Source organism: Trifolium pratense, linkage group LG5, assembly GCF_020283565.1.
Source record: "Trifolium pratense cultivar HEN17-A07 linkage group LG5, ARS_RC_1.1, whole genome shotgun sequence".
NCBI classification, from domain to species: Eukaryota; Viridiplantae; Streptophyta; class Magnoliopsida; order Fabales; family Fabaceae; genus Trifolium; species Trifolium pratense.
The window spans coordinates 54,325,981-54,398,069 of NC_060063.1; the positions used below are offsets into that span (position 1 = coordinate 54,325,981).

The window sequence follows — 72,089 nt, forward strand, 5'->3', positions numbered from 1 at the left end:
CTATTTCAAATCAAATTAGTAGTATTAAATAGTAAGGGTGTACGCAGGTTGGGTTGGGCCGGATTTGGCCTAATCCGTTACCAAATCCGTTCAATATTTATTTGGTTGGGTTCATCATCAAACTCGCACTTCCAGTAGGAATTTTTTTTTTCTACCCCTACATTTAACCTTCCACCCCAACAAAAAATATGATATTCCAATTTTAGCCTTTGTTTATATTGTTTTTTCACCATTCATTTCATTTTTTGCGGAAATCTATTCACCCTCCAACATTGTGTTCCGGTACACATTTTTTATTAACTGGAACACTTTGAAAAATTATGCTGGTATATTAAATTTTCCAAAAGTTCAATCTGTAACATCATATAGCCGCTATAACCATTCTTTTGTTTCCGCACTCCCAATCTCTTTCCTTTCCCTTTCCCTCGATCGAAATTCCTCTTTCTCTTTTGTTTCATCGAAACACGAATCTCGCTTTTTTATTTTCCTTTTCCTGTAAAATCTGTGCAATCGATCCAATTATTCGTGCGAATCGAACAAGAAGGCTCTGATTATCGATGATGATGAATCTTTCGGAGGAAACGGCAGCTCCGACGGTAGTGGAAGAAACCAATATCCCAATCTGTGTACAAATCATCAAATCAACGCCAAGAAGCCAAAGACAAAAACCCAGGTTGTGATTCAACAAAACCAACCCAAGTCGTCATGCTAGCTTCATGTTCACCAAGAGTAAAAAATTCAAGGTTCAAAGATCTAGCCAAATGGAGCGCCGTTTCGATCAAAAGATTAACACACTAGACCAAATTAACAAATCAGAAAAAACCAGAAGATTATACAACTGTTCCGGATGGGATACAAATCAATAAACCAGATGAAGGCACCCATAGTTTAAATCAAAAGATTATATAATTTAACAAACCAGAACAAATTATGCACTATTCGGGATGGGATTGAATTCTTATAAATTATCAATTGTTTTGGATATAATTTCTGGAATATAGAATTAACATACCGGTACACTTTTTAAAAGTGTACCGGTAACATTAACATACCGGAAAACTTAAAAAGTGTACCGGTACACTTTTTAAAAAGTGTACCGGTAAAGTTAACTTACCGGTAACGATAAATACTTACTGGAACAGTTTTTTGGGAGGATGAAAATTCTACCGGAACAGTATAATACGACAAAAAAAAAATTTAAAATATATTAATTTTTAATAAGGGTATATTGGGTATTTTAAAAAATATGTTGGGGTAGAATGAAGATTGTTGGGGTAGAAAAAAAAATTTCTCTTCCAGTATCAAATCCGAACCAACCAACCCGGTTATTAACAGGTTGGTTTGGGTTGGGTTTGAGGGTTGTTCATAAAATTAAAAATAATTTTTTTATAGCAATTATGACACATTTCTATAAAAACCTATAATACAATTTATACACATTTCTAACATTTAAATTGAATAAAATGCACTCATTTAACTTCAAATAAAAATTCATCCATAATCATAACACTTAATAATATAAATAAGAGCAGCAAATTCTCATAAAACACATTTTTTTCATGACTGGGTTGGGTTCATGGGTAGACGGGTTCAGAAAACTCAAATCCAATACCCGAACCGAATACTTGTGGGCATGGTGATTGGATCGGGTTCTACCCGCAAATGAACGAGTTCGGGTAAATAATGGATTGGGTTGGATTGGGTTCGCGGTTTGACCCGCATGCATGAACACCCCTATTAAATAGGGTTATGTTTGAAAAAAATAAAAAATGTGTTTAGGAACTTCAAAATGTGCTTATATTTATGGACAAATTTTATATTTGAAAAAATGATTATAACTAGGGACGGAGAGAATATATTATTAGGAAAAAAAAAAACTAACATACTCCCTCCGTCCCAAATTATAAGGGAAAATAAAAAAATCACACTTATTAAGAAAAAGTAAAACATGAGAATTTGAAGTATGTTTTTGTGGGTTTTTCTTGGAATAAGTTGCATAGGAAGATGTAAAAACAATTTTTATTGGTTGTTGTTTATTGAGAAAATGAGAGAGAGAAGAAATTAAATGCAATTTGCATTTAATTTTATGAAAATAAGGAAAAAACATTCTTGAAAATGATTTTTTCTCTTATAATTTGGGACAAAAAAAATGGGTTTTTTTCCCTTATAATTTGGGACGGAGGGAGTATATCTTTAGGACACTTGATAATATATCATAAATAAATAAAAAATTGTATTGAAAATTGTGCATTCCTTTTATTTATTAATAGTCAAAGATAACTTCTTTAAAAAAAGTCAAAATTTACTTTATTCTAAATTAAACCATGGATAAGGAAAATTATTAATACCCATATTTCGTTTGAAAATGTCAACAACTTTTAATTTAATGCAGTAAAAAAAATTGATATACTTCCTCCGGTCCTTAATATAAGAGACATTTGACTTTTTAGATTTATTAACAGTCTAATGTATCTAGTCTATATCATTGACTAAATACATTATATGTGCAATGAATCTAAAATACAAAAAATCTCTTATATTAAGGACTGGAGGGAGTAGTGATTTTCTTGTAGTGAATAATATAAATAGCTTCTTGTAATGTAGATCTTTATTCATCTTTCAAACATGGCAGCAAGCATCAAGTGTGTGTATTTTCTCATTGCAATTCTATGCATCGTTTCTGTTTTGACTCCAGGTAACAAATTTATTTATTCTATACCTATATACATACATACATATTTATTTATTTATTTATTGTTCTAACAATATTATATTGATTGATTGTAGGAGAAGCATATTATTATACATACTGCGCTGAAAAAGGGCCATGTCCAAATAACGATAAAGTTTGTAGTTATATTTGTATAAATAAATACGAGTTTCCTAGGGGTGGCTTTTGTAGTAAAAGTAAGGGTTTGTGTTGTTGTAGGGGAGGATATTGATTCTACTTTCTCAAAGTGTTGGCACATATATATGATTATCATATGTTTAAATAAATTTTTAGTGCATGTTTGGTTTTATATTTGCACTCTACAAATATTAGTTTTGAACGCGACCACTTTTCAATATGTTTGATTCTCTTTTCTTAAACTGATTTAGTCTTTCAAAATTAATTTTAAGAGAAACTTCTGAATTTGACCTGAAACAATTCTATGACAAATTAATTGGATTTATCTTTGTCCCTTTCAATAACCTAGCAATTTTCAGTTTTGAGTTTTTATTTGTTTGTTGCTGCGTTTTGCAGTCTTCGTTGATGAGGTTAGAGAAGAAAGGTGGGTTTGGATTATAAAGGGATCGAGATTTGATGCTATACTGTTTTCATACAGTTCCATGCGGTTATCGATCTCGACCGTCGAGATTGGATCAGACGATTTATATTTATTCAATGTTGATTTGAGTATTTGTCGAATTGATCAGACAGTCCTGAGGAAAAACTTTTTATTTTTAATTATTTACTTAATAAAAATTAGAGTATTTGTTTTCCTAAAAAAAAATGTGCGGGGCTGCTCGCAACTAGGTTTGTGTATCTGTCAATTTCGGCAAGTTTTGAGCCAAAAATCACGAAATTGATAAAAATTACAACTGTTTAATTTAGACCCAATTCTGATCATCTACATCTTCAGTTTGTTCAGATGTCTAGTTGTACGGGTGACGGATAGAACGAGTCGGTTGTTACGGGTTAAATTGTAATTTTGTTACTACATCTAAAACTCCTTTAATAACTTTGTTGTTGTCACCATCTGTTGGTTAAAGAAACATGCTCTAAGCAAAAGGGCGAAATTCTCAATTTGCAATCTAAGAGAGAATTGCGAAACAATTTCATTATTGAAACAAAGTTTGTTTCTAGTACACTAGATTAACCAAATCGCCGCCATGAAGAGAAAAGTAGAGGGACTATCCAAACCACTCCGCAACCATGACTACTTATGAAATTGTTATTTACTTTATTTTTTTTGAAAAATATACTTATGAAAATACTACTTCCTTCCTCTTGTATATTGTTTGCGTACGGATTAAGAAAATTGCTTGTCAACCAAGCAAACTTAGCAAAGTGTAATTAATCTAACAAGTGAATCAACGATATGCTACACAACAACACATGTTTAATTGAAACTAATTGTTGTGAATTCGAACCGAAAAACCACACCAATAATACTTAGTGTGCGGGACAAATGGATTGAAGCAACCAAATCAAATGGATGAGCAATAAAACAACAAAAGCTAAACTACCAAAAGCAATAAAAAAACACGAATAATTGTTTACCCAGTTCGGTCCAATAATGACCTATTCTGAGGGAGAGAGAGCTCTCCGTTCCACTATGAATGATTCAACTTGATTACAAAGATTCAACCACAAAGAGTTGCAAGAATTTAGAGTTTTCCTAAATTCTTCCCTTTTCCCGAATCTCTTCCCGTGACCAAGAGATTCAAACAATAATGATTACAAGATGGAATAGATAAGTTCTCAATCCCTAGAGTGTACCCAAAAGAACCCCTTTTGAATTTGAACCCTAGCTTGATTGATGTTGAAAAGACCTAAAAATTCCACTTCTCTCTCTTCCTGGCGGCTGCAAAATGCAGCAGAACTAATAAGTAGCAGCAGAGCTGCGCCTGGGCGCAGGTCAGCCACGCCTGGGCGTGAGCAACAGCAAAAAACTGCAACAACAATGTTGCATTGCGCCAGGTGCAAGGGGTGCTGCGCCTAGCGCAGGCCAGTCCCAAAAAACCTGTTTTTCTTGCTTTTTTCATCCAATTCAAAGGCAATTCTCAACACTAATTAACGTGACCCATGAGAAATTCAATCTTTATCTCCATGGATATATTATGTCACACATTTTATTTGTATCTATGTCATCTGATGAGAAAGTCATACATATACTACTTATATTGAGATAATATTGATTTCTTTTTCTTAAATTCCTTCATTTTTAAACTATCAAAATATCTTTCCAAACGTAACATGGGATAATTTAAGAGAGGCATAGGCATATAGTTTACATGAAGGACAGCTAATAAAATATGGTAAATACATCCACATAGATTTATAATTTATTCAATGGTGATTGACTGATTTTGTAAAGAATGTACATATCTCAATGCATCTTCATTACTATAAGCTCATATATGGAGTGTACTATCTGAATATAATTTCACAATGTTTTGGATATTGAGACAAAACATACGAAAACTACAATATCCGTAGCCAACAAATCAAGAGAAAATAACTCATACAAAAACTCTAAAGAAATAGAGATGTTACTTCACATAAGTAACACAGAATTCAGCGTCTTTTACTAAGAGATCGATTATGTAACTCTAGCAATCGCCCAAGAGTTTCTAAAGACCATCTGTCCTCATTTTGGGTATAGACCTTTTGATTTAGAGAATCAATTATTATGCTGACATTGCCAAACCCATATATTTGATGGCCATTATGCATTCTACCAGGTTTAAGTTTGAACAGTAAACCATGATCCCGAGCATAGGCTTCAATGATTTCTTTCACGCTCATTTCATTCGCACCATCTGCACTGACATAGGCTGCTGCTTTCTGATGAGTCTCACATTTCCTCTGCTCACTTACCCTGATATAATAGCTTATCTTCTCCTTCAAACCAGGTTGCACAACTTCCATGCCTTCAGCAGCCTGGTTCATCATAACAAGACCGCAATTGAGCTTGTATCGAATAAGTTCATTTGCCAAAAGTTCTTTTGGAATAAGTTCTTTCCAGCCCAAAAACCATTTCAAAACTTCATTAAAGTTAGGATTTGAGCACAACCAACAATACAAAACTGTAAGCCACTTGGTAAAGAAGATATCCATCGTGTCAACCATCAGATGATCTGGGATAACTGAAGCCCAGTTCATTACCCAATAAAACTGATCAAGTTTCTGACTTGCTGGGTTCACTTGAAAGTCATCAGATACAAATACAGCCTTTAGCTTTGGTACAATAAAACGGTGCATAAGTTGTTGCCAACTATCAGAATCAAATACAGGCTTCCAAGGGGACAATATGGCATATGCAGAACCATCACTTGGATGCCACGCATCAAGAACAGTACTCAATTTGAAACGAATCGTCTGGTAGATACCCTCCAATTTGTGCCCTAGCATAGGTAGCCATGGATGCACCCATGTGTGGATAGGAATGGTCTCTTGATGTGGTTCCCAAGTACCAACTGCACTTGATAGTTTTGGCATGATTATGGTGTCTAATATAGTAGCAAGAACTGAAGAAGGAAGTAATTTTTCACTTGGCCAAAACAATATCCATAACATAAGTCATATCTTTTTTTAGTAATAAATTATTATTTTTTTTTTACTAAAAAAAAGATGTGTTTTATATTATCTTGAGTTTGTTAATAAAATATTTTTGTTGCTATTAAAAAAAAACAAAGGTATTGTTAGTATTATGAAAAGTCCACGTCAAAATTCATATATTTACTTTATATATAATATAGATTTTATGATTTTCAATTTTATTTTTTTTGAGATAATGATGATTTTCCATATCAAAACTAATTAATTGATTTCGAATATCTTAGTCAATGTACATGGGCAATGTAAATTAATTTTACAGTTAATGTCTAATAAAATTCATACATTTGATCATATGTGAGTAAATATATAGTTGGCACGAACTTTATCTAAATTAGTTATTTAAAATTATTTTAAGGTAGGTAAGTGTGCTTTGATTTAAAACTATGTTCTTCAAAACTTGAAGATTATTTATATTTTAAGGTAGTTATTTAAAACTATGTTCTTCAGAGCTTGAAAATTATTTCTTCTCAAACATATACAATTAGAGGGTGTAAAAGTTTAACTTAAATATTTGTACACTAGATTAAAATCATTTCCATTCTGAAAATGTAAGTTTTCTTGATACTTCATCTTACCCGGTTAATGTTCTCAGCAAGGTTTTAAATTGCGGTTGCGGTCGTGGATGCGGTTGCGGTTGCAGGTATTGTGATTGCGGCTAATGCGGACACTGCGATGCAATTGCGGCCGTTGCGACGTGAAATAATTTTTTATCCGCACAAACACAGAAAAAATACTATAATTATTGTAATTCCTTATATATCTTTTACTTATAATTCTATATAAATTTTAATTCATTTTTAAGTCATCGAGACATAAGAAGACAGAAACTTTAAAATGAAAGGACATAAAGGAAAAAATAAAGGTGAGATTCTCTGAATTTTTACGAAAAGGAATATTGGATTGAACCGTTGCGGCCGTTGCAGTCAAAACTCCGTTGTGTTGCGGTGAAATGCTGTTGCGTTGCGGTTGCGTTGCGGCATCACGTGTGATTTGAGTTCACACCGCAATTGCGGTCCGATGCGGTTGCAGTGCCTACCGCATCCGCAATATTGCGGCCGCATCAGGTGATGCGGTCCGCAATTTAAAACCTTGGTCAGAATCCCTTTAAATTATGTGGACAAAAATGTTGATTTTACTGAAACTTTCATTGTTTTTGTGAATGTTTTGAAACAATCTGAAATTGCTTCTAATCTGCATGTTGAACCAAATGTTGAAACATCTGTGAAACCTATGTTGTTTCAACCAGAAACAGAAACAGTTGAGTGTCGTCAACCAATCAAATGAGATGGAAATCATTTTTGTCCATGACATCAGTAGTAAATGAAATACCTAAAACTATGTTCGTAAACAGTCAAATACACTTCCCTGATATAGGCAATGATAAAATAGAGGCCAATCATTATCATTTTAAACTAGCCACAATACTCTGCGCCGTGCTGGTGCTCCTCGCCTCCCGCTGATCACCTGGCACCGGCCACGGATCTCCAACCCGCAACTCACACACAATTCAATTCATCAATACCAATGTTTTCAAATTGCGGCTACAGCATAGCAAAATTTAAACAAATCAATATTATTCCGCAAGTCCAATGTTGTCAATCGTTGATTGCAGAAAATAGCAGTTTGTTCAAATTCCACCACACAACAATATCATAGCGCCTATTTGGCAGCATTTTATAAGAAATAGTGAATCATGGAACAACTGCAATTTGTTCAAATAAACCAAACCATTGTTTTCCGTAATTTTCCACCCACAACTCTGATCAACACTAACAAGCTTTTAATCACATACTAAAGTCATTAAACCAAGCAAATTACTGAACCAAGCAAATTACTGAATTAAGCGTGAATTCACACTCAGACACCGGAAGCAAAAACCTCGAAATACACTCCGACGAAAGTCCGTCCCTTGCACCGGAAACAACACCAACTGCCATCGTCCCCCAAAATGATGGAAACCATCTCAACCAAATGAAAATAGCACGCCATGCATATTTCTTTAGCAACACTACAAGAGAAGATGTGATTGTGTGTTTCTAGTGCATTGAAGCAAGTTACCTCTCATTTCATGTGGGTACCTTTAAGATTATGTTTGGGAAATGTGGGTGGGTACCTTTAAGATTATGTTTGGGATGTGAGCAATTTTGGACCATGTTGCACTTGTTATTGTCTCACATTCTTCCATTAAGAGGGGACAATTAACTATTTCTAGGGTCTGTAATTTGGCAAGACGAGACATTCCTCCGGGCAGGTAAGCTATAATTTCACAGTAATAAATGGTGATGTGCTGAAGTGAGGAGAGGTTCAAAATCCAATCTGGCAATGTCTTTAGTTCTGAACACTTCCAAAATTCAATTTTTTGGAGGGAAGGAAGATAGTTGAAGTCTTCCAAAAACCAAGTTCCAATATCCTGAATTTTTTTATCAGAAAAATTGACAACTTCAAGAAGCTCCAGAGAAGTTAGATTTTGCACCCAATTTTCTGGGAATTTTTTCATATCCAGATCAACGTTCTCTAGCTGCAAGTATTTTAGCTTGGAAAGAGGAGGGAATTCAATCAAACATTTTGAGTTTATTGTTGCTTCCAATGTCTCCATATTGGAACTACGGAATTGTAGTCTCTTGTCAAGGTTTGGAAAAGTAGGCACACGGGTCAACATTGGACATTCGTCAATTGTTAAAAAAGAAAGTTGTGGAGGAAATGGAGGCAAGGAGAGATTGTGTGACTGTGAACAGTTATGGTCATCTTCATTGACAACATCGTTCATCCTCCACCATCCCTTCAACTTATTGTTTTCGCATAAAAAGAGTCTTTCTAAAGATGGGAAGAATGTTTCAAACAAAAATGGTTCTTCATAATATATGTACTCCAGTTCAGGAAGGTGACTTAAACGTACAGACCTAAGGAACCGAAGACGTTCCATTGGTGGGAGATACTTCAAACCTTCACAATTATGGAGAGTGATGTCAACAATATTGGAAAGTGGAGAAAGCCAATTTGAAAAATGTTCACCCTTGTATCGCTCTCCCATGTCCAATTTTCTAAATCCAGATGTCGTTTTTTTCTCTTCAAGGACTTTTGCATCAGTAATCTCAAGATGCTTCAAATTGATTAACTTTGAGACATGTTTGGTAGAAATTTCAAATTCTTCACATGTATTCAATATTAGCCTTTGCAAGCTTAGTGATAATAGAAGCATGACCTTGACCAAGGATCAATATCAGAACCTGATGATGCTGCTCCAGAAGACAGGTTCAGAAAACATGACTAAGAGAGGTAATTCCTATGTTGCCAACTACATCTGTTTTTGCTTACATTAAACAAAATGAAATTATTCATATTCCTATAGTAGTGAATTTTCCTAATGGTAATGTAATAGCTGCATGCATAAGTGGAGCTGTGGAGAAATAAAGATATCTAATGTATTTGCCTCAGTTTGAAGTCACTCTAAACTAAGTATCAAAATTGTGTAATGAACAAAATTGCAATTTGATATTTGAGACTAATAGATGTGTGATACAGGCAAAGAAGGATTTGAAGAGGATTGGTTTGGCTAAGGAGTTTGTTGCTAAGGGTCCAGATAAGAATGTAGTGCCACCAAAAATATTTGTGACATCTTAGGCTTAGACACCTTTCTCATGATAGAATGGAATGCATGTGGTGATGCTGTGACGGTGATACCACCAAAGCCACCATTGACGAGCACAGCCACACATGCAATGTCGTCACTGCTTCCGTTAACTTCTCCGCCACAGATGTACCCTATGGGCCTCCCCATCTGACTTTAGTTAGGTATATAAATCAGACAAAAATCATTTTAGCTAGTCACTATATGAGTTTGTATCAAGGTTGAAATTGCAAGAAATAGCTTTTTAAGGAAAGATAACAAATCCAAAACTCATGTCGATTCACCAGGAACAATTTTCCAAATCCACTGTCTTTGAAAATTTGGATCCAAAATACGAATTTATTATACATTACCGATCCGATTCCAACTATCCACCAATTAGAACACAACACAAGTAGATCATTCATGGAAAAGTTGTAGAATAGATCAATCAATCAGCCTCTTATGTTCAAGCACAATAACATTACAATTAAAGACAAGGAAAATATTCATCAATGATAATTAAGAAAAACATCAACAGCCTTTTCACGCATCTTCTCCATGCTTCCATTTCTTATATTGAGCAAGCTAGCTAGCTCAATATAATTCTTCTGGAATATGGTCAAAAGAAAAGCTTTTCCCCCTTCCAGTTTCACCTGTAATTAAGCATTCAAATAATCAGTTTTTTCATGCTAAAATAACAATTTAAAAACATTTACCTTAAACTTGAAACTACAAATAAGTAAGTGAAGAAAATAAATTGCAAGTATAAATTAGAGCCAAAAAAATAATTAAAAACTGTTTCAAAAGGTTTAAATAATGGAATCTATTTACTTTCAAAAATCGACAAAACTAAACAATAGAGACCAAAAATACTAGTAGTTGTTTTAAGAAGAAATGTGTACCTTTCTAATCTCAATCACTTTTTATGATTATGTTTGGGATTTGAGCAATTTTAGGCCAAGTTGCACTTGTTTCTGTCCGGCATGCTTCACCTAAGAGTGGACATACAATGATTTCTAAGGTGCGTAAGTTGGTAAGACGATGCATTCCTTTGGGCAGCAATACCAGATCTGTGCAATTGTCTATCTTGATGTGCTGAAGTGATAAGATGTTGCATATCCAATCTGGCAATGCCTTTAGATCCATACAAAATTGAAAGGTGATTTTTTGGAGAGAAGAAAAACGGATGAGGTCATCTTTAAACCATATTTCAATTACTTGAAAATATTGACTTGAAAGATCGTCAAACTCAAGATTCTCAAGAGAAGTACAATTTTTCAACCAATCTTGTGGGACGTTTTTCATATCCATAATGGTTTCATTAATGCGCAAGGATTTGAGCATGGAAAGAGGAGTGCAACCAATTGAGTATTGTGAAGCTGCACTACATAGTGTTGCTTGCAATATCTCTACACTGCAGTAATTCAATGACAAGCTCTTAATGTTTGGAAAAGTAGGCATGCAAGTCAGCATCCGACACTCTCTAACTGCCAATTTAGATAGACAAGGAAACTGAGGCAACAAGAGATGATGTGAAGAGTTAATATCATTTAAATCATCTCCCATCCTTCTCCATCCCCTCAGCTTATCACATTTATAAATGTGTAGGCTCTCCAAAGATGGGAAGAATGATTCATGAAGAATAGGCTCTTCGTAATATATGTACTCCAAATAATTAATGCAGCGTAACTTAAGTGACTTAAGGAAAGGAAGACGTTCCACCGGTGGGAGGTATCGGAAAGCTTTGCAATAACTAAGAGATATTTCAACAATATTTGTGAGTGGAGAAATCCATTTGGAAAAAGTCACACCTTTGTGATGATGTATACTCAATTTACCAAATCTAACTGGTTGCTCATCTTTGAAGGTCTGAGTATTAATCTCAAGATGTCTCAAATTGATTAATTTTGAGATAACTTTTGTAGAAAGTACAACTTCAGCACCAATTCCCAATGAAACTTTTATTGTTTGTAAACAAAATAGATTGCCTATAGATTTGGAACCACTTTCTAGTCCCCCACACTCTAACAAGTGAAGATATCTTAAATGCTTCAATTTTCCAATGTAACCAAAAAGCTTGCTCAAATATAAATACTTTAGTTTCAAGACACGTAAGTATTTAAATGTTGAAATAATTGTCAATTCATCTTCATGGCATATCTTTTGGCCACCATAGGAAGTAAACATAATCAAAGTTCGCAGCCTACTAGCATCCAATGATTCCAACAAACAAACTGCATCTGATTCCACTGATACATGCACTGGTCTTCCTATAATTTTTTTTGCTTTATTGTCCAAGTAACAACAATCATTTCCAGCAACTTGTGTTGCAAGATCGTGCATTAAATCGTGCATTTTAAAACAGTTTATATCACCATCTTCATTCAATTTTGCATCTTGGAAGAATGATTTCATCAAGAAAATATTAACAAATTGGTTACCAACATCTTCCATGCATTGCCCTTCGACTGAACATTCAAGATAACCATGTGCCATCCACATTTGAATCAACTCACCCTTCTTAAATTCCCAATCCTTAGGATATAAAGAGCAATAAGAAAAACACTGTTTTTGTTGAGGTGACAAGTTTCGGTAACTCAATTTTAGGACCGGCATGATGCTATCTTTTTCCTCGCACAATTTCCAAAAGTCACCTCGCAAGACATGACCCCATTCATTTTCTTCTCTTTTATTCTTTAATATGCCTCCCAATGATCTAATTGCTAATGGAACGCCTCTGCACTTTTCTGCTATCTTCTTGCCGGTTGATTCGAGAGTTTGATTCACTCCGGTGGTATCATCCCTAAATGCAATATTCTTTAATAAACTCCAAGAGTCTTCTAGAATCAACCCATTCAAAGCATAGGGGACACATACACCCATGGTTTGAGCCACAGTTCTACTACGAGTAGTCACTATAACCTTACTTCCTTGAGCACCACACATCAAGCAAGTCCACAATTTATCCCACTTTTCAAAACTATCGTTCCAAATATCATCTAGGACTAACAAGTATCTCTTACCGGATAAATTTCCACCAAGCATATTTTGCAAGGTGTCCAATGATAATGTATCATCAATTTTTTTCTTGGTTAGTGACTCCAACATGTTCTTCACAATAGTTTTGACATCAAAGTTATCAGAGACACATACCCACATACTCTTATCAAACAAATTTTGAACTTGGTCGTCACTATATACCAACTGAGCAAGAGTTGTCTTTCCCAAACCACCCATCCCAACAATAGCCACCAAAGAAACATTCTGATCTCCATGGGATTGTCTCAACAAGTTTACAATCTTCTCTTTGTCATCATCTCTTCCAATGATATTTGATTCTAACACATAAGAACTGGTTTCCCTCCATTCATTGTTAGGTTTCTCAACAACCACAACATTGGAGTTTAGATTCAACACAGACATATCTTTCACCACATCATCAAACATTTTTTGTATTTTCTCAATCTCATTAGCCATGTTATGGCGGAAAGCAAATTTGTTTGGAGAGAATGGATTAAGTACCTTTTTTACTTTGTTTTGATGAGGTTCATCCCTTTTTTGTATCATATCTTGAATAACAAATTCATCTAGCAAGTCATCTGCAGGAATAAGCACATCTTTAAGCCTTCTTACCCAGTTTTGGATGGCATGACTTTGCTCTTGTTTCTCCTCAGCATCAAGCAACACAGCTCTAATAGATTCAACCGTGTTCTTAAGTCTTTCGAACTCATCCATAACACCATTAATCCGTGCAAATTCACGTAAAGCAGCAGAAGCCAAACTATATTGTAAAGAAAATATTCAGCAAACCATGTATGTAACTATTTTCATTTTTACTTGGAATTAATTGTAATAAACAATCATGTATGATAATTTTAACTGAATAAATTAATAGATAAAAGATTGAAAATGAAGTCACCTTTTAATGATGCTTTCAGCAACACCGTATAAAATTCGTTCAGCCATCCTTCAAGTTCAAAAACAGAACACAAGGCAAACAAGCAGATCGGAAAGATTGAAAAATTTGTAGAGTTTGAAAGTGGTAATAGTGAAGTAGAAAAAGTTGCTTACATAATATGGACCAAGTCAACGGACAAAAATGTAATTATCCACTATGTGTGTAAACGTTGCAATTCAAGGACACACAGATATTATCCTCTTTTTATTTTATTGTGTCCATTAATTATTCAACGACCAAGGCACCAAACCAATTGTACAAACACAATTAAAAAATAAAATTAAATTTGTGCGGTTTAATTTGGATCGGTTTTTGGATATTCGATCCATTCCGATCCAATTTTATACGGTTTAATTTGGATCGGTTTTTGGATATCCAAATTACAAATTAAATTTTATTTAATTAAATATTAATATTATACATACATGGTAAAATAATATATTTGACGTAAAACATAACACATAATATATTAAAAAATAATATTTGAAACTTATGAAATAGTAAAAAAAAAATAGATGAAATTGAACTAATAAGTATTATTGAGAAAATTAAAAACTAACGATTAATATGTTAATGCAATATATCATACTAATAAAAAAGTTAAATAATTATTAAAAATCATGTATGCGGTTTGGTTCGGTTTGGATCGGTTTTGAAAAATCAATCAAAAATCCGATCCCATCCAGCGATTTTCACAAAAGAACATCCAAACACATAAAAAAATATTCGATTTTTTACAGTTTTCGGTTTTTTTATCGGTTTGCAGTTATTTTTTGGATTGATTTATATTTGAGCACCCCTATTATTAAGTAAAAATAAGTAAAGAGGGAGGGTGTAGAAATTAAAAAGTAACCTTGAGTATATAAAATAAATATAGTAACCTTGAGTTTATAAAAAAAAATAAATATAGAAACAAAAATTCATTTTGTCAAAAACAAAAACAAGAAGGTAGAAGAGGAAAGAAGAGAAATGAAGGTCTAAGAAGCATAGAACAAAATCAAGAAAAAGAACAAAGATTTCAACTTGAGCTAAGGTATGGATTTCAAGATTTAGAGGTGGAATCATTGAGAGAGGAGAAAACCCTTTTCTCCATCCCTTTCTCTCATTTTTCTCATAAGAGTTTGGGTGGAAATTAATGGGAATGTGTTTCATATGATCCTTTAGGTGTTTATTCATGATTAGAGATGAAATTTATATGAAAAAAAAAAAAAAGTTCTTGATGTCGTTTGGGAGTTTCACCAAATTGGTGAAAATATTGAAGTGTTAATGAATAAATGATACTTAGATGTTGTTCTTTTGATGCTTTAAGATGTTATGAGTAGTCTTAATTACACCATAAACATAGGAATCACGATTATGAATTTTCAGGGATTTTTGGGATGAATTTCGGAAGGAAAAAAAAGGGTTTTTGGGATAAAAAGTGCAGAAAATATATTATGTAGGATGAATAGTGCGCGCAGCGACGCACCTGGCCGTCGCAAAGCTTTTGCTGACTTTTGGTGGACTGTTGACCTTGACTTTTGTTGACTTATTCACCCGGAATCTATTTTTCTCATTTTTTCGCCTAAATTTCGATTCCGGAGTCCGTTTTCTGAAATTATTCTTAGTTAATGGAGTTTTCTTATATTTGGCACTACTTTAACTTTAAATTAAATTTTCGCGTTTTAATTAATTTGAATTTGGTAAACTCACGATGATGTATGATCTTAGTGTCTTGTGACTAAATTATGGATGATAATAATTGATGATTTATTATGATGAGATATATTCTAAAGACGATGATTTAAAATATTTGGATTATGTTATCCGTATTATATGTTGATGTTGAAATAAAGCCATATGATGGATATATGCACATTCATGCATTCATAAGTTGTGTCTATTGATAAGTATTCTAGAGACAATGATCTAGTTTACTGTTGTTTTAGAGACGATGATCTAAAACATTCGGATTATGTGATACCACATGCATATAGATATGTCTAGGTGAAATCATATCTAATTAGAATGCATTAGGAATTATGTGATATTCTTAATTGTTAAGTGATACTTATCATTGTGTATTTCCTTATTTGTTGATGTTTGTATTCCTCAAATTGTTGAGTACTTAATAAATGAATATGTTTGAGAATGTCTAAATGTTCTTAATACATATGTGAGTTGTATGAATTGAATTTATTCAACTGTTCTATGCTAGTGTCTGATATTTGATATATTAGTCACTAATTATGATTATGTTATCCAACCTGTTTTGTGTTTGTGCTGGACCTTTGGGGGTCCAAATACTCAGGTTGAGGATCATATATCCCAGGAGTAGTCGTGTGCCCTTTGTTGCTTGAATCTAGCTTTTTGGTGATGAGTGTAGTTATGCTACTTCATCTTAGTTGCTTATGTTTAGCTCGAGTCTAGAGTAGTGCTATGATGTATATACCACTATGTCTAGGACCTTGCTAGCCTGTATTACTTGAATTGTTATATTTTGATGTTATGACTTTTATTGTCGAGACTTATGTTGTTTTGTTCATATCATGGATGATGTGATCATGATATGGATATGTTGGTACTTAAACTTACTTAAGTTATTATTACGATACACTATTTTAAGTATAATGGTGAAATATAAATATTGAAGTACATGTTTTCGATGATTAGGACAAGTTTCTAATTCCGCTGCTTGTGAAATAAATTTATGCAGGCGTGTTTCATGTAATTAATTGAATGTGATGCTTTAAATGTTTGCTGTTTATTTTAGTTTGATAAATAGCGCGTAAATAGTTTAGGGCGTTACAAAAACAAAAATAGTTAGTGATATATACAATACTTAAAAAAATGAAATAAGTTAATATATATTTTTTTGTTGTAATATAAAAATATGACACCATTTTCTAAATTATCTTTGTTTTTAGTTTATTTTTTTATAAGCAAAATCAATATTATTAAAGCGAGTAGAAAGAGTACTTGATCCCCGATACAAAGAGGACAAATTAGAATTTGTAGATACATAGAACCTAAGGGCGGTGGCGGAGCTAGCCTAAAAAATGGGAGCGGGCCACTATAAATATAAATCGAATATCAAAAAAAAAAAACTAAAAAAGCAGTGTGTATATATATATAGGGAGGGATCAAATTACACCGGTGTAACATTTGAGTAATATTACACCGCTCAATAACGCTTCAACGAATACAAATTATACAAAACGAAAATAATACATTTTCAGAGTTACTCTCATGCTATATAGACCATGAACAATCTTCCCTTTGAACAATATGTTGTTTCTCTCAACCAAACGAAAATAGCACGCCATGCATATTTCTACAAGAGAAGAAGATGTGATTGTGTGTTTCTAGTGCACTGAAGCAAAGTACTACTCTTATTTCATGTGTAGGTTGTTGATGGTGAAATGAAGGATGGAATATCCTGTGATGTGAAGCATGCATGGACCTTGGACTTATATATAGCTGCTCATCCAGGGGGGAGTGAAATTCCAATAAAAGAGCTCTTGTATTAAATTGCAACAATAACCATTGGATTTTAGCTGTTTATGTTCGATAAAATACAGGTGAAATTGGTACAAAGGTCACAACTAAGATTGTGTTGGCACTCCAAAGAAGAAACAAGTTACGTAAAAAGTACACTAATGAAATATATTGAATGAAAATAAAATAAGAAGGATACAAAATAATCTCAGGGGATTAATTAGACCAAAACCCAAGAAGTAAGAATTTCTCTACCTCATTAAAAACCTTGAAGGAAAAAAGAGTGCAGAGATAGAACGAGCATTCAAACCTAAACTAAACAACAAAATACAAGGGAAATCACTTCAATTTTTTTTAAACAAAGTGAATCACAGAGACAAAGAAACCATTAAAATTGGAGGACCTTAGATAACAAATTACAACAACTTCTTACTTATCATTACAACAACAACAGATTTTGAATAAAAATCACAACAGTAACAGCCCCAAGCGAAGTCCACCCTTGCCTTCAACAATTGCATCAGTGCACCTACAGGCACATAATTAATTAAAAATTGGTGAACAACATTATTGAAATTCGGCGAGTTTCAGAAAAACTTCAGAATTTTAGTAGCAAATATTAAAAAAACAGAACCATTTACAAATAATGTACTCCATTACAATTCAGGACATTGGTACATTTCCAACAAAGCCATTTACAAATAATGTACTCCATCTACTTTTGTTATTCTAGAAAATGAGACAACAGAAATCAAAAGTAAACTCTTTCAAAAAAATAAGCAGATATTTTGAGAAGATGTGGGTACCTTAACCTCTAATTAATAAGAAGATCTCTTTATGATTATGTTTGGGATGTGAGCAATTTTGGGCCATGTTGCACTTGTTTGTGTCTCACATTCTTTCATTAAGAGGGGACAATTAACTATTTCTAGGATCTGTAACCTGGCAAGGCGAGACATTCCTTTGGGCAGGGAAGCTATATTTTTACAGTCCTCAATGGTAATATGCTGAAGTGAGGAGAGGTTCAAAATCCAACCTGGCAATGTCTTTAGATCTGAACAAAATGAAAATTCAATTTTTTGGAGGGAAGGAAGATAGTTGAAGTCTTCCTTAAACCAAGTTTCAATTTCTTGAAATGTTTGATTTTGAAAATTCTCAAAATAAAGATGCTCCAGAGAAGTTAAATTTTGCACCCAATTTCCAGATCAACATTTTTAAGGAACAACTGTTTTAGCTTGGAAAAAGGAGGGAATTCAATTGAACATTTTGAACTTATCATGTTTAATGTCCCTTCCAATGTCTCCATATTGGAATCATTGAAATCCAATCTATTTCCAATATTTGGAAAAGTAGGCATGCGAGTCAACATTGGACATTCAATGAATGTTAAAAAAGAAAGACGTGGAGGAAAGGAAGGGAACAAGAGTTTATGTGACTGTGAAGAGTTATCATCATCATCATTGACATCATCATTGATCCTCCACCATCCCCTCAACTTCTCGCATTTCCCAAAATAGAGAATTTCTAATGCTGGGAAGAATGTTTCAGACGAAAGAGGCTCTTCATAATATATGTACTCCAGTTCATCAAGGTAAGTCATCCTGATAGAGTTGAGGAACGGAAGACGTTCCATTGGTGGGAGATAGCGCACACCTGAACAACGAATGATATAGATTTCAACAATATTTGTAAGGGGAGAAAACCAATTTGAAAAACTTACACCCTTGTATGGATCTCCCATGCATAGTTTTCTAAATCCAGATGCTGTCTTCTTCTCTTCAAAGACATCTTTTCTACTAATATGAAAATACTTCAAATTGATCAACATTGAGACATGTTTTGTAGAAATTTCAAGATCATGTCTTCTAGCCAGTATTAGTGTTTGTAAGCAAACAAGATTGCTTATGGATTTGGAGCCTAATCCTATACAATCATATAAGCTAAGATATCTTAAATGCTTCAATTTTACAAATGAATTACACAACTTGCTCAAAGAACAATTTGAAAGCTTCAAGACACGTAAGTGTTTGAATTTTAAAATAACAAACAATTCCTTCTCATTCATACTCTCTGAATTGTTGGACAACAAAATCAAAGTTCGCAGCTTGCTTGCATCCACCGACTCCAGGAAACCAATAGCATCACTTTCCAACATTACATGCATGGGACTTCCTACAAGTCTTTTTGTCCCACTATCGAAGTAACAACAATCATTTCCGGCTACTTGCATTGCGATATCATGTATTAAATCATGCATTTTGAAACTATGTATACGACCATCTATATCATCATATGTAGCATCTTGAAAAAATGACTTCATAAACAAAATATTCACGAATTGGTTTCCGACAGTTGAACATTCGAGATAACTTTGTGCTATCCACATTTGAATCAAATCATCCTTGTTTATCACCCAATCCTTAGGATATAAAGAGCAGTAAGCAAAACATTGTCTTAATTGAGGCGACAAGTTTTGGTAACTCAGTTTCAACACTGGCATGATGCTATCTTCATCTTCACATAATTTCCAAAAGTCACCTTGTAAAACATCAATCCATTCTCTTTCTTCACTTTTACCCTGTAATATGCCTCCAAGCGTTCTGATTGCTAGTGGAACTCCAATGCATTTTTCTGCTATCTTCTTTCCAATTGATTCAATAGTTTGGTTCACTCTTTTGGACTCATCCCCATATGTAATGATGTTCTTCAACAAATGCCAAGATTCTTTTGGAGTCAAACTGCTCAAAACATAGGGGATACTTACACCCATTGTCTGTGATACAATTGTACTTCGAGTTGTCACTACAACCTTACTACCTGGAGCACCACACATCAAGTAAGTCCTCAATTTATCCCACTTTTCAAAACTCTCGTTCCAAACGTCATCCAGGACTAACAAGTATCTCTTACCAGTTAAAGTGTGACGAAGAATATTTTGCAAGGTGTCCAATTTTAATGTATCATCAATTTTGTTCTTGGATAGTGACTCCAACATATTCTTCACGATAGTTTTGACATCAAAATTATCAGAGACACATACCCACATACTCTTTTCAAAACACTTTTTTATTTCACCATCATTGTATATCAATTGAGCAAGAGCTGTCTTTCCCAAACCGCCAATCCCAACAATAGCAACTAGAGAGACATTTTGAATTTCATGTGGTTGTCGCAACAAGCTTATAATTTTCCTTTTATCATCTTCTCTTCCAATGATATCTGATTCTGACACATAAGAACCAGTTTCCCTCCATTCAATGTTATTTTCCCCAACCATCACAACATTTGGGTTTAACTTCAACCCAGACATATCCCTCACCATATCATTAAATTTTTTTTGAATTTTTTCAATCTCATGAGCCATTTTATGGCGAAAAGCAATTATGTTTGGAGATAAGGAATGAAGTACCTTTGTGACTTTGTTTTGATGAGGTTCATCCCTTTTGTGTATCATATCTTGAATAAAAAATTCATCTAGCAAGTCATCTGTAGGAATAAGCACATCTTTGAGCCTTCTTACCCAGTTTTGTACGGCATGACTTTGATCTTGTTTGTCGTCAGCATCAAGTAAAACAGCTCTAATAGATTCAACTGTGTTTTTAAGCCTTTCCAACTCATCCATAACACCATTAATCCGTCCATATTCGCGTAAGGCAGCAGATCCCAACCTGACAAAAGAAAATTTTCAGCATACCAACTAACTGTTTACATTTTGATACTTGTCTTCTAGTTCTAGTAATAATAAACAACCGTGTATGATATGATATATAAAAGATTGAAAATGAAGTAACCTGCTAATGAGGGTAGTAGCAACACCATATGGAATTTGCTCAGCCATTCTTCAAATCAACAAAAATAAGAAAGCAGATTAATCAAGATCACAATTGAAAAAGTTACTATAAGTTTGGCGATGGCAAAGAATGGAGTGTGATAATATATTAATATGAAAAATAACCATAGCTAGTCAGGCATGTAGCCATTGTGTCCCCCCCACCACATGATGCTCACATGGCTCCGCAATTCAGAGCAAAAATAAAATAGAATGGAGCTTGGAATGGTTGCAGGACCAGAATCACGGGGATGCGGGAGTGATCTTTTCAGCATGTAAGAGGAGTAGAAAGGTGGTTCACCAAGGATCGAAACTTCATATGATTGGGGAGCAGGATCAGAAGAGAAAGAAAGCAAGAGGGATGCTCCGCCATCCTCTCCACAGCATTAAAAAAGTGGCTAGGATGCCAAGCAAAGATCGCTGTGAGGTGCTAAAGGCTTTAAAGAAGAGCGTTCGTCGGCGTAGGGGCCGGGACGGGGTCAATCGATCTTGTTCTTTGAGTTGTCAAGCCTCGTCAGGAGGTTCATCCTCGTCGGGTTCTTTCAATAATGATTGGATGAATTGGGTGGCGGTTCAGGGCAATGACCAAATGGCGGTGGATGATGTGTGGGGGATTGGGAAAGCTATCGGGGTTAAGTTTAAGGGAGATAGCGTGAATATGTTCAATATCCTTTCAAGGGCAAGTAAAGGATAGAATCAGTCTACAGGGCAGTTGTCTGGGGCAGGGGGGACCCGGAGGGACAATGAGTGCTAGTGTTGCGGTTTTCGGGCTGTGTGGGGGGGTTGTGTTTTTGATGAAGATTATTTCTTGGAATATTAGAGGGTTGGGAGGCCCTGAAAAGAAGAAGGATGTGCGTCAGATGGTGGGGGATATGAAACCCTTTATTCTTTGTATCCAGGAGACGAAATTGCAAAATATCGACGAATTTCTTTGTAAGACTCTTTGGGGCAGCTCTACCCACGGGTTTTCTTATCGTTCATCGCTTGGGGCGTCGACTGAAAGTCGTGAACATGTTTTGTGGTGTCATGGCTGGTTTCTTAGGACAGGAGATGAGTTTCATGTGGCAAATGTCTATGCGCCTTGCGATGACAGGGCGAAGCAAGGGTTATGGGATTATTTTTCGGCGCGGCTCGTTTCTTTGGTAGGAAAGAAGGTGTGTGTGGGGGGGGGGTTTTAACGCTGTCAAACACATTGATGAAAGAAGGTCGGTTAGGGACGGGCATCGATTCTCGGATAATATCCCTTTTAATCGATTTATTGAAGATAATTCTCTGATTGATCTCCCCTTAATGGGACACATGTTTACTTGGTTCAAAGGGGACGGTGTTTCGATGAGCCGTCTGGATAGGTTCCTTTTATCTGAGGAGTGGTGCATGTCTTGGCCTAATTGCAAGCAAGTAGCTAAATTGCGGGGGTTGTCTGACCATTGCCCTCTGGTCTTGACTTCGAACGAGGAAGATTGGGGACCTCGTCCGTCGATGATGCTTAAGTGTTGGAAGGATATTCCTGGCTACAAAGCGTTTGTCAGAGAAAAGTGGAATTCGTTTCAGGCTGATGGCTGGGGTGGTTATGTGCTCAAGGAAAAACTAAAAAAGATTAAGGTGGCTCTGAGAGATTGGCATTTGTCTCATGCTCAAAATCTTCCTAGTCGCATTGAGTCTTTAAAGTTTAGGCTGTCTGCTCTTGATGAGAAGGGAGAGGAAGATGATCTTTCGGAGGCGGAGCTAGCCGAGCTTCATGGGGTTTCGTATGATATTCATTCGCTGTCTAAGTTGCATGCCAGCATCAGTTGGCAACAATCTCGGTCGTTGTGGCTCAAGGAAGGGGACGCTAACTCTAAGTACTTTCATTCGGTTTTGGCAAGTCGCCGTCGCAGGAATGCTATATCCGTTATTCAGGGTAATGGTGTTACGTTGGAGGGGGTGATTCCTATTAGGCAGGCAGTGTTTTCGCATTTTGAGTCTCACTTTAAGGCTCCTAATGTGGAGAGGCCAGGGGTTGATGACCTTCAATTTAAGCGGTTGAATCAGGTGGAGGTTGGAGGTGTAATCAAAACTTTTACGGAGGTTGAGGTGAAACAAGCGGTGTGGGACTGTGATAGTTATAAAAGTCTGGGTCCTGACGGAATTAATTTTGGTTTTATCAAAGATTTCTGGGTTGAGTTGCGAGGTGACGTTATGCGTTTTCTTTCTGACTTTCATAGGAACGGCAGATTGACTAAAGGTATAAATGCTACGTTCATTGCTCTGATCCCTAAAACAGATAGCCCTCAACGGTTGAATGGCTTTCGGCCTATTTCGCTTGTGGGAAGCCTTTATAAAATTCTGGCGAAGGTTTTAGCTAATAGGTTGCGGCAAGTGATTGGTAGTGTAATATCTAAGTCACAGACTGCGTTTGTGAAGAATAGACAAATTCTTGATGGTATTCTAATTGCAAACGAGATAGTGGATGAGGCGCGTAAGTCTAAAAAGGATCTTATGTTATTTAAGGTGGATTTTGAGAAAGCTTATGATTCGGTGGATTGGGGGTATCTTGATGACGTCGTGGGACGAATGTCGTTTCCAACTTTGTGGAGAAAGTGGATTAGGGAGTGTGTTAGTACGGCTACAGCTTCTGTGTTAGTTAATGGTAGTCCGACTGATGAATTTCCTCTTCGTCGAGGTCTTCGGCAAAGTGACCCGCTTTCCCCTTTCCTTTTCCTTTTGGCGGCTGAGGGTCTCAATGTGCTTATGGAAACGATGGTAGCGCGTAATTTGTTTACGGGATATAGTATTGGTGGTCAGGAGTCAATCAGGGTGTCACATCTTCAGTTCGCTGATGATACTCTCTTGTTGGGGGTTAAAAGTTGGGCAAATGTTCGGGCTCTTCGGGCTGTTTTAGTATTGTTTGAGACTATGTCGGGATTGAAGGTAAACTTTAATAAGAGCTTATTGGTTGGCGTTAATATTCCTGATTCTTGGTTAGGCGAAGCTGCGTCTGTCCTGTGTTGTAAGGTGGGAAAGATTCCTTTCCTTTACCTGGGTCTTCAGATTGGGGGTGATCCACGGCGTTTGGTGTTTTGGGAACCGGTGTTGTCTCGCATAAAGAATAGATTGTCTGGGTGGAAAAACCGCTTCTTGTCGTTTGGTGGTCGTCTGGTTCTGTTAAAGTCTGTCTTGACATCTTTACCTGTCTATGCTCTTTCTTTCTTCAAAGTTCCCTCAGGATCAGATTTTGGACAGGTGGCAGTGGAGTCCGAATTCTGACGCAGGTTATACGGCTGCGGGAGGTTATCAGATTTTGACTCATCAGGCTTCAGTTGCTTTACATGGTGCAGAAAACCTTATATGGCACTCTCAGGTTCCGTTGAAGGTCTCCATTTTTGCGTGGCGCTTATTGCGGGATAGGCTGCCCACGAGATCCAACCTGGTCACTCGTGGTGTATTGTCTTCTACAGCTGATTCTTGTGTTTTTGGTTGTGGAGCGACTGAGTCGGCCCATCACTTATTTTTATCTTGTAGCATAGCTGGCTCTCTTTGGGACTTAGTTCGTGCGTGGGTTGGCATATTACCGATGGATTTTATTACTTTGCGTGATCATTTTGTCTAGTTTACAGCTTCCGCAGGTGTATCTAGAGCGCGACGGTCTTTTCTGCAACTTCTTTGGCTAGTTTGTGTTTGGGTGATATGGACAGAGAGAAATCACCGGTTGTTCAAAGGCTCAAAAGGCACACCTCATCTCTTGTTGGATAAGATTAAGCTTTTCTCTTTTAGGTGGTTGAAGTCGACGAGTATTACGTTAGCTTCGAACTACCATAGCTGGTGGTCTAGTCCATTGTTGTGTTTGGGTCTTGTATGATTTGATTGTGATTGTATCTCTTTGACTCTATTGTAAACTTTGTTAGTCTATCTCGGTACGGCTTGTGCTGGGGAGGCTGTTTGTGTTAATATATTTTATTTTGGCTTCTTCAAAAAAAAGTTTGCACGCAAATTCAAGATGTACCATAAAATAAGCCACTCTGCAAAATTATGCAGGTATCCCTTTTTATTTTTGTTGGAATATGTTATAGGTACAAAATTTCTACCGTCATTTAGTAATAACTAACCATGATCAAAAAATATGTGAGACACACAAAGTATAGGTTCTTTCCTTCCAATTAAATTTACACACCTTGTTTTTATTACCATCAATGATAAATACAAAGTATTTCTTATTATTTTATTTTATTGCTAGCATGAAATCATATGCTTAGTTTTTGTTTGACTGCAATCACATGCTCAGTTGAAAGTAACTTGTCACTTTCTCACATAAAATATAGTGCCCTTGTTACATTAGCTGCGCCAGTGTCCTGTTTTTTACGTTAGTAGTATCAAGTGTCTTAAAAAATATTTTTTTTGAAAAAGTTAAACTTGTCACCCAAATTGACACTAGAGAGAATTGAACATGAGACCTTAAGGACGAGCATACTCCCAGGTCCCAATTATCAATACCACCAGACCAACCCAAGTGGGTTGTATCTTAAAGAATATTAAGTTTTGTATTGAAATTAAAATTTTAGTACATTTTAAATTTTTAAAATATTGACTACACGACATTACAAGATATTACTCCAATTTTTTATTCCTTAACACTCATGCATAAATTGCAACCTCTATCTTTTAACATAACACTCGTACATGCATCTAGGCAGTCAAGGAATGGCGTTAACGAAGTACTGAAGTCGGCTAATTAATTAGAATCATGCAAATAATCCTCCTGCTCAATGATGAAGTTTAGAACCAATGCTCAATAATCCTCTTCTAATTCCACACTACGTTCACAAAATAACTTAAATCAGTATTTGATAGTCCATACATAAATCTTAGATTATATAATTTTCTGAAGTATAAGAAAAGTAAAGGCATACAAATTAAGTGAACTATTGGTAAGAGAAGAAGGAAAAGTGGAAAGAATATATAAACTGAATTAATTAATTATTTGTCTTTTATACATTAACTAAAATTAAATGATTAGTTGTATCAAATAGGGATATGCTCCAAAAATACTAGTAGTTGTTTTAAGATGATATGGGTACGTACCTTTGATAATACACCGGATACGAATACGGTATTATGATTATGTTTGGGATGTGAGCAATTTTAGACCAAGTTGCACTTGTTTTTTTCTGACATTCTTCAACTAAGAGTGAATCACCAAAGATTTCCAAAGTATGTAAGTTGGTAAGACGTGACATTCCTTCCGGCAACAATGTCAATTTATTGCAATAGTCTATCTTGATATGCTGAAGTGATGAGATGTTGCATATCCAATCTGGCAATGCCTTTAGATCATCACAATAAGGAAAGGTGGTTTTTTGGAGGGAAGGAAGATAGTTGATGTCATCTTTAAACCAGATTTCGGTTGCTTGAAAATGTTGACTTGAAAAATACATCGCAACATCTTTCATCCAACGGTTCCTTTAAGTCGTTCACGGTGGGAGGAGAGATCCTTCACTATCCCACCCTAGAAGGCACCAAAAAGCAAATTGCAAATTTTAGCAAAGTTGACATTGTAACAATAAATTGTGTGACGTAACCATCTAGCAATCACTCAATGATGATGCAAACGATGTGCAAATTCAAGAACACACATCAATTGAACCCTCAAACTTTTTTAAAAATATTACTCATCCGTCCCACAATAAATGACACAGTTGACTGTTTCACGCGAGTTTAGATCAGCTCCATTTTTTTATCCTCCTTTTCCTCCAGTTAAATTTTTCATCGGTGGAAAAACTGAAGGAAAAGAAGGATAAAGAAATGAAGCTGGTCTGAACTCGTTACACGCATATGATATCTTGAAAATATTCATGGAGTCGAATCCAATAACATCTTATATGTTAATATTTATTTTTATTTATTAATAAAAAAATATGATTAAAAGAAGATATATGAATAATGGATATAGCTAAAATAGGTCACTTATTGTGGGACGGAGGGAGTAATTCTTTATAATTATTGGTTATGAACCCAATTTTTTTTAAAAAAAAGATGTATTTGTATGTAGTTGAAGCTTTTCCTATTTCAAATCAAATTAGTAGTATTAAATAGTAGGGGTGTACGCAGGTTGGGTTGGGCCGAATTTGGCCTAATCCGTTACCAAATCCGTTCAATATTTATTTGGTTGGGTTCATCATCAAACTCGCACTTCCAGTATCAAATCCGAACCAACCAACCCGGTTATTAACAGGTTGGTTTGGGTTGGGTTTGAGGGTTGTTCATAAAATTAAAAGTAATTTTTTTATAGCAATTGTGACACATTTCTATAAAAACCTATAATACAATTTATACACATTTCTAACATTTAAATTGAATAAAATGCACTCATTTAACTTCAAATAAAAATTCATCCATAATCATAACACTTAATAATATAAATAAGAGCAGCAAATTCTCATAAAACACATTTTTTTCATGACTGGGTTGGGTTCATGGGTAGACGGGTTCAGAAACTTAAATCCAATACCCGAACCGAATACTTGTGGGCATGGTGATTGGATCGGGTTCTACCCGCAAATGAACGAGTTCGGGTAAATAATGGATTGGGTTGGATTGGGTTCGCGTTTTGACCCGCATGCATGAACACCCCTATTAAATAGGGTTATGTTTGAAAAAAATAAAAAATGTGTTTAGGAACTTCAAAATGTGCTTATATTTATGGACAAATTTTATATTTGAAAAAATGATTATAACTAGGGACGGAGAGAATATATTATTAGGAAAGAAAAAAAAAAACTAACATATATCTTTAGGACACTTGATAATATATTATAAATAAAAAAATTGTATTGAAAATTGTGCATTTCTTTTATTTATTAATAGTCAAAGATAACTTCTTTAAAAAAAAGTCAAAATTAGTTTATTCTAAATTAAACCATGGATAAGGAAAATTATTAATACCGATATTTCATTTGAAAATGTCAACAACTTTTAATTTAATGCAGTAAAAAAAATATATACTCCCTCCGGTCCTTAATATAAGAGAAATTTGACTTTCTAGATTTATTGAGAGTCTAATGTATCTAGTCCATATTATTGACTAAATACATTAGATGTGCAATGAATCTAAAATATAAAGAATCTCTTATATTAAGGACCGGAAGGAGTAGTGATTTTCTTGTAGTGAATAATATAAATAGCTTCTTGTAACGTAGATCTTTATTCATCTTTCAAACATGGCAGCAAGCATCAAGTGTGTGTATTTTCTCATTGCAATTCTATGCATCGTTTCTGTTTTGACTCCAGGTAACAAATTTATTTATTCTATACCTATATACATACATACATATTTATTTATTTATTTATTTATTTATTGTTCTAACAATATTATATTGATTGATTGTAGGAGAAGCATATTATTATACATACTGCGCTGAAAAAGGGCCATGTCCAAATAACGATAAAGTTTGTAGTTATATTTGTATAAATAAATACGAGTTTCCTAGGGGTGGCTTTTGTAGTAAAAGTAAGGGTTTGTGTTGTTGTAGGGGAGGATATTGATTCTACTTTCTCAAAGTGTTGGCACATATATATGATTATCATATGTTTAAATAAATTTTTAGTGCATGTTTGGTTTCATATTTGCACTCTACAAATGTTAGTTTTGAACGCGACCACTTTTCAATATGTTTGATTCTCTTTTCTTAAATTGATTTAGTCTTTCAAAATTAATTTTAAGAGAAACTTCTGAGTTTGACCAGAAACAATTCTATGACAAATTAATTGGATTTATCTGATTTGTCCCTTTCAATAACCTAGCAATTTTCAGTTTTGAATTTTTATTTGTTTGTTGCTGCGTTTTGCGGTCTTCGTTGATGAGGTTAGACAGGAAAGGTGGGTTTGGATTATAAAGGGATCGAGATTTGATGCTGTACTGTTTTCATACAGTTCCATGCGGTTATCGATCTCGGCCGTAGAGATTTGATCAGACGATTTATATTTATTCAATGTTGATTTGAGTATTTGTCGAATTGATCAGACAGTCCTGAGGAAAAACTTTTTATTTTTAATTATTAACTTAATAAAAAGTAGAGTATTTGTTTTCCTAAAAAAAAATGTGCGGGGCTGCCGCTCCCAACTAGGTTTGTGTATCTGTCGATTTCGGCAAGTTTTTAGCCGAAAATCACCAAACTGATAAAAATTACAACAGTTTAATTTAGACCCAATTCTTATCATCTACATCTTCGGTTTGTTTAGATGTCGGGTTGTACGGGTGACGGATAGAACGAGTCGGTTGTTACGGGTTAAATTGTAATTTTGTTACTACATCTAAAACACCTTTAATAAAAAAAATCATGTTTTTCAAATAGTTCAATACATTAAACACAAGGCAACAAAGGATAGAAGAACAAATAAATAACAAAGAGAGTGATATGCAGTTACTTTGTTCCAATAGAAGATAAGTAAAACAAATAAAAAATTATTATAAAAAAAAAAAAAGATAAGTAAAAATTAAAATATTTTTCACACTTCCTTCATCAACATATTACAAGCTTGTAAAATATAACATTTCTCTCCTATATCAAAGATGAATAAAAACAACAAAGCGAAGAGTTTAAGAGATTGAGAGAGAAGAAAATAATTAATTTGCGTTTTAATGGTTGTTCGGTCGGTTTCGGTTGCTAAAATATAAATTTTTAGAGACCCACGCCCGGCCACATGCAACCGATCATGACCGATTTTTTTCACGACTTTTGACCCGAGACTCGACCCATGTCCAACCGAATGTTTCGTGTTGTGAATTCTTCTAAAATCACACCAATAATAGAACTTGATGTGTGGAGCAATAGAACGGCAACCAATATCAAGAGGATAAGCAATAATAGTAACAACGATAAACAAGATAAGGGAGAGAAGAAAGAACACGATACTTGATCAAAGAGTAACCCCTCCGTTCCACTAAATCAAAGAGTAACTTTAAACAAGAAATTCTCAAACAATAACCCCTTTGCCCAACCCTAGGATTATACAAGAGACAACTCCTTTGTTTCTCTCTAATCTTAATTGAATTCCCTACATCTTTTCATGTAGTGCTCTCTTTCTTAATTTTTCTATGCAAATAATAACCTCTATTTATAGAAAAATATATGCCTAAAAACTAGAAACAAATCTGTTTTAAAAATAAAACAAATCAAAGTCAGAGTGTCCTCCAAGAAACTAATCTATTTTAAAACAAATCTGTTTTAAACACACACGCGTTTTCGCTTGGGGCGCAGAAGACTTTCGCCTGGGGCGACAAGTCAGAGACAAAGTTCCTACCTGGACCAGTTTTTCGCCTGGGGTGCAGGAACCTTCGCCTGATGCGAAAATACAGAAAACCTGACTTCTTCGAGATTTCAAGGCATACTCAACACTTCGATATGTTGTCGATTATATCAATTTTGAGCCGGGTTGTAGATCCATACTCATGCCTACTTGCAACTCATGACAGGAGATTTCATAAATAAATAAATAAATAACTCCAATTTTGCAACAACACTCTTTCAAAGCACTAGTATATTTAACATATTTTATTTAGCGTTGTGCCATCCATCTAACTTTGGTTAGATATACAAATCAGACCAAAAAAAACACTAGTAACTATGAGCTTGTTATCAAGGTTAAAATTTCAGAAATAGAAAAATAACAAAGATAAAACTCATGTCCATCCACCATGATCAATTTCCAAATCCACCGTCCTTTAAAAATTTGCATTCAAAATAAGAAATTATTATAACATAACATGGATTCCAACTATTCACCAATTACAACACAATACAAGAAGATCATTCATGGAAAAGTTGTGGAACAGATCAATCAGCCTCAATTTTTTTATAAAAGTGAAAGAATTAAGACATCTCAACTACGTTGACAAGCCACTTAATAAACACTCAAATGAAATATATTAAATAAAAATAAAATAAGAAGAATACAAATGAGCCTTAGGGGGACTAGACCAAAACCCAAGGTGTGAGAAACTTTCTGCCTCGTTAAAAACCTTACCAAGTAAAACCCAGTGGGATAAAACCTTGGTGAAAGGAAAAAGAGTGCAGAGATAAGACATGATTTCAAATCAACAAAACACATACAAAAATAAACCTAACCTATTACGATTAAAATCATTCCAATAGAGCTAAACAAGTTATTCTACAAAATAAAACTAGTAGTACACATAAGTTTCCATCAAACAGCCTTCTTCAAGCATCTCCTCCATGCATCCATTTCTTTTATTGAGCAAGCTAGCTAGCTTGTACACATAACTCTTCTACGTCCACAAAATAACTTAAAATCAGTGTCTGATACTTCATACATAAATTGGAATATATATAATTTTCTAGAGTATAAGAAAAAAATGGTATGCAAATTAGTTGCACTAAAGGTAAGAGAAGAAGAAAAAGTGGAAAGAAGATATTAACTGAATTGATTAATGATCTGTCTTTTATACATTAAAAAAAATTAAATGATTAATTAAATCATAACATAATATGCATGAGAGATCCGTCCCATTTTCTATGGCCAAAAGAAAAGTTTTCTGTTCCTTCCATTTTCACACATGTTAAAATAACAATTTCAAAATTTACTTTAAACTTGAAACTACAAACGAGAAAGTTTAAATAAGTGAAGAAAATAAATTGCAAGTATTAGTGGAAAAACAAAAAATTAAAAAGCACTTCAAGGTTTAAATTGTGAAAACTAAAGAATAGAGACCAAAAGCTAAAGAATAGTAGTTGTATATATGGGTACCTTTCTAATTCTAATCACTTTTGATGATTATGTTTGGGATGTGTGCAATTCTAGCCCGAGTTGCACTTGTTTCTTTCTGACATTCTTCAATTAAGAGTCGACATCTAATGATTTCCAAGGTATGTAAGTTGGTAAGACGTGTCATTCCTTCAGGTAGCAATGTCAATTGATCGCAATCCTCTATCGTGATATGCTGAAGTGATGAGATTTTGCATATCCAATCTGGCAATGCCTTTATTCGGTTACAATAGTGAAATTGAATATTTCGCAATGAAGGAAGATAGTTGAAGTCTTCCTTAAACAACCAGATTTCAATTGCTTGAAATTGTTGACCGGTAAAACTCACAAATTCAAGATTCTGGAGAGAAGTAAGATTTTGCCACCAATATTGTGAGACGTTTTTCAAATCCACATTAATTTGCAAGGAAAGAGGAGTGCAACTGAGCGAGCATTGTGACGGTGCTATATTTGGCGTTTCTTCCCATGTAGGCAACACCACTTGCAATGATAATTTCTTAATGTTTGGACAAGTAGGCATGTGAGTCAACATTGGGCACCGACAAATTTCCAAAAAAGACAGACAAGGAAATTGAGGCAACAAAAGATGATGTGATGAAGTGTTAATAACATTGAAATCATCTCCCTTCCTCTTCCATCCCACCAGTTTGTTACAGGTCTTGATCTCTAGTTTATTCAAAGATGGGAAGAATGGCTCATGGGTAGGCACTTCGTAATATATGTACTCCAAATCAAGAAGGCTACTTAAGTAAAGTGACTTCAGGAACGGAAGACCTTCCAAAGGTGGGAGATATTTGAGACCTTTACAAAAAGTAACAGATATTTCAATAATATTTGTAAGAGGAGAAAGCCATTTGGAAAAATTTATATCCCTATGTTGTGGTATGCACAATTTTCCAAATCCAACTGGTGTCTTGTCTCTGAAGGTCCATTGACTAATATAAAGGTATCTCAAGTTGATTAATTTTGAGACAACTTTTGTAGAAAGTACACTTTTTCGATGCAACCACACTTGTATGGTTTGTAAACAAACAAGATTTTCTATGGACTTGTGCAACTTTTTTAGTCTACAATTCAAAGATAATTTAAGAAATCTTAAATGATTCAATTTTTCAATTGAAACATATAGCTCAAGATAATGATTATTGCAAAACTTCAAGACACGCAAGTATTTGAACCTTGAAATAAGTGATTGTTTCTCTCTATCCAATAAATCACCATCATTAGAAGAAAGCACAATCAAAGTTCGCAGCCTACTAGCATCCAAAGATTCCAGCAAATAAAATGCGTCAAATTCAACCCATACATGGACAGGTCTTCCTCGAAATCCTTTTGTGTTATTATCCAAGTAACAACAATCATCACCAGCTACTTGTTTTGCAAGATCATGCATTAAATCGTGCATTTTAAAACCAATTAAATCACCATCTTCATTCCATTTTGCTTCTTGGAAGAATGATTTCATCAAAAAAATATTAACGAATTGATTACCAACATCTTCAATGCATTTCCCTTCCATTGGACAATCAAGATAACCATGTGCCATCCACATTTGAACCAACTCATCCTTCTTGAATTCCCAATCTTTAGGAAACAAAGAGCAATAAGCAAAACATTGTCTTTGTTGAGGCGATAAGTTATTGTAACTCAATTTTAGAACCGGCAAGATGCTATCTCTATCCTCACACAATTTCCAAAAATCACCTCGTAAGACATCATTCCATTCCTTTTCTTCACTTTTACCCTTTAATATACTTCCCAATGATCTTATTGCTAATGGAACTCCTTTGCACTTTTCTGCTATCTCCTTACCAACTGATTCAATTTTTTGATCCACTTGAATGGTATCATCCCCAAATGCAATCTTCTTTAATAAACTCCAAGATTTTTCTGGAATCAAACCACTCAAAACATATGGATCCTTTACACCCATTCTATGTGCCACTATTGTACTTCGAGTTGTCACTACAACCTTACTACCCCGAGCACCGCACATCAAGTTAGTCCTCAATTTATCCCACTTTTCAGAACTCTCATTCCAAATGTCATCTAGGACTAACAAGTATCTCTTACCATTTAAATTGTCACGAAGCATACTTTGCAAGTTGTCCAATGTTAATGTATCATCAATTTTTTCCTTAGGTAATAATGACTTCAACATGTTCTTCAAAATAGTTTTGACATCAAAGTTATCAGAGACACATACCCACATACTCTTTTCAAACAAATTTTGCACTTTTTCGTCACTATACACCAACTGAGCAAGAGTTGTCTTTCCCATACCACCAATCCCAACAATAGCAACGAAAGAGACATTTGGATCTCCATGTGACTGTCTCAACAAGCTTATAATATTCTCTTTGTCATCATCTCTTCCAATTATTTCTGATTCTTGCACATAAGAACCAGTTTCCCTCCATTCACTGTTAGTTTTCTCAACCGCACTAACATTTAGGTTTAGATTCAATCCAAACATATATTTCTCCACATCATCAAATTTGTTTTGTATTTTTTCAATCTCATGAGCCATGTCTAATTTTTTTAGAGAGTAAGGATGAAGTACCTTTTTTAGTTTGTTTCGATCCCTTTTGTTTATCATATCTTGAATAGCAAATTCATCTAGCAAGTTATCTGCAGGAATAAGCACATCTTTGAGCCTTGTTACTAAGTTTTGTTCAGCATGACTTTGCTCTTGTTTCCCGTCAAGATCAAGCAGCACAGCTTTACAAGTTTCAACATGCTCCTTAAGCCTTTCCAACTCATCCTTAAGACCATTAATCCGTGCAAATTCATGTAAGGCAGCAGATCCCAAGCTATATATATTGTAAAGAAAATTTTCAGCAAACCATATTATTATTATAATAAACAATTATGTATGATAATTTTAACTGAAAAAAGATAAAATAGATAAAAGGTTGAAAATGAAGTCACCTTTGAATGAGGCTTGAAGCAAATTCAGCCATCCTTCAACAAGAGAACACAAGGCAAGCAAGCAGATCGGAAGATTGATAAATTTGCAGAGTTTGAGAGTGGTAGAAGTAAAGTATAAAAGTATCCTTACATAATATAAGGACCGAGGGGAGGGACAAAAATATAATGAAATTCTACTTTTTCACTTTATCCTATATACACGTTGCAACACAATTGTCCTATCTTTTGGGGGAGTCCGGGGAAACTCGGGAGAAACAATGAGCCAATGCTCCAGGACCACACAAGAGAGGGAGACGTCATCCCTTTTAAATCTAACATTCTTCCCACACATAGTCGATGTGTGACTTAAACACTCACACTTGAAACCCAACACTATCTACACGTTTCAAAAATTTCTATTAGAATTCGAAAAATCTATACTCAACCACAAAAGCTAACTTGAGAGTTGAGGTTTGCACTACATTTTATAAAGACTATTTATGTCATATCTATAGTCAATGTGGGACTTCTAACACACCCCCTCACGTACAGAACCGAACAAATCAACAACAACGGGTGGTCCAAATATGTGAAGTCTCCACAACAAATGAATTTAGGATAGGCTCTGATAACTCAATGAATATTATCGATAATTATGTCAATGGCCTAATTACATTATTTACATAATAAAATAGTATGACTACTTTGGTATTTATAACCAAATGAATATATTTAAATATAAATCTCTTAATCATAGAGCCTAAAATAACAAACTTAACCAAGTAAATATATTTAAATCTAAATCCTTAATCATAAGGCTCAGAATAACAAACCTAATTATTGAGATGTTTTCTCAACGAATAATAACATAATATTTTATGCATATCTTAAAAGAAATTTTCTATTCTAACAAGTTGAATATCGAATTTTGGTTTAAATATCATATCATCATTTAATATTTGGTTTATTTAAGTGAATCACTTTAAATGATTTTGTATAGAAATATGAATTATTATTTTTTACAAAGAAATATGAATTATTTGAGAGTTGCATAATTTTGTATTATTGACTTAAAATATATATGAGGACATGAATATGGAGCACTTGTTAACTGTGTATGAAATTTAGAATGAGTTCCTTACAAAATATTCATTGGAGATACTCTAAAGAGATAAAACTACAATTAAAATTATATTTAATGTGCATTTTGTGTGAAAATATTACTAATGTGCTTTTTTCTAGGGACTTAGGTGCTTTTTTTTCTTTTTGCTATATAACCCAATGTGAACAAATATTCGTGACCACCAAAATATTATCCACATCTATGATACTTTATTATAAAGAAGAGAAGAAGACATCAGCACATGCAAAAAGATTGAAATCAATCACTATTGTGTACTCCATCCGTCCCAAATTAAAAGGGAAAATAAAAAAATCACACTTATTAAGAAAAAGTAAAATATGAAAATTTGAAGTATGATTTTGTGGGTTTTCCTTGGAATAAATTGCATAGGAAAATGTAAAAATAATTTTTATTAGTTGTTTATTGAGAAAATGAGAGAGAGAAGAAATTAAATGCAATTTGCATTTAATTTTATGAAAATAAGGAAAAAAAACATTCTTGAAAATGATTTTTTCTCTTATAATTTGGGACAAAAAAAATAGCTTTTTATCCCTTATAATTTGGGACGGAGGGAGTACTAAGTTTTCAAAAAAGTCGAAATAAATGTCCACCAAACAATTGTTCCCTTTTAACTTTTAAGACTACTAATTATTGTATTGTAAAAAAAAAAAAGACTACTAATTATTGCACTCCATTCCTCATTATTGTACTTCATTCTCACTTTGAATGATTTTGACTCTCAACACCATTTTTTTTAACTTCCAACAATTCACGTTATTTTCTCTTTTTTCCACCTACTTATTCAATATTCATTCAATTTTTACATTCTTCAATAGTTTTTTCATTCAACATTCTACCCCAGCATTTTCTCTACACCACCACTTTTTATTTCATATTCTTATTTAAATTTATATTTTTATTTTTATGATTACATAAAATTACAATTATCGATTAAAATTAAATTAAAATAATTAATATTTAACGATTTATCTTTTAGTTTTTTGTAATAAAAACAAAATTTATTTAAATAATTTATACGATACAAATCATCTTAACTTAATTTAAAATACAACACACAAGTAACCTAATTAGTACGATACAAATAATTTAAAATGCAATGCAACACACAAGCAACGTAATTAGTACGATACAAATAATTTAAAATGCAATGCAACACAACGTAATTGTTGAGATTTTGATAATTGTTGGGATAATTAGAAAAATTTTGGCTGTTGAAATGGTTATTGGGATCCATTTCACCAAAAAAAAGACTAATACTTCAAGATTAACACTAGTAGGAAGATAATAATAAAATTAATATAGTGAAAAAATCAATTATTTTTTTTCTTTGTCCAAATCAAATGAACCAAGTCTTTATTTATAGACAAAAAAATCATTAATTTTGGTAAAAAAATAAAAAATTATTTCGCGATGAAATAATTGAGTTCAAAGTATTAAATGGATAAAAATCCACCCACCCAATCGCAGCCAGCCACGTGGCCGGATCTTATCAAAAGCTCTTTCTCTCTCCGCGTGAAGAACCAGAACACGCCCCTCTCCGCGCGTGTATTACACGCGCCAAGATCAAGCCAAACAGAACGCGCCAAGTGTCCCCTACGTCAGTTTCAATTGTGTTGAGTTTTCTCAACACTTCTCTCTTCCATGTCATCTTCAACACCTATCTCAACAACCATTGGACCCCTTTTTTCATTGTTGAGTTCAAACTCAACACTCTCATTACTCTTGGTCTTAGAAGTTAGAACAATCGATTTGGGTCCACCCGAGTCACATGCAAATTTGAGCCACAAAATTACAACTCTTTACTTAGGAGGAATATTTGTCTAGCCACAACACTAAAATAAAACATGTTTATTATGCAACATATATTATTTTAAAAATTAAAAGATAAAAAGAATAATTAATATTAAATTATGTGATTAAATGATTTAATTTTTTTTATGTGTGCGCGTCCAAATATATTTTATTTAGAATTGTATACATGTAAAAAGTGCTCCATTATAGAGTTTGATAATTATTTGTCACTAACTTAATTAAAAGCCACATCGACAATTAATTAAACACTTAAATAGCGAAAAATAAATTTGGGTCGTTACACCGCCTCTTCAGGCTAATGTCGAGTATTATTATCACCGTCTCTTCAGGCCGACACCTTCTTCGCAATCTCAGTGAACTCTCTATCTTCGAGGCACCGGATAACAACACTCCATGTTTTATCCATCATCTCGAACATTAAAATTGTTTTCATCTTCACTTTCCACAATTTCAAATTGCTTTCGGAAAGTCCCTCGATATCCCACTTATAAACCATGGTGCTCACTTCAAATTGTTCCTATTGCTCCACCGTGGGCGCCAATTGTTGAATTCGTCAATTAAATCACACCAATGAAAACTTGATGTGTGGAGCAATAGAACGACAACCAATAATTAAGCGGAATAAACAATAATAATAACAACACCGATAAATAATATAAAGGAGAAGAAAGAACGCAATGTTTGTTTACCTAGTTCAGTACAACAATGACCTAGTCTGGGGAGTAGGGTTGGGAATAGGCCAGGCGGCCTACAGGGGCCTTCGGCCTGGCCTATATAAGCCTGGCCTGGCCTGGCCTGGTTTTTAAAAATGCCAGGCTTAGGCTTTGAAAACGGCCTGTTTACATAAATAGGCCAGGCTTAGGCTTATAAAAAGGCCTACGAAGCCTGATAGGCCGGCCTGTTTATAATAATTATTATTTATATAATATTATTATTTATATCTTATAAAAAAAATATTATTTATATAAATATTATTAGCTTTTAATTATTGCGACTTTTTGTAATCGTATTTGTTATTTGATTAGTTTTTAATTATTGTGTTAATCATATTATTAGCTTTTTCTTAATGTTGTAGAAATTATAAAAATTTAAATGTGAACTTTTTAAGGCCTGTTTAGCCTATTTAAAAAAACTATATAGAGAAGTTTTAATGTAACACAGGCTTTTAAACAGGCTACAAGGCCAGACCAGGCTTTTAAAAGGCTCAGGCCAGGCCAAAAAAAAAATCATTTGATAGGCCACAGGCCAGGCTTAGGCCTGAAAAAAAATCGTAGGCCAGGCTCAGCCCTGTCAAGGCCTGGCCTGGCCTGGCCTGTTCCCAACCCTACTGGGGAGAGAGCAGCCCCTCTGTTCCGCTATATCAAAGAGTAATTTTACAAAAGAAATTCAGTTACAAGGAATTAATCCTAATTCTACCCAAAACCTGAATCTCTTCATGTAGCCAAGAGACTCAATTTGATAAGTGTTTCTCAAGGTTTAATCAAATCCCCTTTGCTCAACCCTAGAATCAACCCGAGAGATAACCTCTCTTGTTTTTCTCCAAAACTCTAGCCTTGTGTCGGCGACAAATCCTAATTGATTTCCTACATTTCTACTTCTCTTGAGTTGCTCTCTTGTTTTTCTATGAATAAAACACTCCCTATTTATAGAAAAAAATTTATGCCAAAAATTAGTAACAAATCTATTTTAAAACAAAACAAATCCAAGTCAAAGTGTCCTCCAAGAAAAGTTTTTTTTTTCTCAAAAAATCAACAAACCCGCATAATTTTGCCTGGGGCACAGAAAATTCCGTCTGGGGCAATAATACAGCACCTTGAGAAAAAAACTCATGACTTCTTTTATCGAGATTTCAAAGCATATCCGACAGTACATTTATATCCTTTATTTATTTAAAAATTATAGCAATAGACACTTTCAAAATCTTCACGACAATATGACCGTATATAATACAAGTGATGACCGTATATAATCTTCACAACAATATGACCAATATAATACAATCATTGTCCAATTACACAAGGATTAACGAAGGATCTTTAATCGTTTGGCAATGTATTCTTATTTCTGTAAAATAAAACACATCTTTTTATGGTATCAAGGGTTCAACAACTTGAAATATACTTGAGAGGAGTACTTATGAAATAAAGCACATTGTTTACTTCTTTTTCCTTGGTTAAGTTTTTATCTCAACACTAAGAATATACTTATGAAATAAAACAAATTTATTAGGGTTACAATCTTAAATGTAGGGGTACCATTAACAATGTTCTGAAGAATAAAAGCCAAAACAGCATATGCTCAAGGCCAATCAACTAGGTTCGATGCCAAATAATTTTTTAAAATATGAGTAATTAGCTACAGTAAAAAGTATATCTACTCTTCCCTGTCATTGAGCAAATAATTACAAGATTTTTCACAAAATTGGAAATAATAATAATAGCAATCCAAGGAAAATTTTACATAAAATGTCACAGGACACACTGACTATAATTCTATTGAACTACTAATCTCTGTAAATGATCCAGGAAGACCTCAAAGCTAACATCATCCGTAAAGATAATATCCCCTCCGGGGAGGGAAGCTTCGGTGTTATATGTTGCAGAAGGATTTAACTTTGCTAGTAGAAATCGAGCCTGCACATTGTGCATGAACGCCAAACATATCAGATGTCGAAGAAAAAAAATGGACAAAGTCATCTTAAGCAAAAATAATATGCAAAACGCAAATTCAAAGTATATGAATGGACATTGTGCAACGCACGGGTTTACCCCTAGTATTAATAACATGAAAAATAACAAATGGTGACTTACATGATGATTTTCTTTATTTTAAGGTTTTTAAAACAAAACTTCATTGCCGGCCGATTCCCTTTTTTTATACAAGTACTAATTCAAAGTTGTATAAACTAATCACATGCTTAATTTTTGTTTGACTAAAATCATATGCTTAGTTTTAGCCGATTCCCTTATTTTAAAATCAGGCAACATGACTGTATTAGCAAAGGAAGGGATTGTGTCAAATATTCTACACTCAAACTTCCATGAGGCTCAAATTTCCAAGACCACGAGTCTACAACCCCTAGTCTTGGAGCCTCGGTCATCACTTCTCGAAGCTCCTCTCCTCCAACAACTGGCGATCCTGAATAGACAACTCAGTTGCCCACCCAAAATCCCAAACCCACACTCTCTGCCCGATCCAATGTTCCTTTAAGCTACCTCTTCAATCACCTTGCTTTGGAGCGCGAGGAATGGACGGCGGCTGGTGGGGGAGGGATTTGGTTTTTAGGGAAAATGGAGAGATAAGAGTTTTGAAGGATTTGCGTTTCTAACTCCACCACCTTGTCTTATTGGAAAGTGGATGTTCATGATACCTTAATTAGGATTAAGTTCAAAAGTCACCATTTACCCACCATAACTGAGTCTCAATTTATTTCGTAAATACTGATTGAAAAGTGTTTGAAATACACAACTAAGATAGCTAATTGTTACTAAGATAATATGACTTTGGCAATTTTAGGAGCTAGCTGGTGTATGATTGGAATTTGGATATATTAGAATCATAGGAAACAGTTTGATTCTTTATGTTTGTCCTTGTGGATGCATTTATTCAGATCAAAATTCAAGAATGTTAAGTAGTACTCGTAAACACATCGATCCCTTTCCATTATAAGCAGACTGAAGAAAGAGAAAAGCAGGTTCCTCGATTGTCACAACAACAGATATGTGATTTGCAAAGAATACTTCTGAGTTCTGAGACTGGTCACAGACTGAAGTTTAAAGTTCTTCGTTTTTATAACATAACAAGAGAGCATGAACAAGGCTTTTTTTTTTTTAATGGCAAATTTGTAGTATATATACAATGTTATGTTAGTATTTCTTCTTGCCAAACCCTATACCTCCAACTCTTAACTCAACTAGTTTAACCCGTTGAGCTACCCATCCCACACCAGCATGAACAAGGCCTGATAAACTGAAAACAAATGCCCAACTTCAGCCTAGTAAAACTTTGTAGAATCTGAAAACACATACTTTTCTTAAACAGACAGTAAACCATATCAAATGACAAACTCATCGGTGAGAATGAGAAAGAAAAGCAGGTCCACTACGGATATATGCCATATAAACAAAGTAATACTGGCAAATAATACTTCTGTGAATATTGATTCTTTATGTCAATGTAGTTGTTGCAAGCTTATAGGAAAAATTACATAACATGGATTCAAAATCCACTGTCCTTTGAAAGGTTGGATTCAAAATACAAAATTATTACACATAATTGGAATTACAACTATCCACCAATTAGAACACAACACAAAGAAGATCATTCATGGAAAAGTTGCAGAACAGATCAATCAGTCTCTTAGCTTCTAGCACAATATTAACATTAACAACACAAGGAAAATATTCATCATAAATAATTCAGAAAATCACCAAGTCACATATGTCTTCTATGTCTACAAAATTACTTAAATCAGTACCTGATAGTCCATACATTTTTTTTTGAACTTGGAATATCTGATTTTGTAGAGTATAAGGAAAAAAATTTGGCCAAAAAAAAAAAATTTCAACGGTCCAATCAACTATATATCCCTTACCAAAAAACCAACTATAAATATCCAACCACTTGTAAAAAAAAATCCAACCACCAATTAAATGCGCAAAGAAAAATTATTCTCACGAAAACTCACCGTTCTTTTTTTCATATTTTTATTGTTAAATCATACGGATGAACATCATTCTCATAAGTAAAATAGAGAGCTTATTTAATGAATATATATAAAATATTGATAAAAGAATGAGTAAAATGTACGATGGAGTAGTTTATTTAATTTATAGGACCATTTGGACTTTGGAGTAATTAACTCCCTAACTAACGTTCTAATCTCCTAACCAACTTGGTAACCCATCAATTCACTATAATTGATTAACTAGGAATCTACTCCCTCCAGACACAAATATGAGAAAAAATTAACCATTTACACGGTGTTTAAGAAATTTAGTTAAGTGTAGTTAATTTTCTTGATTTAATGCAAAATATGAGTTGAGTTTACTATATTACCCTTTAAAAAGTGATTTATGCCTTGAAAATCACATAAACTTTTGAAAAGTGAAATGATTAAATAAGGGTATATTATGAATAGTAGTATTAATTAGTTTAAAAGTATTAATTAGTTTGTGTTCAAAATTTGAAGTTTTTTTTTTTAATTTAATTTATATGCACCGTCGGTGTAAAGTTATTTTGCACATGTGTTCAATAATATACCGACAGATCATGATGTGTCACATTCATTAAATGATGTGGCAACGTGTCATTGGATGTATGTGTAAAACAAAATTACACCGACGGTGCACAACAATTAAACTTTTTTTTTCTTCTTATATTTGTGTCCGGAGAGAGTATATTCTTAACGTTTTATTCTTCTTTTCAAGTAGCCTATTAGTTAAAAATTTCACCTTCAAAATAAATAAATGCACCTTCAAAATGAATAAGTGGAATGACCCAAACTCTACGTGGTTATGCCAAAGCAGCTGAGATTATAATTTTTTATATATATATATATATATATATATATATATATATATATATATATATATATATATATATATAAATGACAGGATACATACCCAAACGGGACTTGTTTTCATTATCTCTAACTGTGTCCATTAATTATCCTACCACACCCACTCACCAATCGTACAAACACGATTATAGTGAAAAGTCAGCACCATTTTTTTTGTAGTGTATTTTTTTTTTGACTCAAAAAAAAAAAAAAAAAAAAAAAAAAATAAGTGTAGAATTTTATAGTGTATTAGTATCTCTGTATTCTGTCCATTAATTTTCCAACTACAACAATTAATTTTATACGATAATTTTCAACAACCAACGTAACAAATATTTTGTCACATACATAAGTGTAGAATTTTTATTAACATCAACATCAACTACTCCATCTATTCTTAATTATAGGATTTTTTATAAAAATAATAAATTATTATTATTTATATATATATATATATATATATATATATATAAGATCCTCTATAATTTTTTAGATGTATTTCTCACTTTTTTGAAAATATATCTTTTATGAATACTACAAATTTATATTGGAGAATTCATTGTTCATTAATGAAGCTTTTCTCTCTATTGTGTTTTTTGTTACATCTCATGACATTGTTAATCAAATAAGTGTTGCTTGCTGGCCAATTTTTTAAGTGCACCTTTGGGAAAATGGAAAGGATAAAAATAACAAAATGAACAAAGTAGGATTCAAACCATATAACTTTCATTCCTTTTGATAGCACTATTAATATTGAGCCAATGATAATTCGTTGTTATTTCTTGTGGAATATATATTATGAAAAAAATTTGGAGGCCTTATTTAAAGGCACAAAAATTGAGTCTGGGACTACATCCAGCTAAAAACTACTAGATGTTTTCTCTTTAGGCCCCCCATGGTTCTTTTTCCCCCTGGATTTTACTGTTTTGCCCTTTAATAAAAACTTCGGTTGCTAAGAATCGAATTTTTTTTGCCTTGAAAAAAAATTTCGGTTTCTGTTAACCGAATTTTCCTTTAATTTGAACTAGAAAAAATACATGTGGAACAGGCTGAGATACAATGATCCAGAATAAAATTTCAAAAGCTGCAGAAAATATACAGCACTCAATCCTGAAATCAAATCCACATTAGAGCAATTTTTAGTTGGGCACAACTTCAATTAAAATTAAAATATATTTTAAGTGCGTACACATGTATAAGGAAAAAAAAATGTTACTATAATAATTTAGTCATATCATCTAAATTATTTTATCTTTTGAATTTTTGAATTTATGTATATCTAACACATTTTATTTAGCGTTGTGTGGTGCCATCCATCTAACTTTGGTTAGATATACAAATCAGACAAAAAAAACACTAGTAACTATGAGCTTGTTATCAAGGTTAAAATTTCAGAAATAGAAAAATAACAAAGATAAAACTCATGTCCATCCACCATGATCAATTTCCAAATCCACCGTCCTTTAAAAATTTGCATTCAAAATAAGAAATTATTATAACATAACATGGATTCCAACTATTCACCAATTAGAACACAACACAAGAAGAAAAGTTGTAAATCAGATCAATCAACCTCAATTTTTTTTATAAAAGTGAAAGAATTAAGAAATCTCAACTACGTTGACAAATCACTTAATAAACACTCAAATGAAATATATTAAATAAAAATAAAATAAGAAGAATACAAATGAACCTTAGGGGGACCAGACCAAAACCCAAGGTGCGAGAGAAACTCTCTGTCTCATTAAAAACGTTACCAAGTAAAACCCAGTGGGATAAAACCTTGGTGAAGGGAAAAAGAGTACAGAGATAAGACATGATTTCAAACATAAACAATCAAATCAACAAAACACATACAAAAATAAACCTAACCTATTACGATTAAAATCATTCCAATAGAGCTAAACAAGTTATTCTACAAAATAAAACTAGTAGTACACATAACTTTCCATCAAATAGCCTTTCAAGCATCTCCTCCATGCATCCATTTCTTTTATTGAGCAAGCTAGCTAGCTTGTACACATAACTCTTCTACGTCCACAAAATAACTTAAATCAGTATCTGATAGTTCATACATAAATTGGAATATATAATTTTCTAGAGTATAAGAAAAAAGTGGTATGCAAATTAGTTGCACTAAAGGTAAGAGAAGAAGAAAAAGTGGAAAGAAGATATTAACTGAATTGATTAATGATCTGTCTTTTATACATTAAAAAAATAATTAAATGATTAATTAAATCATAACATAATATGCATGAGAGATTCGTCCCATTTTCTATGGCCAAAAGAATTTTCTTTTGTTCCTTCCATTTTCACACATGATAAAATAACAATTTAAAAATTTACTTTAAACTTGAAACTACAAACGAGAAAGCTTAAATAAGTGAAGAAAATAAATTGCAAGTATTAGTGGAAAAACAAAAAATTAAAAAGCATTTCAAGGTTTAAATTGCAAAAACTAAAGAATAGTATATATGGGTACCTTTCTAATAATAATCACTTTTGATGATTATGTTTGGGATGTGTGCAATTGTAGGCCGAGTTGTACTTGTTTCTTTCCGACATTCTTCAATTAAGAGTGGACATCTAATGATTTCTAAGGTATGTAAGTTGGTAAGACGTGTCATTCCTTCAGGCAGCAATGTCAATTCGCTGCAATAGCTTATCTTGATGTGCTGAAGTGATGAGATTTTGCATATCCAATCTGGCAATGCCTTTACGCGGTAACAATTGTAAAATACAATATTTCGCAATGAAGGAAGATAGTTGAAGTCTTCCATAAACCAGATTTCAATTGCTTGAAAATGTTGATCGGTAAAAAACGCAAATTGAAGATTCTCAAGAGAAGTAAGATTTTGCCACCAATATTGTGAGACGTTTTTCAAATCCACATTAATTTGCAAGGAAAGAGGAGTGCAACTGAGCGACCATTGTGACAGTGCTATATTTGGCGTTTCTTCCCATGTGTCCACTTGCAATGATAATTTCTTAATTTTTGGACAAGTAGGCATGTGAGTCAACATTGGGCACCGAAGAATTTCCAAAAAAGATAGACAAGGAAATTGAGGCAAGAAAAGATGATGTGTAGTGTTAATATCATTGAAATCATCTCCCTTCCTCTTCCATCCCACCAGTTTGCTACACTTCCAGATAGTTAGTTTATTCAAAGATGGGAAGAATGGCTCATGGATAGGCAATTCGTAATATATGTACTCCAAATCATGAAGCCAACTTAAGTAAAGTGACTTCAGGAACGGAAGACCTTCCAAAGGCGGGAGATATTTGAAACCTCCACAACAATCAAGAGATATTTCAATAATATTTGCGAGAGGAGAAAGCCATTTGGAAAAATTTACACCCACATGTTGTGGTATGCACAATTTTCCAAATCCAACTGGTGTCTTGTATCTGAAGGTCCATTGACTAATATAAAGGTATCTCAAGTTGATTAATTTTGAGACAACTTTTGTAGAAAGTACAATTTTTGGATCCAAACTCACTTGTATGGTTTGTAAACAAACAAGATTTCCTATGGACTTGTGAAACTTTTCTAGGGTATAACAGATAGGTAATTTAAGAAATCTTAAATGATTCAATTTTTCAATTGAAACATATAGCTCAAGATTACGATTATCGCACAACTTCAAGACACGCAAGTATTTGAACCTTGAAATAAGTGATTGTTTCTCTCTATCGAATAAAACATCATCATTAAAAGAAAACACAATCAAAGTTCGCAGCCTACTAGCATCCAAAGATTCCAGCAAATAAAATGTGTCAAATTCAACCCATACATGGACAGGTCTTCCTCGAAATCCTTTTGTGTTATTATCCAAGTAACAACAATCATCACCAGCTACTTGTTTTGCAAGATCATGCATTAAATCGTGCATTTTAAAACCAATTAAATCACCATCTTCATTCCATTTTGGTTCTTGGAAGAATGATTTCATCAAAAAAATATTAACGAATTGATTACCAACATCTTCAATGCATTTCCCTTCCACTGGACAATCAAGATAACCATGTGCCATCCACATTTGAACCAACTCATCCTTCTCGAATTCCCAATCCTTAGGAAACAAAGAGCAATAAGCAAAACATTGTCTTTGTTGAGGCGATAAGTTATTGTAACTCAATTTTAGAACCGGCAAGATGCTATCTCTATCCTCACACAATTTCCAAAAATCACCTCGTAAGACATCATTCCATTCCTTTTCTTCACTTTTACCCTGTAATATACTTCCCAATGATCTAATTGCTAATGGAACTCCTTTGCACTTTTCTGCTATCTCCTTACCAACTGATTCAATTTTTTGATCCACTCGAATGGTGTCATCCCCAAATGCAATCTTCTTTAATAAACCCCAAGATTTTTCTGGAATCAAACCACTCAAAACATATGGATCCTTTACACCCATTCTATGTGCCACTATTGTACTTCGAGTTGTCACTACAACCTTACTGCCCCGAGCACCACACATCAAGTAAGTCCTCAATTTATCCCACTTTTCAGAACTCTCATTCCAAATGTCATCTAGGACTAACAAGTATCTCTTACCATTTAAATTGTCACGAAGCATACTTTGCAAGTTGTCCAATGTTAATGTATCATCAATTTTTTCCTTAGGTAATAATGACTTCAACATGTTCTTCAAAATAGTTTTGACATCAAAGTTATCAGAGACACATACCCACATACTCTTTTCAAACAAATTTTGCACTTTTTCGTCACTATACACCAACTGAGCAAGAGTTGTCTTTCCCATACCACCAATCCCAACAACAGCAACGAAAGAGACATTTGGATCTCCATGTGACTGTCTCAACAAGCTTATAATATTCTCTTTGTCATCATCTCTTCCAATTATTTCTGATTCTAGCACATAAGAACCAGTTTCCCTCCATTCACTGTTAGTTTTCTCAACCACCCCAACTTTTGTGTTTAGATTCAATCCAGGCATAATTTTCAGCACATCATCAAATTTTTTTTGTATTTTTTCAATCTCATGAGCCATGTCTAATTTTTTTAGAGAGTAAGGATGAAGTACCTTTTTTAGTTTGTTTCGATCCCTTTTGTTTATCATATCTTGAATAGCAAATTCATCTAGCAAGTTATCTGCAGGAATAAGCACATCTTTGAGCCTTGTTACTAAGTTTTGTTCAGCATGACTTTGCTCTTGTTTCCCGTCAAGATCAAGCAGCACAGCTTTACAAGTTTCAACATGCTCCTTAAGCCTTTCCAACTCATCCTTAAGACCATTAATCCGTGCAAATTCATGTAAGGCAGCAGATCCCAAGCTATATATATTGTAAAGAAAATTTTCAGCAAACCATATTATTATTATAATAAACAATTATGTATGATAATTTTAACTGAAAAAAGATAAAATAGATAAAAGGTTGAAATGAAGTCACCTTTGAATGAGGCTTGAAGCAAATTCAGCCATCCTTCAACAAGAGAACACAAGGCAAGCAAGCAGATCGGAAGATTGAAAAATTTGCAGAGTTTGAGAGTGGTAGAAGTAAAGTAAAAAAGTATCCTTACATAATATAAGGACCGAGGGGAGGGACAAAAATATAATGAAATTCTACTTTTTCACTTTATCCTATCTACACGTTGCAACACAATTGTCCTATCTTTTGGGGGAGATCGGGGGTGTCGGTAGAAACAATGAGTCAATGCTCCAGGACCACACAAGAGAGGGAGACGTCACATCCCAATCCAAAACCTTAAAGTGTTAGGTTAATGGGTCACCTATCTTATAAATCCAACATTCTTCTCACACATAGTCGATGTGAGACTTAAACACTCACACTTGAAACCCAACACTATCTACACGTTTCAAAAATTTCTATTAGAATTCGAAAAACATATACTCAACCATAAAAGGTAGCTTGAGAGTTGAGGTTTGCACTACACTTTATAAAGGCTATTTATGTCATATCTCTAGTCAATGTGAGACTTCTAACACACTCCCTCACGTTCAGAACCGAACAAATCAACAACAACAGGTAGTCCAAATATGTGAAGTCTTCACAACAAATGCATCTAGGATAGACTCTGATAACTCAATAAATATTATCGATAATTATGTCAATGACCTAATTACATTATTTACATAATAAAATAGTATGACTACTTTGGTATTTATAACCAAATGAATATATTTAAATATAAATCCCTTAATCATAGGGACTAAAGCAACAAACTTAACCAAGTAAATATATTTAAATCTAAATCCCTTAATCATAAGGCTCAGAAAAACAAACCTAATTATACAGATATTTTCTCAACGAATAATAACATAATATTTTATGCATATCTTAAAAGATATTTTCTATTCTAACAAGTTGAATATCGAATTTTGGTTTAAATATCATATCATCATTTAATATTGGTTTATTTAAGTGAATCACTTTAAATGATTTTGTATAGAAATATGAATTATTATTTTTTACAAAGAAATATGAATTATTTGTGAGTTGCATAATTTTGTATTATTGACTTAAAATATATATGAGGACATGAATATGGAGCACTTGTTAACTGTGTATGAAATTTAGAATGAGTTCCTTACAAAATATTCATTGGAGATACTCTAAAGAGATAAAACTACAATTAAAATTATATTTAATGTGCATTTTGTGTGAAAATATTACTAATGTGCTTTTTTCTAGGGACTTAGGTGCTTTTTTTTCTTTTTGCTATATAACCCAATGTGAACAAATATTCGTGACCACCAAAATATTATCCACATCTATGATACTTTATTATAAAGAAGAGAAGAAGACATCAGCACATGCAAAAAGATTGAAATCAATCACACTATTGTGTACTAAGTTTTCAAAAAAGTCGAAATAAATGTCCACCAAACAAATTGTTTCCTTTTAACTTTTAAGACTACTAATTATTGTATTGTCAAAAAAAAAAGACTACTCATTATTGCACTCCATTCCTCATTATTGTACTTCATTCTCACTTTGAATGGTTTCGACTCTCCACACTATTTTTTTAAGTTCCAACACTCCACGTTATTTTCTTTTTCTTTCACCTATTTATTCAACATTCATTCAATTTTTACCCTCTTCAATAATTTTTTCATTCAACACTCTATCCCACCACTTTCTCTACCCCACCACTTTTTATTTCATATTCTTACTTAAATTTATATTTTTATTTTTATGATTACATAAAATTACAATTATTGATTAAAATTAAATTAAAATAATTAACATTTAACGATTTATTTTTTAGTTTTTTGTAATAAAAACAAGATTTATTTAAATAATTTATACGATACAAATCATCTTAACTTAATTTAAAATACAACACACAAGTAACATAATTAGTACAATACAAATAATTTAAAATGCAATGCAACACACCCGCATAATTTTGCCTGGGACGACAAAACTGAAATTTTTTCTTTTCCTGCACACAAATTTACTTTTTGTTATCGGGATTTCAAGGCATATCCGACAGTACATTTATATCCTTTATTTATTTAAAAATTATAGCAATGGACACTTTCAAAATCTTCACGACAATATGACCGTATATAATACAAGTGATGACCGTATATAATCTTCACAACAATATGACCAATATAATACAATCATTGTCCAATTACACAAGGATTAACGAAGGATCTTTAATCGTTTGGCAATGTATTCTTATTTCTGTAAAATAAAACACTTCTTTTTATGGTATCAAGGGTTCAACAACTTGAAATATACTTGCGGTAATTGTTTGGGATAGTTCTTGTATCTCCTCATGAACTTTGACTTTCGGGAATCAATATGGCTATTTTTCATCACGAATTGTCTTACCGATACGTGAGTGTATACACGTGCGTTCTTTCTGAATTCAGAGTTCATCGTTACGGTTTCAATACATGACATTGTTCATATGTGTTTTTTGCTCTATCTGGATATTCAATAATTGGTGGTTTTGTGTTTTAATTTAAATTTACTTATTTTCATTTTGTTAAAGAAATAAGTATTGAGGCACTGTACATAATATAAAGGCAAACTGAATCATGGAAAATTTGGAGGTGACAAGAACGTTTTTTTTTATATGAACCTGAGCAGTACGTAGTCGTATGTGTTTGATGAGAATTAAGTTTTTTCTATATCAAGCATGAAATTTTGCTTAAATTTTGGAGTTTCATTTATTTGTAATCACAATTATTGATTTTCTTTTGTGATTACATCTTTCGGATTAATACATAATTTCATATGTATATAGTCTTATATAGATCCTGTAAAATTTTGAGTGTAAAGATATATATAAGCATATTTGGATTTTGAGTTGCTTTTATAAAGCTATGGAAAATAAAATTCGGTTCATTTATTTTCTATTTCAGAGTTTACACATTTGTTTCTTTTGATCAGGTTTGGTTGTCATGATCATAATTTTGTGTAACTATAAGTAATAAGGATTTTGTTACAGAAGTCTCAAATTTTGGTTTTGGCAATTTTTTGAGCAAACGTGAATCGGTGGCTTTATTTAGGTTCAAAATTTAAGGAATTGTAATTACTCGGTATTTATTATGATCCGATCAATTAAGTTTGAAAATAAGGTTTTGAATATGATTCGAAGTTTAATTTCCTATTTGACATATCTATTTATTCACATTAATTTTGTACTTAAAGTTTATTTTGAGAAATAAGGTATATCAAGATTTAGTAAATATATATAAATATTTGATTATTATATATATTTTTGTACAAAATTAATTGCCGTTAAATAACAATTAATAAGGATTCTCAAAATATTTTGATCCAATTTTAGTATGCACATAAATTAAAGTTTTGATTCTTTAAAATTTTGGGAAAATACAGATTCTATAATAATTTGTTTAATTACAAATATATAAAGTTTTTTTTTGGTTTCCTTCTATTTTGGAAAATACAGTTATAGAATTCTATTTAATTATTTAAAGAATCATTGAGTATATGTGAATAAATTGTGGCATGAATATTCTTTGTTATATATAAAGATTTAATTTTTATTTAAAATTAAATATTTGGTTTATAGCATGATTATGATGTTTGAGTTTATTGTTATTATGTTACTACAATAATTTTCTTTTATCATGCTCTTTGGACATATCTCATATCAATTTCAGTTTGCTTCTGAGTTTGTTCTCACATTAAGAGATGCCGAATAATCTTATGATTATCATGCGGTGTCATAAAGAAATACGGCCTACATTTTGTGGGTAGTGCCTTGTAAATTTAAGACTTTCCCATTTGATTTAATAAATTGTCAGGTGATTTTGAATGAGTTGGTTGAAACAACAAGTTGCAAAAGTAACCTCTGTTGCGTAGATTTGATTCAATTAGAATCACATAAGGATGTATAAAATTATTCATACAAACTATTTTGGTCTACCAAAAGGTAGACACAGTTCGGCCGAATAATTACATGCATATATATTCAATTTATTAAATTGTCTAATAATTTTGATTGAGTTTGTCGAAACAAAAAGTTGCATAAAGCAACCTCCGGTGCGTAGACTAGATTCAATTGAAATTATAAAGGGTGTAGTATGAGATTATTCATGCGAGCTGTTACTGTCGGCCAAAAGGAAGACGTGCAGTTTGGCCGAATAATATACATACATGTGATGGTAAATGTGTAGTAATTATTAAATTTATCCATGTGGATAATGGTTGGTGTCAAAGGCGCACATTATCTGACAGGACTTATTACCAACATTTGATCATTACGTTGAGAGTACCGCTTGCAGTTAATTCTTACAATCAAAGATTGGGGATTGATGGTGCGTTTGGTATCTTGTTTGTCTTATAATTTACAAATAAAGTTGATGTCTCTATCATAATTTATTGATGTGCCTAATAAAGACATGTTAGTGTAGATCCATATAAGTATTTGGTGGATTACATTCACACTTATAATTGTAAACATGTGATGATTATAAGGATTTATTGTTTGGCAATATTGATTGTCAGTGTTTGATCATTGTCACAAAATACCACTAGCAATTGATGTGATTTTCTAAGAGTTTGACATCAATGGTGCACTAGGTATTTTTAATGACTAATTTTTTGTTCTCTATAAACTACTATAGTTTATGTATCTGCAAAATCATGTTAGAATTTTCTAACTCTTAAGAATAAAAGAAGAACATTATGTTCTTAGATAAAGATGGAGAAACTCGAGTTCTCTCAATATTTGGTAATTGAAAGTGAGACTCCAGTATAAAAGACGAGTATACTCCGAATCACGAAGGTCATGTGATTATAAAGTTTTGAATCCCAGAGACATTTGAGGTATTATTTAAGATGACACAATTTTTTGTCATGTTTTCTTTGCTTAAATTAAAGTGCTTCTAAAGCAATAAAGCGAAAAATAAGCTCTCGTCGGAGAGATAATATTTCATTCGGATTATTAAGCAAAGAAAATCTCAAGAGCACATTAGGTAACTATTTAATCTTGATAAAGTGATATAATTTTGACAATCAAGTAACTTTGTCGTAAATTTTAGCATTTAGTGTTCAATTTGCACAATTAGTCTTATAACTATTAAAGTTACAGATGATTCTTTAATAGAATTATTTCATAAAGTGTGCAATAAAGAAACAGTTGAAGCAAGAGAAAATAAAATAGTGCTCATTATGTAAATACCTCAAAGGATAAGGGCAAATGATGAATAATAAGAAAATATGATCTAAACTGACAAATTTTCAATGATGTTGAAAGACACATCAATCTAGTGGGGAAATAAGTCGGTGAAGATTGATGATTTTCAACTATTTGTTAGATTGTTGTTACTTTTAAATAAAAATACTATTATAGTCAATTCAGTTATGACTTGTGACAATCTAGAATTGTTGAAAATTTTGAGAAATATAAACTTTTGGTCCCATGTTAATGAACATTATGAGACGGAAATTGCAAAGTCTCTTGAAGATATTGAGTTTGGGGGAGAGATATGGTAAAAGAACAAAATTGAGTGGGGAAGAATTGGTTATAAATCAATTCATATAGTTACTATTTATATAGTGAATATGGATCCTCATAAGGACATTAGTGTTCTTTCTCTCAATTAAGTTAAAAGATTAATTCATGAAGATCAAACTCAATACCTTCAAGAATTAAAGTATGAAGTGTCATAAAGTATTGACTGAAAAGAGAATTCATGTTCGTTTTGTTTTGAAAACTCTATTAAGACAATCACGACACTTGTTACTTATTATAGTTTTTTGGAGCTAAATAAGATGGATATCAAGATAGTGTCACTAGTACAGAAAACACTTTTTACATCTGGCCAAAACCCCATTTTACATCTGAACCCAGTCAGAGGTAGATGTACAAGAAGTAGTAAGTTTACGCTTTTTACATCTGACATTCACCAGATGTAAAATTATCCCCTTTTACCTCTATTCTCGTGTTTCAGCTGACCAATTTTTTTTTTTTAATTAAATTGGACCTTTTACATCTGACCAAGTCCACCAGATGTGAAATAGTTACTTTATTTAATTTTTTTTTTCAAAATCCTGCATTTTTTTTATATTTTAAATCCTATTTTGTAATTAAAAAAAACTAAAATAGCATTACAATTCAACATTCAACCAAAATACAATTACATAATATATAATCAAATGTCATTAAAATTCAACATCATCCAAAATATCAAATGTCATACAATATTTCAACATTCATCCAAAATGTCATACAATTAATTCAACATTCAAGCAAAATACCAAATGTCATTACAATTCAAAACATCATAATTAATATGAATTCATTGTAACATCACACAAATTAACCTAGCTAGCTCTTAAGCCTCATCATCGGCAACATCATAATCTACCTCGGGATTATATAGGTCAAGAAAACAAGTTGCCTAGCTGTTTCGCAATTCATACAGCTCCTCCTCTGTTAATAACGTGGGATCATCGAACACCTACAATATGTAATATATAATTACTTATACATACATGGCTCAAATCCATTATGTATACATGATCAAAATATATATATATATATATATATATATATATAAATTAACATACATTCGAGTATCATACTACATGATCTAAAATCGAAAAAAATGCAACACAATGTGAGCTAAAGACTGCTTCCTCGAGCGCCCCACGAAGGGTGTGGCGCGCCCGCGCAATTGGCAGCATGCAGTAATGCAGAAAAATGCAGAAATGCAGTAAGCAAAGTAATGCAGTTAAGCAAAATAATGCAGTAATGGCTGATGCAAAGTAATGCAGTTATGCAGAAAAAATGCAGCAATCAAGAAAAATATAATACCTCCATCCAATTCTTTGTAATACTAGCGGTGACAATGTCAAGCATATTCTTCATTACATAATATCCACAATCATTACCGTTAGGTTGTAGCCGTTGTGTGTGTGTCTTGTAGCAGATGCTTATTATTGTGAGATAATATAATTACAATAGAAACTCTGCTGAAAATTTGCCAATAGAACCAGTTCTTAGATATTATTTAGCTAAATGTATTATTGCGACAGCTAGGCTTATCATGATAAGCAGTGTTTTGGTTAGTTTAGCCTATGCTTGAGAATATGTAAAAACAAAGCAAACAATACTCAGGCAACTAGTACAGAGAAGTGCCTCTTGGCATGTCTCATCTCAATCATGAACTTATTATCAACACATATAATATTAATTGATGATTATCAAAGTTAAAGAAAGGAAAAACATGTTCACCTGCATTGCTCGAATAGAAACCCCAATCAAGGAAAGGGGATATGCAACAATTTTATAACCAATGTCTTCAAGTTCAAGAGGAGTGAGTATTGGTGTTTTGCCTCCTCCTTCAAGCATATTGGCCTAAACAATCATACATATTACATATTAGCATAGCATATCATTTCCCTTTCTTTTTTAAATTATTATCACTTGGACTTGATAGAAACACACCATTTTTGGAACAAGAGGAGAAACTTGACAAAAAGCTTCCATCTCTTGGAACATTCAAATCCACGGCTTCAAAATCTGCAAGTCAAAGAACAAAATGAATGCTTATAATCCTATTAAGCCTATTCCTCAAAGGACTGCAAAATACATAACCATATTTGCTATTGGCGGGTACAACTAACACTAATATATATATATATATATATATAACATATTAGGCTATATTTTTGGGTTAAAAAACAAGAATATCCTAAAGATAAAAGAAAGATATTGCTGGTCAAGCTACTACAATGCTTTCATGAATGAAGAAATTTTCAAATATGTGCTTCAAAGTGAGCCTACCTTCATGACTAATAATACGGCATGATGTATGATTTAAGGTTCCAGCCGAACTTCCTTTTTCTTCAGGTACACCAAATATCATAAAAAACATGAAGAATCAATCAAATCATGAAGAAGATCAAACTGAAATGGATAAACACAATACACAAAAATGCAAAAAGGAACTTGGAAGAATGCAAGAAATATGTTTACCTGCAAAAAGTCACATATATTTGAGATATAATTTCGGAGCTTTTGCATATATCGGTACTTCTCATCAGCTACGACTAATGAGTTTTCAAGATCAGTAATCTTCAAAAGGGAGGCAGACAAATTTTCATCTGTTATGTTCAATGATGACACTGTTCTTCCATGTGATTCCTGCCATTTGTGAAGGGCACACAAAAATGCAGTTAAGAAAACATAACAATCCCCACCCAGGAAGACAAAGTTATATGCATTTCGCAAAAGCAAGTCCATTTCCAAGGCGTTGTTTTGTGTGAAAATATGCACTTACCTATTTAACTATGCATATACATCATAAATATTTGCAAGCTCCACTTGAGTACTTGACCCATTTAAGTACAAACATAATTTCAAAGTGCAAGTTAAGCCTATATTATTGGCCCCTCCCACAACTATAGCCATTCTTTTATCATACGTAATCAAGGCATTAAATTGCAGACCGCATCACATGATACAGCCTCAGCATATAGGTTGCAATGGTCACCGCCACAATCACATCACACGCACCGATTGGAAAATGCAAACCACGTGACAATTAGCCAGCCCGGGGCAACTAACCCATAATAGCCACAATGCAAACATGGCAGCAACTGTAACTTAAAACCCTTGATCTAATTATCAACAAGATTAATCAATAACTAGAACCCCAGCAACTGTTATGTTCTTTTGAAGCCAAAGTTACTCATATGATACGCTAAATGACTCTCTAACTTTTAACCCCATTTATTTTAATCAATAACACTTAGATCCTAATTCATAATAAAAAAATAAAATTTTAATACAATGTGCACAAGATAATCACTATCATTAATATGACAAGTAACAAATAGCTCAGTCTAATACACAATTAAAATGATACTATGAATTTATAACCAATTGGTACCTTAAGCCTCCTAACGATAACAAAAAAGCAATCAATCATAACTAAATAGATTACATGATTATGAGATAAAAAAAAGGGTTGAAAGATAGATCGTAAAAAGTACCAAAAGAGGAGCACTTGTTTATGCATATGCAGCCTCACATCCACAATAACCCTAGCACCAAATCCCAAAACGATAACAATAAGAATAGCGTGACCCATTTCATCCAATCGCACACCATTAGATTCAGATCCAATAATCGGATCCAATTTCTATCTGGGTCGTCCTCAGATCGATCAAGTTTGGGTTCCAGAGAGGACGAGTGAGGGATTTCGATTGAGATAGTTTCGAATCGATCGTTCGCTTTTGGTGAGTGAAGGGTTTTGTTCGTTGTGAGATTCGCTTTTGTTCTTGAGGGCGAGATCTGTTTGTCGAGAGAGAGTGTTTTCATTTAATTTACTTATCTGGTTCCAAAAATTTTTTGTTTTTTTTACTCAACCTAACATTTTACATCTGAGATATATATGCCCAGATATATATTTATTTTAGATAATTTTTGTCATAATTACAGGATTGCCACCGCGTTCAGTTTTGTTTCCGGGGATATTGAAATCAGATGTAAAACGTTTTGTCTATATATTTGTTCCATCTGTGGTTATTGAAACCAGATGTAAACACTACTCCATATAGCCTTTTACATCTGACATATGCTCATCAGATGTAAACTACTTGTGTAATATGTCATATTTGTACTAGTGTGTTCCTTGATGGCAACATAAAGAAACACAATAAAGTGCAATCAGATGAAACTTTATGTCAATAGACACAAAGTAGATAATGTGCAAACAAAAGCAATCCATTTATTTGTTAAGAAAATTGTCTCATTATTGATACCACAAGAGTCTCATAAAGTTATTGTCTCATTTGGTTTTGAGATGTATATTTTGGAGAGATGTGGGTTATACAGGTTCAGTGGGAGCATGCTTATATTTCTTACAGTTTAATGAATCGATTTTATTTTATTTAGTCAACAATGATATATGATTGTTGTGCAAAATCAAGAAATCACTAACAAAAGTTTAGTGACGAAAGATCTTGGGCACATCTCTTTTGTATTAGGCATTTTAATATTTAGAGATTATTCTCAATGTATCATTTGGGTATAACAAAAGAGTCGTATCAATAAAGTTGAAAGTAAATTCGACATGAAAGTCAATAAACTAAGGAATTGCCTTAATTATAAAGGGATACTATCTAGTCTCAATCATTGTTCAAAAGAAAAATCTGGAAATTTGGAAAATAAAGTATTTTCCTATGTGCTTTAACTTTGATAAACTTATGTATGGTCTTATTTATATGCATCCGGAAATAGCTTATATAATAAGATCATTTGGCAGATACTTGAGCAATTCATAATTTGAATTGTTGAAATGAGGCAACCATAAGGATTGTTATAGAGAACAATAATTTGTGCTTCGGAGATCTAACAATTTGGAGATCATCAGGATGTTTGACTCCGATCCTTTTTTGAATGTCTATATTTAATGGACATTCTAACTCAAGAAATAACTGTAAGTATTTATGTCACTTGGTTGCATAAAGCAAAAAGATTTTGAAAGACAACTCAAGTTATATTGTGACATAAGTCGGTCAGATAATGTTCCAACAACTATTATATAAAGTTTGTTAACTTATTAGTTGTTGTTGGATGATAGAACATATATATAGAGATAAAGTTTATGCTAGCTGACTCACTAATCAAAGACGTGACACCTAAGGTCTTTCATATTATTCTTGTCACTAAGGATGTCTTGGATTAGTGGGAGTCTATAATTTGTTGTGTTCTAACTTTGGTTTTGATATTGATACAGATTTTGTTAAGGTTTTCTGCAGAAATAAAGTTTAAGGTTATTATTATTATAACCGGTTCTGTATCTTTTGTGCAAATATTGAATTTGCAAACTTCAGTTTGATCTCACTAAAGTTTTCAGTTGGACCAGTTGGAAATAGGCATGATATAGAGATCACATTGCATGAAATTTCCATGCCACTCATCCATATCAGATCTATGTCGTCAAGTACATTGATGTGGTGGTCGTCGGGGTTCCGTCACGTTATACGTCAGTGACGACAGCCGCGGTGGTCCCATTATTGGTGTATGAGATGGACCAGATTGTAAGGTTGAAATCTAAAGATAAATAACATTCGGATGCGCGCCTAAGGAATAATGATATAATTATTACGATATGTAGCCCAAGTGGGAGATTGTTGGAATATTTTATAATATTCCAATAATATTATGTAGGCAAATATCTTTATATAATTATATTAGCTATTTATCAATTAGGAGCCTTAATTGATTAAGTGATCAAATAAAGTAAAAGGCTAATTAGATTTCTATTTAGAATTAATTGATTAATTAATTGGATATGGGCTCAATATGAGTGGATGTCAGGATGACCTATTTCGGAATAATGGGAACCCTAATTGGTCATCACACTATATATAGGCTATGATCCCCAATATACCGGACACACTGCATATCGACTCTTCTCCCCATCTGAAAAGTCCTAAAGGCATAAGGAGTCCTGGTTGAGGAAGAACCACAAGCCAACGGGTGTTCGTCATCCGATTCTGTTTCAGGTCAGTTCATCAAGTGGATTCATCCATCCAGGTATTCCTATAATCCTTGATAAATCAACATGTCGTAGATCCTATTTTATATACATGCTCATATGTTTATTTGGCTTCCGCACTAAAGTAAGATTATGGATTTAATCTTTATTGTTAAGCATGATTTATACGATTAATATTAAATTAATTCCAACATGTTCCATCTAACGCTATCTTTGTCATTTGGGTAAGAGAAAAATCCTGTCAACAAAGTGTATAACTCTTGCGCTAATACCTGCTCAGCTGCAGATAATACCGAACTTCATTCCATCTTCCACACCCAAGTGTGATCTTGCCACATAACACTAGCACCTACCACTATATTTAGATACAAAGCTTTATTAAACAAGATAGGGAATAAACTTTTAAAAGAAACTGGTCCCAAATGATACTTTATTATAAAGAAGAGAAGAAGACATCAGCACATGCAAAAAGATTTAGATCAATCACTATTGTGTACTAAGTTTTCAAAAAAGTCGAAATAAATGTCCACCAAACAATTGTTCCCTTTTAACTTTTAAGACTACTAATTATTGTATTGTCAAAAAAAAAAAAGACTACTAATTATTGCACTCCATTCCTCATTATTGTACTTCATTCTCACTTTGAATGGTTTAGACTGTCAACACCATTTTTTTTAACTTCCAATAATTCCCATCATTTTCTTTTTTTCCACCTACTCATTCAATATTTATTCAACTTTTACCCTCTTCATCCAATAGTTTTTTTTTTCATTCAACACTCTACTCCACCACTTTCTCTACCCCACCACTTTTTATTTCATATTCTTATTTAAATTTTTATTTTTATTTTTATGATTACATAAAATTACAAATATCGATTAAAATTAAATTAAAATAATTAACATTTAACGATTTATTTTTTAGTTTTTTGTAATAAAAACAAGATTTATTTAAATAATTTATACGATACAAATCATCTTAACTTAATTTAAAATACAACACACAAGTAACATAATTAGTACGATACAAATAATTTAAAATACAATGCAACACACAAGCAACATAATTAGTACGATATAAATAATTTAAAATGCAATGCAACACAACGTAATTGTTGAGATTTTGAAAATTGTTGGGATAATTAGAAGAATTTTGGCTGTTGAAATGATTATTGGGATCCATTTCACCAAAAAAAAAAAAACTAATACTTCAAGATTAACACTAATAGGAAGATAATAATAAGATTAATATAGTGAAAAAATCAATTATTTTTTTCTGTGTCCAAATCAAATGAACCAAGTCTCTATTTATAGACAAAAAAATCATGAATTTTGGTAAAAAAATTATTTTGCAATGAAATAATTGAGTTCAAAGTATTAAATGGATAAAAATCCAGCCAGCCACGTGGCTGGATCTTATCAAAAGCTCTTTCTCTCTCCGCGTGAAAAACCAGAACACGCCCTTGTCCGCGCGTGTATTACACGCGCCAAGATCAAGCCAAACAGAACGCGCCAAGTGTCCCCCTGCGTCAGTTTCAATTGTGTTGAGTTTTCTCAACACCTCTCTCTTCCATATCATCTTCAACACGTATCTCAACAACCATTGAACCATTTTTTCATTGTTGAGTTCAAACTCAACACTCCCATTGCTCTTGATCTTAGAAGTTAGAACAATCGATTTGGGTCCACCCGAGTCACATGCAAATTTGAGCCACAAAATTACAACTCTTTACTTAGGAGGAATATTTGTCTAGCCACAACACTAAAATAAAACATGATTATTATGCAACATATATAATTTTAAAAAATAAAAGATAAAAAGAATAATTAATATTAAATTATGTGATTAAATGATTTAATTTTTTTATATATGTGTGCTCGTCCAAATATATTTTATTTAGATTTGTATACATGTAAAAACTACTCCATTATAGAGTTTGATAATTATCTGTCACTAACTAAATTAAAAGCCACCTCGACAATTAATTAAACACTTAAATAGCGAATAATAAATTTGGGTCGTTACACCGCCTTAGGCGCCTCTCCAGGCTAATGTCGAGTATTATTATCACCGCCTCTTCAGGCCGACCTTCTTCGCAATCTCCATGAACTCTCTATCTTCGAGGCACCGGATAACAACACTCCATGTTTTATCCATCATCTCGAATATTAAAATTGCTTTCATCTCCATTTTCCACAATTTCAAATTGCTTTCGGAAAGTCCCTCAATATCCCACTTATAAACCATGGTGCTCACTTCAAATTGTTCTGATTGCTCCACTGTGGGCGCCAATTGTTGTTGAATTCGTCAATTAAATCACACCAATGAAAACTTGATGTGTGGAGCAATAGAACGGCAACCAATAATTAAGCGGAATAAACAATAATAATAACAACACCGATAAATAATATAAAGGAGAAGAAAGAACGCAATGTTTGTTTACCCAGTTCAGTACAACAATAACCTAGTCTGGGGAGAGAGCAGCCCATCTGTTCCACTATATCAAAGAGTAACTTTACAAAAGAAATTCGATTACAAGGAATTAATCCTAATTCTACCCAAAACACGAATCTCTTCATGTGGCCCAGAGACTCAATTTGATAAGTGTTTCTCAAGGTTTAATCAATCCTCTTTGCTCAACCCTAGAGTCAACCCGAGAGACAACCTCTCTTGTTTCTCTCCAAAACTCTAGCCTTATGTCGGCGGCAAATCCTAATTGATTCCCTACATTTCTACTTCTCTTAGTTGTTCTCGTATTTTTCTATGAATAAAGCACTCCCTATTTATAGAAAAAAATATATGCCAAAAATTAGTAACAAATTCAAGTCAGAGTGTCCTCCAAGAAAAAAAATTTTTCTCAAAAAATCAACAAACCCGCATAATTTTGCCTGGGGCACAGAAAATTCCATCTGGGGCGACAAAATTGAAATTTTTTCTTTTCCTGCACACAAATTTACTTCTTGTTATCGAGATTTCAAGACATATCCGACAGTACATTTATATCCTTTATTTATTTAAAAATTATAGCAATGGACACTTTCAAAATCTTCACGACAATATGACCGTATATAATACAAGTGATGACCGTATATAATCTTCACAACAATATGACCAATATAATACAATCATTGTCCAATTACACAAGGATTAACGAAGGATCTTTAATCGTTTGGCAATGTATTCTTATTTCTGTAAAATAAAACACTTCTTTTTATGGTATCAAGGGTTCAACAACTTGAAATATACTTGAGAGGAGTACTTATGAAATAAAGCACATTGTTTACTTCTTTTTCCTTGGTTAAGTTTTTACCAACACTAAGAATATAGTACTTGAGAGGAGTACTTATGAAATAAAACTAATTTATTAGGGTTACAATCTTAAATGTAGGGGTACCATTAACAATGTTCTGAAGAATAAAAGCCAAAACAGCATATGCTCAAGGCCAATCAACTAGGTTCGACGCCAAATAATTTTTTAAAATATGAGTAATTAGCTACAGTAAAAAGTATATCTACTCTTCCCTGTCATTGAGCAAATAATTACAAGATTTTTCACAAAATTGGAAATAATAATAATAGCAATCCAAGGAAAATTTTACATAAAAAGTCACAGGACACACTGACTATAATTCTATTGAACTACTAATCTCTGTAAATGATCCAGGAAGACCTCAAAGCTAACATCATCCGTAAAGATAATATCCCCTCCGGGGAGGGAAGCTTCGGTGTTATATGTTGCAGAAGGATTTAACTTTGCTAGTAGAAATCGAGCCTGCACATTGTGCATGAACGCCAAACATATCAGATGTCGAAGAAAAAAAATGGACAAAGTCATCTTAAGCAAAAATAATATGCAAAACGCAAATTCAAAGTATATGAATGTAACCTGGGATCCATGCTGATCACAAACAACCAGGCGAGGCACAGGAAATCTCTCTTTCATTATTAAATCCGAATCATCATGAGGAGCTCGTAGCAAGTGAGCAAATGCCTGCAAAATATTTGACTCAAATTAACTAAATTGGCAATGTGAAGATAATAAGATCATTACTCATTAGCAATGTTGTTAATAAAAGATGGCCACGATATCTGTTTTTTTACTGTAACTAGCAGACACTATTTGATTTTACTAGCAGAAAAATTATACTCCCACAGAAAAATTCTGATCAGAAATAACTATTAGACACGATATTTGTTTTTTTACTGGAACTACCAGACACAATTTTTATTTTTACTGTAACTAGCAGACACAATATTAGATTAGCAATAACATGTACGAAGAATACCTGATGTTCTGGTTCATTATGATATCCAGCCTTGCGCCATTGGGCAATGGTTGAACCATGAAAAATAACGACTGTGAAAAACGAATCCAAAAGCAGCACTCTGTCGGCCGCAATGGCTGCGACATCGAGAAGAGCAGGCTCAGGACCAGAATGGAACGAATACGAAATCAATGAAGGCTGAACCATGACAACAGAATTGGTAACATTTTCCCGGTTTAGAATCATTCTAAAGTAAGCAGTCTCATCTGGGCTGTTGTTAAAGACCTGCAATAATATAATTAATGAAAAAAATTAAACAATGTTGAAGCAATGACAAACATTATTACAGGTCTGAAAAGTGAAAACGTGAAATGCATACCTGAACAAACTGAGAACGTCGTAAATGAAACATAAACTGTGGGAATATTGACAACCTGGGAGACAAACTAAATGAAGATGGGGTGTCTTTTTGAAAATCTCCGAACCGGGAACACAAATTTATCAATGCCTTATCCAACCATCTGATAGGATCAAATTCAGCCTGATACAAAAGTTGCATTGTCGCAGGATGTCAAAACAATGACATGTTACATAAGCAGACAGAAAACCATATCAAGGTAATCAGCGAGAAAGAGAAAAGTATGTCCACAGTATGTGATATGCGATAAACAAACTGTCAAAGACTACTTATGTGTCAATGTACTTGTCAACAAAGTGTAATGGGTTTTGATTCCTTTTTTCTTTTTCATGAATGGAATAAAAAAACGGAAACCCTGTGCCACTATAAATGTTGTAATATTTCCATTTCTTTTGAAAAATCTCATGCTCCACTGGAATAATCAATTTACAGAACTATAATACATAATAATTAAGTAAAGCATGTTAGAGAAATGGTCCAGAAAACGTGTGTTTTTTAGGGACTAAAGCAAAATTCGAACCGCGGCCTTTCTAAAACTGATAATAATATTGTATCTTTCTTTATTATTAAATTTTATAATTTTTAAAACACTAATTATAATGTCATCTCATGATATTGTGTTTTTTGTTACATCTTGTGATATTGTTAATCAAATAAGTGTTGCTGGCCAATTTTTTAATAGCACCTGTGGAAAAATGGAAAGGATAAAAATAACAAAATGAACAAAGTAGGATTCAAACCATATAACCTCCATTCCTTTTTGATAGAACTATTACACGATTGAGCCATTGATAATTCTTTGTTATTTTTTGTGGATATATATATTATGAAACCAATTTGGAGGCCTAATTTAAAGGCACAAAAATTGAGGCTGAGATTATATCCAGCTAAAAACTACAATATACATGTGGAACAGGCTTAAGATACAATAATCTAAAATACAATTTCAAAAGGTGCAGAAAATATACAGAACTCACCTCCGTTTCCATTTTGAAAGACACTTGGCGTGCCATGACTATAGCAGCTGCTTCTTGGTCAAATCCAGAAATCAAGTCCTACAAAATTTTACACATAACTGGTATAAAACAATGATGAATTTCAGAAAATGACTTAAGTGATGAATTTTTAACAAACAATTCGGAAATAATTGTAACTCCAGCAATGAATATAGAGTACTCAATTTACTTGATAGAGCAATGCGAGGAACACTCACTTATTGGGTGAAAAGAGTGTTCCTAGCACTCCTTTACTTAATAAAATCATATCATGAAATATTAAATCACTATAAGCCCTGCTGTAAAATGTCAAAGAGAGAAAAGGCGAAATATAAAATTCATGACAATTTTTATAAGAAATTATAATATCAACCCCAATAAAACTTTCACTACCATCAGATCATCAGGAATTAATGAAGTTTTAGATAGACAAAGATTCAAGGCTTCCCCAACATCCCAAGAAAACCAGCTAAAAGTTCCCACATTTTCTCCCATTACAACAAAAGCACATCTCCAAACACAGGTCAAACTAATAACATGTTATCATTAGCTAATTGTAAAAGCTAATGAATATAAAACCAGCATTAATCATTATCCTGATAAGAACTCCAGTTCAGCAAGGACGAGTAAAATAAGAAAGGGTAATTAAAGAAAAATTGTGTATAAATTAATCCAAAACAAGCTCATAAAATGAGGTCTCCATCATTTGCCCTGCTAAATATGCAAGGTAACTAGGTAAGAAATAGAATGGTAAATTGGTAATCAAGAGAAGTCTTTGTTTTGCACGTTAATTCCTTATTTATAATTAAATGTGTGTATATCATTCTCAAGACCGTATTTTTATAATAAATTTTACAATATGACAAACCCAAATGATTTACTTTGTGGTATTAATAACGGATATCAAAATAATTAAATTTAGAGAATCAAAGGGTGGTAGATTAAAGCTTACCTGTATGCTTCCTGGTCCAGCAACCCATCTACGTGAAAGGGTTGTAACCCGAAATCTCATTTGTCCACTGTTATTCTGATAACTGAAGTAAAAAATCTGTGATGAGTGAGAAATATTTCAACCACATTACCACAACAGACAACAGATTACTCAAAAATGCACTAAGATGGTTTTCATACTAAGTCAAGAATTGGAAGTAAAATTGATTGCTTGTGGATTGCATTGTAGCGTCAGGAGTTTCCTTCCTCACGATGTCAAAAAACAGACAGAGTGATGTTGATTTGTCAAGGCCACACATCTTCCATGCACTAGTACCTCCTTGACCAATAACAATATCTGAGCATAATGGGCTTTTCTGCATATACAAAGAAGAAGCTAATCATTTTTTTTCTGATGGGGAGAGTCTATAGAAAATTTAACATGCAAAAAAGGATAGAACAAAGCTTCTAGGGTAGATATACCTTTTCAAGAGAAGCACAAGGGCCAATAATCCCTTGGACTTTAATGTCCTTGGAGCAGTTTATCTCAAATATTCCACTGCACAAAGAAGATAAAATAAGGTTAAGTGTCAATCAACTCCCTCAGCTCGTTGATTTCTTTTTCCCGGTCAGAAAACATGGGTCTGGCTGGAATCAGAAGCCACAGGATATGATTCTGTTTCTGGGTAGAGGGACCTTTCAGATTTGGACAAAAGGTACTATGTAACCTATTAAACTTAGTTTATTCATAGCCAGAAATCATGTTTCTGAATCCAGATGCCACAGAATTACTTGTATTAATCCAGCAACTGTGGTTTGGGTACTCCCAATCTGTTAGTGACTATTTGCCACTGTGTTTACTATGGGATACTCCTCAAATTCCAAAATTGTTGTTATAAATGGTATCATAAAATTAATGTTGTTGTCAATATCATTATTTTATTATTTTTGGTTTGTTATCCTATCAATGTAAACAGGAGATAGAATCCTCCAGTAATTGTTAATAGTATCCATTTATAATGGTTATCAACTAGTCGCTCAGTGTATAGGCCATTAAAATGGTTTCAACTTCTAGACCACCTTTGAGAATTTTCAAAAATTAAGTGCAATCATCAACTTCAAAAAATTATAGTTCGCCGCCTTTCTCTCTTTTCCTCATTCCTTAACCCCTAAAACTTGTTGTCTCAACAAGAATCAACTTGTACAGCGAGAAAGAAAAGATGCTTAGTAAAGATAAGATACTCCAATAAATGGAGGCTGGTGAGAGGATCAAGATTCAAGAACACAGTCTTTGATACAAGAAAAGCTGACTACAATGGAATTGTGGCACTGGGGAGGCCATGGACAGCAGAGGACAACGCCAAAACAGTCTGAATATTGAGCAGCAGAGAAAAGGGGAGCAAAAATGGTGGGGTTACCTAACACTTAACTACAAAAGCAAGAAATGAGAAATTCATGGCAATCGTTATCATAGAAAAATTAAAATCTTTTATGACTTACTTTGATGCTAGGCCCAGATCATAATCACCCGATTGGAAAACACGCTTAAGTGAATCCTTGAACACTGGATGGCCAAAACTTTCGGTAAGTACAACAAGGCCCCCAGTCCTTTCAACAGCAGTTTTAAGCTCAGCAATGCCAACCTGGAATGTGATTACAAATATTTGAAGCAATTAAGCAATAACACATGTCACCCTACAGACCACCTAAAAACTAAAAGCCTAGCATAACACAATTTCAATAGAAACAAAATCAAGTAGGACAGTTAACAAAATGCTCAACATTTTTAATTTCTAATCTCCTTGAAATTAGCCAAGGATTTCAAACAAGAGGAATTATGATGTTGGACAGTCAAGTTATTTATAGTAGGAGGCGTCATTCCAGGATACCTCAAGATATAAAACAACACTTAAGCTTAATGAAAACATGATTGAAACATTATTGATAAAAAAAAATAAAAAATGATTGAAACAATTTTTCCAATAAAATTACAATCTTATAATAGATGATGAGAAGGTTACAAGCAAGGAAGCTCAAGAATCCCTTTAATTAAAACAAAGAAAACAGTTGGGAAAAAAAACATGTTCATGGAAAAGAAATTGTAATTTGTAAACATTATTATACTCGGGTGTTTCAAATTCTCTCTGTTTGGTAAACACTTCTGGTGGTTATAAAACGAGTGAACTGGTTTAAAGGTAATCTATATGGAATCCCTTTTTTAATTGAGTTGAGAGCGGCAAATAATGGTCCGTCTTTAAGCATGATTCATGATAAGGCGTCATGACGTCGCTTGATTCATATACACAACCCCGAAACAGGCTTCTGTTGTTATAGTTGTTGTTCTTAAGAGCACTTAAAGAATGAAGAACAGCAGAAGATGAAAAGAATTTGGCAGTAAAGGGAGTCTTTCAGAGCTACTATTTCCTGCATTGTTCTGTAATCTGTTGTTGTTTCTTTGTGGAATACATTGCCTTTCTTCTAACACTAGGTGTCCCCATCTCCTTGGACCAATTCTTGGTTACTAAATATAAACACTAGTGATTTCGGTGGACACGATGAGGCTAGCTTTTTATGCAACGTGCAACTCCTGTTACTATTTGGAGCATTTGGTTACGCAGTCATACTATGGTCAATAAATTTTAATCCAGCCGCTATTATTGAATAAAAAGATGTGAGGCCAAGGATTTTACTAAGTTAGTGAATGAAGATTAGGTATGCATAAGAAATTTCAACATAAAATACTTTGAAAAACTTAAAAATTTTAAGAGTATGGAAACAACTGAAGAAGAGAATTAGAATTTAAACCATCATCACAAATTCTTGATTACACTGAATGTACTCAGAATATAAACTCTCATCTAAATATTATGTGCTCAAAAGAAGTGGAAAGGTGAAGAGTTCTCTAGGTGGAAAACGGATACATTCAGTCACCAGCTTACAAACAAGCATAATGATGGATACCAACCAGAAAAGGGCAATTGAAAAAAGAGAAAATTTTACCTGATCAAGAGCACAAGCAAAGAGATCTAGCACATGACCTTGATGTACAAGCTGCTTCGAAAGCCCATCATAGAATTTCACACATTTATGGTAATGTGGCACAGAATCTTTATCCAGATCTTTGTGGGAGCGAATTGGTTCCGAAAGTTGTCTGGATACAATCTACAGTATACAGGAGTTCGTAAGAACAGAAACAATTGAGTGTCGCCAACCAATCAAATGAGATGGAAATCATTTTTGTCCATGGCATCAGTAAAAGTAAATGAAATATCTAAAACTATGTTCCTAGACAATCAAATACCACCTCCTTGATATAGGCAATGATAAAATAGAGGCCAATCATTATCATACACACTACTGTCAAAATGCCAACAGAACAAGGGCCCGTTTGGATTGGCTTAGTTTTGAGCTTATGCGAAACAGCTTATGCAAATAAATAAGTTTTTATGTATTTTTGACAGTGAAAACTTATGAATCAACATAAAAGTTTATTTATTTGCATAGGCTATTTTCATAAGCTAAAAATAAGTCAAATCCAAACGGGCCCCAAATGCCTCCATAACATATTTTTGTCTTGATAAAGATGAATTTCTGAAGACGAAGGGAAAAACTACAAGAGATGGTACTCCGAAAGAAACAACAAAAGGACAAAACTGAGGAAGAAAAAACCCACTCAAGAAACCACAAAATTCTCTAAAATCATAAGATGAAATGTAAATAGAGCTACAACAGTTTCCATCCACTCAAACAGATTTAGATTCTCTACATTAAAAAAATCTACATTCACTTACATTTAGTTTACTTTTAAGGTCAATTTTGTCATTACCATCTACTATACTATCTCTCTCCATTCTCTCTCCTAGCATTTTTGCACTAAACTTTAAGTGAATGTATGGTTTTGAATGTAGAGAATCCATATCCCACTCGAACTAGATAACTTTGTCAGAAATAACTTAAAAGTGAAAAGGTAGATTCTAATATGTAAATAAAGCCTAAAACAATTTTATCTTAACCTCTAAAACAAAGGCCACAAAACTACCTGTTCTTGTTTAAAGTCAATAACTAATCGTATATGTATGTTACATGTAGGACATTAAGATGCAGATTCGGAAGCTTATATACATACTGCACAACACACACATACAGAACTTTTCAAATGAGAGCATATTCATGTTGGAAGAATTAAGCTTTACCTTACAACACGAATAGATGTCAAGTAAAATTTGCCTCGAATAGATATAAGTATAGAATAAATAAATAAATAAATAAATAAATAAATAAATAAATAAATAAATAAACGGATTAGTTTCTAAAAGATCAATATTTTCCTGAATAACATTTCAGTCCTCCAATGTGCAATCTTTTAGTGAATTAGTTACAAAAATATTCTAACCTGAGGTCGTTAGGACTAATTTAACCAACGAAATACGCATTCAAGTACGGGCACAGTGTGTGTAATTTCAAATTTCAATTATTTATGGACTAATACCATGAATGATGATATATCTTTCGCAATTAATTTGACTGTATAGTATGTGTTTGGATTTCAATGCACGCGTTTTCCAATGCATTTGAACAAAAGCTACTCTCTAATCTCTACTTCAATGGCTAGACACAAGTAAAGCTACACTATATACTTCTATTGGCCAAACATACTTTCATGTCCAACACACTATCAAACTAATTACACCGTCACCCTGTAAGTAAGAAGAAAAACACTTACAGAAGCAGGTCCTTCGGTTGCTGGTCCCCCAATAAACGCCATTATTCTTGCAGCAGAACCAGGAACACACGCCCCCAACAAACTAGCCGCAATACTCAGCGCCGTGCTGGTGCACCTCGCCTCCCGCTGATCACCAGGCACCGGCCACGGATCCCTCTGCAACTCATCTAAAACCTGCAAAAACAAACCAAACCACAATTCATACACAATTCATCAATACCAATGTTGTGAAATTGCGGCTACAGCATAGCAAAATTTAAACAAATCACCATTGCTACGCGGGTGCAACGTTGTCAACCACAGATTGTAGAAAATAGCAGTTTGTTCAAATTCCGCTACACAACAATATCGCCACACCACTATAGCACCTATTTGGCAACATTT

At 33.3% G+C, this 72,089-nt stretch overlaps 6 protein-coding genes, 2 long non-coding RNA genes and 1 pseudogene across 11 annotated transcripts in view; 1 reads left to right on the forward strand and 8 right to left on the reverse strand.

The window, feature by feature from the left end:
* Positions 1–5,281: 5,281 nt before the first annotated feature.
* LOC123886906 (septin and tuftelin-interacting protein 1 homolog 1-like) lies at positions 5,282–6,283 on the reverse strand. Its single transcript, XM_045936178.1, has one exon. It carries the CDS (start codon positions 6,281–6,283, stop codon positions 5,282–5,284), a length of 1,002 nt encoding a protein of 333 aa, XP_045792134.1.
* A 2,128-nt stretch (positions 6,284–8,411) lies between these two features.
* LOC123886907 (putative disease resistance protein RGA1) lies at positions 8,412–9,524 on the reverse strand. Its single transcript, XM_045936179.1, has one exon. The coding sequence runs from the start codon at positions 9,522–9,524 to the stop codon at positions 8,412–8,414; it is 1,113 nt and encodes a 370-aa protein (XP_045792135.1).
* Positions 9,525–10,232: 708 nt separating this feature from the next.
* Positions 10,233–14,150, reverse strand: LOC123883219 (putative disease resistance protein RGA1). Its single transcript, XM_045931959.1, has 3 exons — positions 13,855–14,150; positions 10,838–13,716; positions 10,233–10,588 (listed from the first exon to the last, which is right to left on the reverse strand). The coding sequence occupies exons 1-2, from the start codon at positions 13,899–13,901 to the stop codon at positions 10,848–10,850; spliced, it is 2,916 nt and encodes a 971-aa protein (XP_045787915.1). The 5' UTR covers positions 13,902–14,150; the 3' UTR covers positions 10,233–10,588; positions 10,838–10,847.
* A 4,038-nt stretch (positions 14,151–18,188) lies between these two features.
* LOC123883220 lies at positions 18,189–21,267 on the reverse strand (annotated as a pseudogene).
* A 7,095-nt stretch (positions 21,268–28,362) lies between these two features.
* Positions 28,363–28,812, forward strand: LOC123883227. Its single transcript, XR_006800131.1, has 2 exons — positions 28,363–28,462; positions 28,563–28,812. It is a non-coding gene; the product is annotated as an uncharacterized LOC123883227 (long non-coding RNA).
* Positions 28,813–31,080: 2,268 nt separating this feature from the next.
* On the reverse strand, positions 31,081–35,071 carry LOC123883223 (putative disease resistance protein RGA1). 2 transcript variants are annotated; one of them, XM_045931965.1, is made up of 3 exons: positions 34,889–35,070; positions 31,940–34,770; positions 31,081–31,460 (listed from the first exon to the last, which is right to left on the reverse strand). In XM_045931965.1, the coding sequence occupies exons 1-2, from the start codon at positions 34,918–34,920 to the stop codon at positions 31,950–31,952; spliced, it is 2,853 nt and encodes a 950-aa protein (XP_045787921.1). In that variant the 5' UTR covers positions 34,921–35,070; the 3' UTR covers positions 31,081–31,460; positions 31,940–31,949. The 2 variants fall into 2 exon arrangements, with proteins under 2 accessions (XP_045787921.1, XP_045787922.1); XM_045931966.1 differs by having other exon boundaries at positions 31,084–31,457; positions 34,889–35,071.
* Positions 31,120–49,016, reverse strand: LOC123883225 (putative disease resistance protein RGA4). Of its 2 annotated transcripts, XR_006800130.1 has the most exons (4): positions 48,802–49,016; positions 45,866–48,684; positions 45,166–45,414; positions 31,120–31,223 (listed from the first exon to the last, which is right to left on the reverse strand). XR_006800130.1 is itself a non-coding variant. In XM_045931967.1 (3 exons), the coding sequence occupies exons 1-2, from the start codon at positions 48,831–48,833 to the stop codon at positions 45,870–45,872; spliced, it is 2,847 nt and encodes a 948-aa protein (XP_045787923.1). In that variant the 5' UTR covers positions 48,834–49,016; the 3' UTR covers positions 45,020–45,414; positions 45,866–45,869. The 2 variants fall into 2 exon arrangements, 1 of the variants encoding a protein (XP_045787923.1); XM_045931967.1 differs by lacking the exon at positions 31,120–31,223 and having other exon boundaries at positions 45,020–45,414.
* Positions 49,017–54,982: 5,966 nt separating this feature from the next.
* LOC123883228 lies at positions 54,983–58,154 on the reverse strand. Of its 2 annotated transcripts, XR_006800132.1 has the most exons (7): positions 57,862–58,154; positions 56,843–57,010; positions 56,651–56,710; positions 56,312–56,386; positions 56,099–56,221; positions 55,679–55,836; positions 54,983–55,322 (listed from the first exon to the last, which is right to left on the reverse strand). It is a non-coding gene; the product is annotated as an uncharacterized LOC123883228 (long non-coding RNA). The 2 variants fall into 2 exon arrangements; XR_006800133.1 differs by lacking the exon at positions 55,679–55,836.
* A 5,654-nt stretch (positions 58,155–63,808) lies between these two features.
* Positions 63,809–72,089, reverse strand: part of LOC123883229 (protein transport protein SEC23-like) — a 9,508-nt gene continuing 1,227 nt past the window's right edge. Inside the window, exons 2-12 of the mRNA XM_045931969.1 lie at positions 71,706–71,879; positions 69,983–70,144; positions 68,483–68,625; positions 67,466–67,541; positions 67,184–67,359; positions 67,005–67,086; positions 66,035–66,112; positions 65,019–65,180; positions 64,661–64,924; positions 64,261–64,365; positions 63,809–64,146 (exon numbers count right to left, since the gene is read on the reverse strand). Coding sequence (XP_045787925.1) covers positions 64,006–64,146; positions 64,261–64,365; positions 64,661–64,924; positions 65,019–65,180; positions 66,035–66,112; positions 67,005–67,086; positions 67,184–67,359; positions 67,466–67,541; positions 68,483–68,625; positions 69,983–70,144; positions 71,706–71,879 — 1,563 coding nt within the window. The 3' untranslated portion in view covers positions 63,809–64,005. The remainder of the gene's footprint in view (positions 64,147–64,260; positions 64,366–64,660; positions 64,925–65,018; positions 65,181–66,034; positions 66,113–67,004; positions 67,087–67,183; positions 67,360–67,465; positions 67,542–68,482; positions 68,626–69,982; positions 70,145–71,705; positions 71,880–72,089) is intronic.

What these genes read in the sequence shown, in the direction of transcription:
- LOC123886906 (XM_045936178.1), bottom strand. Translation starts at nt 6,283, where the DNA reads ATGTTATGGATATTGTTTTGGCCAAGTGAAAAATTACTTCCTTCTTCA.
- LOC123886907 (XM_045936179.1), bottom strand. Translation starts at nt 9,524, where the DNA reads ATGCTTCTATTATCACTAAGCTTGCAAAGGCTAATATTGAATACATGT.
- LOC123883219 (XM_045931959.1), bottom strand. Translation starts at nt 13,901, where the DNA reads ATGGCTGAACGAATTTTATACGGTGTTGCTGAAAGCATCATTAAAAG. An exon ending in GCTGAAAGCATCATTAAAAG is followed by an intron (nt 13,717 to 13,854) that starts GTGACTTCATTT and finishes TTTACAATATAG; the next exon opens with TTTGGCTTCTGCTGCTTTAC.
- LOC123883223 (XM_045931965.1), bottom strand. Translation starts at nt 34,920, where the DNA reads ATGGCTGAATTTGCTTCAAGCCTCATTCAAAG. An exon ending in GCTTCAAGCCTCATTCAAAG is followed by an intron (nt 34,771 to 34,888) that starts GTGACTTCATTT and finishes CAATATATATAG; the next exon opens with CTTGGGATCTGCTGCCTTAC.
- LOC123883225 (XM_045931967.1), bottom strand. Translation starts at nt 48,833, where the DNA reads ATGGCTGAATTTGCTTCAAGCCTCATTCAAAG. An exon ending in GCTTCAAGCCTCATTCAAAG is followed by an intron (nt 48,685 to 48,801) that starts GTGACTTCATTT and finishes CAATATATATAG; the next exon opens with CTTGGGATCTGCTGCCTTAC.